The sequence below is a fragment of the Sorghum bicolor genome, chromosome 4, assembly GCF_000003195.3.
Source record: "Sorghum bicolor cultivar BTx623 chromosome 4, Sorghum_bicolor_NCBIv3, whole genome shotgun sequence".
In the NCBI taxonomy this organism is placed as follows: domain Eukaryota; kingdom Viridiplantae; phylum Streptophyta; class Magnoliopsida; order Poales; family Poaceae; genus Sorghum; species Sorghum bicolor.
Window position 1 is genome coordinate 7,704,409 of NC_012873.2, and position 70,811 is coordinate 7,775,219.

General features: G+C 42.6%; 6 protein-coding genes, 2 long non-coding RNA genes and 1 pseudogene across 9 annotated transcripts in view; 4 read left to right on the forward strand and 5 right to left on the reverse strand.

Moving 5' to 3' along the window:
• On the reverse strand, positions 8,749-9,678 carry LOC110434724. The gene has a single exon (XM_021459435.1). The coding sequence runs from the start codon at positions 9,676-9,678 to the stop codon at positions 8,749-8,751; it is 930 nt and encodes a 309-aa protein (XP_021315110.1).
• LOC110434366 lies at positions 25,158-25,777 on the reverse strand. The gene is made up of 2 exons (XR_002451802.1): positions 25,656-25,777; positions 25,158-25,566 (listed from the first exon to the last, which is right to left on the reverse strand). It is a non-coding gene; the product is annotated as an uncharacterized LOC110434366 (long non-coding RNA).
• Positions 31,967-34,284, forward strand: LOC8082950 (tRNase Z TRZ1). The gene is made up of 6 exons (XM_021458548.1): positions 31,967-32,680; positions 32,763-32,858; positions 32,968-33,081; positions 33,285-33,353; positions 33,435-33,509; positions 33,980-34,284. Exons 1-6 carry the CDS (start codon positions 32,018-32,020, stop codon positions 34,055-34,057), a joined length of 1,095 nt encoding a protein of 364 aa, XP_021314223.1. The 5' UTR covers positions 31,967-32,017; the 3' UTR covers positions 34,058-34,284.
• On the reverse strand, positions 34,294-36,573 carry LOC8071678 (pectate lyase). Its single transcript, XM_002453486.2, has 3 exons — positions 36,037-36,573; positions 34,965-35,865; positions 34,294-34,888 (listed from the first exon to the last, which is right to left on the reverse strand). Exons 1-3 carry the CDS (start codon positions 36,252-36,254, stop codon positions 34,670-34,672), a joined length of 1,338 nt encoding a protein of 445 aa, XP_002453531.1. The 5' UTR covers positions 36,255-36,573; the 3' UTR covers positions 34,294-34,669.
• On the reverse strand, positions 40,675-47,632 carry LOC8082951. Its single transcript, XM_021459307.1, has 13 exons — positions 46,578-47,632; positions 46,293-46,473; positions 45,793-45,905; positions 45,594-45,698; positions 45,065-45,134; positions 44,497-44,552; positions 43,722-43,772; positions 43,020-43,124; positions 42,880-42,924; positions 42,717-42,813; positions 42,116-42,318; positions 41,755-41,841; positions 40,675-41,349 (listed from the first exon to the last, which is right to left on the reverse strand). The coding sequence occupies exons 1-13, from the start codon at positions 47,514-47,516 to the stop codon at positions 41,179-41,181; spliced, it is 2,223 nt and encodes a 740-aa protein (XP_021314982.1). The 5' UTR covers positions 47,517-47,632; the 3' UTR covers positions 40,675-41,178.
• Positions 54,848-59,192, forward strand: LOC8082952 (probable histone deacetylase 19). 2 transcript variants are annotated; one of them, XM_021458799.1, is made up of 7 exons: positions 54,848-55,536; positions 55,830-56,270; positions 56,822-57,052; positions 58,191-58,282; positions 58,378-58,438; positions 58,523-58,600; positions 58,731-59,192. In XM_021458799.1, the coding sequence occupies exons 1-7, from the start codon at positions 54,994-54,996 to the stop codon at positions 58,833-58,835; spliced, it is 1,551 nt and encodes a 516-aa protein (XP_021314474.1). In that variant the 5' UTR covers positions 54,848-54,993; the 3' UTR covers positions 58,836-59,192. The 2 variants fall into 2 exon arrangements, with proteins under 2 accessions (XP_021314474.1, XP_002451765.1); XM_002451720.2 differs by having other exon boundaries at positions 54,850-55,536; positions 58,728-59,192.
• Positions 60,826-64,563, forward strand: LOC8071679 (annotated as a pseudogene).
• LOC110434552 overlaps positions 65,890-70,811 on the reverse strand; it is a 5,561-nt gene continuing 639 nt past the window's right edge. The window contains exon 2 of the long non-coding RNA XR_002452064.1: positions 65,890-66,535. This is a non-coding gene — a long non-coding RNA (uncharacterized LOC110434552). The remainder of the gene's footprint in view (positions 66,536-70,811) is intronic.
• LOC8071680 (probable LRR receptor-like serine/threonine-protein kinase At3g47570) overlaps positions 66,634-70,811 on the forward strand; it is a 4,526-nt gene continuing 348 nt past the window's right edge. Inside the window, exons 1-2 of the mRNA XM_002451722.2 lie at positions 66,634-70,073; positions 70,380-70,811. The exon at positions 70,380-70,811 is cut by the window's right edge and continues 348 nt beyond it. Coding sequence (XP_002451767.1) covers positions 67,040-70,073; positions 70,380-70,768 — 3,423 coding nt within the window. The 5' untranslated portion in view covers positions 66,634-67,039 and the 3' untranslated portion in view covers positions 70,769-70,811. The remainder of the gene's footprint in view (positions 70,074-70,379) is intronic.

Sequence of the window (70,811 nt, forward strand, 5' to 3'; positions counted from 1 at the left end):
TAACTTTTGCTCCTCGTCTATCATCATGATCTCCACATCATGCTTCATTTCTTTGTAATCATGTGGCCACCTTTCCATGCCACCATGCACCTTCATCACATGTGTTGCTATGCCTAACTCAAATCACTTAAACACAAGGCATTAGCAACTTGGTGTCATTAATTACCAAAACCAAACTTGGGCTTTCAATCTCCCCCTTTTTGGTAATTGATGACAACCATCACAAAGATATGAAATGAAATCATAATGAACTTGAATTGCTTGTCCAAAGCATTTTAATCATAAGACAAGGTTGGACAAACATTTCAATTTCGATTTTGGTAGTGCTAGCTCCCCCTACATATGTGCTTCCAAGAGTTTGGTTCAAGTTTACACATATGCATGAATTAGAATTTTGGGAGATTTATTACTACCAAAATGATGCTAAGGTATATAGAATGGACCTTTGAAGCGTGATACCAATCGGAGTAGCCAATATACCATCCTTAGCACCAATGAAGCTAGACATACATCAAAAACTCAAGATACCTTGTGAGATCACATTATATGTCTAGATACCACGTGAAAATAAAACTCTATGCTAGAATTCAAAGCATCATTCAGGTTGTATTTCTAGCAAGCACCAAACAAACAAGGGTGCTGAATTTAACCTTGCAATGCAACACCTCATTATGTTAGTGCACAATCAAATGCAACAAATGGTTCATGAGCTTGCTCCCCCTATTTGTGTGCTCAAGTTTAAAGGTGTTTTCTCTCCCTATCTTTGTTTCTCTTCCCTCTTTTTGACTTTATCTTTGTTTCTCTCCCCCTTTGTCATCAATGACCACAAAGGTTCAAATTTTAGTGAGAATTAAGTCAATCAATGTGAGGGTCAATTTATGGTTCAATCTAGATTACTTGCCTAGAATATGTAATTCGGTTTGATCCAAGGACAAGCTTTTTCACACCTCATAAAGTATAAGGGTTATCTTGACCATGTTAAATTACACATCATAAGCTCATATTCTAGATTCAACACTAGGCTTACAAGCTCACAAACGTGTCATATGCTACCACTAGATCAATCAAACATAGAAGCAATAGTGGTACCATACATACATCAAAATCTTTTGATTTTCATGAATGAGCCTATTGTCATGCAAACATGTCTATATGTTCTAATCATGTCCTTAGCAAAGTATGAATGCTATGTCAACCAACTTTACCTTGCTTTGTTGGAGGAGAGGCATGTCATATATAAATGTGGGGGTGCACTCATCTTAAGTTGGAGAAGTCAAGTATGTTCAATTCATTTCTCAATTTGCAAAATCTCTTCTCATCAAGTGGCTTTGTGAAGATGTCGGCTAGTTGATCTTCGGTGCCAATGCTTTCAATGCTAATATCACCCTTTTGTTGATGATCTCTTATGAAATGGTGCCTTATGTCAATGTGCTTGGTTCTTGAATGTTGAACCGGATTTTGTGTCATCTTGATTGCACTCTCATTGTCACATAGCAAAGGCACATTCTTGAATTTGATTCCAAAGTCATTCAAAGTAGCTTTCATCCAAAGCAATTGTGCACAACAACTACCGGCACTAATGTATTCGGCCTCGGCGGTTGATAGTGCAACACTATTTTGTTTCTTTGATGACCATAAGACAAGAGATCTTCCTAGCAATTGACAAGTGCCACTTGTGCTCATTCTATCAATCTTGCATCCACCATAATCAGAGTCCGAATATCCAATCAACTCAAAGTTAGACCCCTTGGGATACCATAATCCAACATCATGAGTGCCTTTAAGATACCTCAATATCCTCTTGGTTGCCTTCAAGTGACTCTCCCTTGGTGAAGCTTGATATCTTGCACATTTGCACACACTAAACATTACATCCGGCCTTGATGCGGTGACATAGAGCAAACTTCCAATCATAGATCGATATAGCTTCTGATCTACCATGTTGCCACTTGCATCACTACCAAATTGATCATTTGTGCCCATAGGTGTGCTCATTGGTTTAGCTTCTTGCAACCCAAACCTCTTGATCATGTACTTGATGTACTTTCCTTGACTCACAAAAGTGTCATCCTTTATTTGCTTGATTTGAAGACCAAGGAAGTAACTAAGCTCTCCAATCATGGACATTTCAAACTCATTTGCCATCATTCTTCCAAATTCTTCACAAAAGTCTTGATTGGTTGATCCAAAGATGATATCATCAACATAGATTTGCAACACAAACAAGCCATTGCCTAGCTTTTTGGTGAAGAGGGTAGTGTCAACCTTTCCCATCTTGAACCCTTTAGAGAGAAGGAAATCTCTCAATCTTTCATACCATGCTCTAGGTGCTTGCTTCAAACCATACAATGCCTTCTTGAGCTTGTAAACATGGTTGGGTGTCACACCCAATTTTAAGGATAAAATTGAATGCAAAACCTTATGTGTGCCCACAGATCAATCACACATAAGCCGACAAATTATAGGGAGTATCATCACAAGTGTTTATTACATAACGATATAACTCAGAGTCTTTACACAAATATAGCGGAAAATAAAAGATAACTCTAGCATGGAAGCTCCATCACACAGGCACGTCAACTGGTTGACCACAAGTCTAGAAATCCTCAGGGAAGTACTGGTAGTAGTCATTACCCCTGCCATCTGTTACCCATCCGGGATTTTTATCCAAATAAAGAAAATAAACAAGTGTAAGTACACCTCGTACTTAACAAGTATAACAGGGGGTTCATGAGGCTCAAAGGCTAGACACTGGTTCAACTGCATGTAGCTTTTAGTTGTCACAATTTTAGCATAAGAGTAGCATCAAGTTGTCAAGACCCATAATAAACTCATGATCAGGTAAAGTGAATAAAGAATAGCATAAATAACATATTAACAATAATACCATTAATGAATTGCCATTAGTGTTCATTTATTCTGTATTGGTCCAAGGCCGCTCGTGACCGTGAGCACGGCTGATATATCAGTTTTACACTCTGCAGAGGTTGTACACTTTCACTGTGAGTCGTGATTTACCCTTTCGCCCGAGGTGATCAGCCCCTTAGCCCACTCCCAAGGAAGACTGGCAAGGTTCACTATGAAGCCTTTCAAAGGTTCGTCTAACAAGTTAGGGCCGCTAGGTTTCGTTAGTCAGTCCGTGTGACTCACCCGCAGGAATCCACGGTCTGCTATCCCCCACTTGCGCCACAAGGGTAACCACTAACAAGCTAGAAAAGGTCCTCATACTGAGCTAAAGCCAGAGCCATATAGCCCTCACAATTGTACTGTAAGTCCCGGATGGTCAGATACAGATAAGTCCTTATGGAGAGAAACTAGAGCACCATAAAATAGCCCAATGCTCCAGCCCTCTTATCCAGAGTTGCTAAAAAGTCATCTTTTAATGTTTATTGCATAATTCTTTAGTCAAATTACAAGATCATGGTTTAGTGGAGCACTAGCATAAGCTACCCAATGCAAAACCATAGGTGACAAGGTATAAGATCAATACTAGGAAATCCTTAACAAGAAGACACATGCAATATGAATTGTGTGCTTAAAGTTATTAGGAAACAAGGATGACCCCATGCTATACTTGCCTTGATCACACTGGTCCTGCTGATCCTGCTCGTAGAAGTACTCTTGTTCACCCACGAACTGCTCACCGTCTACTCGTAACCATCACATCAACAGCAATCATCCAAAGGCAATCATACAAAGCAAACAAGCCTATTATTAGAACAGTACACCAACAGTAATAAATAAAGATAAAAAGTTTATAAAACGAATCTACATCGCTCTACGATCACACAGACGTAAAGATCACGAAAATCGGAGTTATAACGAAGAAGTTATGACTTTCCTAAGATTTCCTTTAAATAAATAATAGATTAAATCTAAACTCAGATTTAAAAAGTTGAAAACTTGTACTACAGTAGCATTAGACTATAGGTTACGCAAAAACGAATCTAACGCAACTTGAACGGATTAAATCGGAGTTAAAACGAAGTTTTTATGGGCAAAATAGATTCAATGGCAAAACTGTAAATCTGAGAAACTATTTTTTTGGACTGCGCGGCTAAAATACGTTTTACAACTTAGAAAGCGTAAAAGGAGAAAGCGTAAAGGACCGCGGGTTAGAACATTAAAAAGCTCAGGGGGTTTTCTGTAAATCTGGCGGCCGAAGGGGTACCCTTCATCTGGGGCCGTTGGATCTCAAATCGACGGTCAGGATTAGATCGGGGTGGGGGAGGGGAAACCGGCCGCCGGAGTTGAGCAGGGCACGGCGGCTCCATGGCCGGAGTTGGCCGGCGTTCGCGGTGTGCGTGATTTAGGGCACGAGAAAGAGAACCGAAGACACCGGGGCGTAGTGGAGCTCAAGGCGAACTCACCTAAGGCAAGTACGTCGTCGGGGAGGAGCTCGGGTGGGCCTGCGACGGAGGAGGGCGGACGGCGGCCCTGCAAGACAGTTCGGCGAGGCTTAGGGAAGCACAGAGAGCTCGAAAGAACAAAAGGAGAACTCTGGCGACTTCGCAAACCGAAACCGAAGCTCGGCAAGCTGCTCACGCGACTCGGGTTGCACTGCAGCGGTGGATTGGTAATGCGGCGGATCTCGGCGGCGAGCTAGGGCATGTTTGACGCGACGGCTGCGGCTCGGGATAGCTTGGGGGGTTTGCGGGGATTCGGGCGGTATTTAAAGGACGGCAATCGGGCGGAATCCGGACTGCTCCGCGCGAAACACGCGCGCGGTTGAGGTGCGGCTCGTGTCCGGCTCGAACTCGAGGTTGAAGACGGTTCTGTCCGGTGGGCCCCACCTGGCAGTGGCACGGGGGAGCGGGACCTCGCTGTCAGTCACTGAAACAAGGAGGGGAATGCGCGCGGCTGCTGGCTGTCCCTCTGGGCCGCGAGACGGGCCGAGCTGGCGCTGGGCCGGAGCAGAGAAAAGAAGGGGAAGGGGGGTAAATGGGCAGGCCGCGGGGGGAGAGGTTGGGCCAAGCCCAAGTCAGGGAGGGAGAGGGGAATTTCCTTTTCCATTTTCCAAATTTATGTTTTGCTCAAATCCTTTGAAAAGAAATTCCAAAACCACTTTAAATAGAAAGAACTCCACTCAATCAAAATATATGCAGCAGCATGAGTGCACATACATGTTTCTAGACCTTATAGTGGATTTTATTTCAACAAAAATTATTTCTTACTATTTCTCAGTGCTCACATCAAATAATTAATTCAATTAGCCTATTTGGAAAAATGAAATTTTTAGGGTGTTACAATTCTACCCCCCTTAAGATGAATCTCATCCTCGAGATTCGGTTGGTGCTTACTCAAACAACTGAGGATATGATTTTCTTAAATCCTCTTCTCTTTCCCACGTAGCCTCTTCCTCGGTATATCTATTCCACTGCACTCTGCACATTCTGATGACCCGACTCCTAGTGACTCTTTCTGCTGTTTCCAAAATTCGAACCGGATATTCTTCATAAGTAAGATCCCCTTTAACAGTTAATTCCTCTATCGGTATCTGCCCTTGTGGCACCCGCAAGCACTTCTTAAGCTGTGACATGTGGAAGACATCATGCACTCCTTTTAAACTCTCAGGCAGTTCCAACTGGTATGCCACTTCGCCTCGCCTTTCCAACACTCTGAAAGGCCCAATATACCTTGGTGCTAACTTCCCTTTCATGTTAAACCTTCTCACACTTCGCATAGGAGACACCTTCAAATACACATAGTCTCCTACTTCAAAAGCTAACTCTCTTCTTCGTGTATCAGCATAACTCTTCTGTCGGGACTGTGCTGTTCTCAAGTTCTCTCTAATTATTCTCACTTGCTGTTCTGCATCCCGTAACACATCTGGTCCAAACACTTGTGTTTCTCCCGCTTGATTCCAAAACAACGGGGTCCTACACTTCCGACCATACAAGGCTTCAAATGGTGCCATCTGGAGACTTTTCTGGTAGCTGTTGTTGTATGAAAACTCTGCATATGGCAAACTCTTATCCCAACTCGTCCCATACTGCAAAGTACATGCCCTTAGCATATCTTCCAAAATTTGATTAGTCCTTTCAGTCTGCCCATCAGTCTGGGGATGGTACGCCGTACTGAAATTCAGCTTAGTCCCAAGAGACTCATGCACTTTCTGCCAAAAGTGAGATGTAAACTGGGTACCTCGATCAGATACTATCTTCCTGGGGACCCCATGCAAACACACTATTCTCTCCATGTACAACTCAGCCAATTTTGGTCCACTATATTTGGTCTTGACCAGGATAAAGTGAGCGACCTTTGTTAACCGATCCACTATTACCCATATAGAGTCATAACCTTTCTGAGTGCGGGGTAATCCCACTATGAAGTCCATACCAACTTCTTCCCACTTCCACTCAGGGATCTTCATTGGTTGCAACAATCCTGCCGGTCTCTGATGTCTGCTTTGACCCTCTGGCATGTATCACATAAAGCGACATACTCAGCTACATCTCTTTTCAGGCCATACCACCAATACTTCTCTTTTAGGTCTAGGTACATCTTAGTGCTGCCAGGGTGTATAGAATAAGCGGACTCGTGTGCCTCCCGCAGAATTGCCTCTCTAATAGGCCGATCCTCAGGCACACATAGCCTTTTCCCAAACCATAGTGTCCCATTATCATCCATTCGGAACCCTGGTGCCTTTCCAATCACTATGTTTTCAGCTATCTCCTTCAGCTTTTCATCCTGTAACTGACCCTTTCGTATTTCTTGCTCCAAGGTAGGTTCTATTACTAACTCAACTGCATTAATAACAAAACCCAAGTTCAAATGTGAAATTTCAGCACACAACTCCTCAGCCATAGAGGCTATTCGCACCTCGTTGGCATAGCTCTTCCTGCTTAGAGCGTCAGCAACCACATTTGCTTTCCCCGGATGGTAGTGTACCTCCAAATCATAGTCCTTGATCAGTTCTAACCACCGACGTTGCCTCAAATTCAGATCTGACTGTGTGAATATATACTTCAAACTCTTATGGTCCGTGTATATGTCGCTCTTATGACCGATGAGATAGTGTCTCCAGATCTTCAAGGCATGAACCACTGCGGCTAACTCCAAGTCATGAGTAGGATAATTCAACTCATGCTTCCTCAACTGTCGGGATGCATATGCCACTACTCTTCCTTCTTGCATAAGAACACACCCAAGTCCTAGACGGGATGCATCACAATATATGGAGAAATTCTTGCTTAGATCTGGCAGTACTAACACTGGAGCTGTAGTCAACCTCTTCTTCAACTCCTCGAAATTTTCTTGACACTTCTCAGACCACACAAACTTGGCGTTTTTCTCAAGCAGGGCTGTCATTGGTTTGGCAAGCTTGGAGAATCCCTCAATGAACCTTCGGTAATAACCAGCCAATCCCAAGAAACTGCGGATTCCACTCACATCTGTAGGTGGTTTCCAATCGAGCACATCCTTCACCTTGCTTGGATCCACCGCTATTCCTCCATTAGAGACAACATGGCCTAGAAAGGAAACTTCCTTCAACCAAAACTCACACTTACTCCGTTTAGCATATAACTTGTGTTCCCGAAGCTTCTGCAAGACTAACCTCAGATGCTCAGCATGCTCTCGCTCAGTCTTGGAGAATACCAATATGTCATCAATAAATACCACCACAAACTTATCAAGAAACTCTATGAACACCTTATTCATCAGGTACATAAAGTAAGCAGGAGCATTGGTCAGACCGAAAGACATCACTGTGTACTCATACAAACCATACCGGGTCGTGAATGCTGTCTTTGGTATATCAGTGGCACGAATCTTCAGCTGATGGTACCCAGAACGAAGATCAATCTTAGAAAACACACAAGCACCTCTCAACTGATCAAACAAATCATCAATTCTAGGCAATGGATATTTGTTCTTGATCGTGACCTCATTGAGTGACCGGTAATCTACACACATCCTCTGTGTACCATCTTTCTTATCGACAAAAATCACTGGTGCCCCCCAAGGGGAAGAGCTAGGACGAATGAAACCTTTTTCCTGCAACTCCTTTATTTGTTTCTTAAGTTCTTCTAATTCTTTAACCCCCATTCTATATGGACGTTTAGCTATAGGTGCAGTGCCAGGTAATAATTCAATAATAAACTCAATGTCACGGTCGGGTGGCATACCTGGCAAATCATCGGGGAACACGTCTGGGAACTCATCAACAACCAGGCCCTCCTGATTGACATCGTTATCAAGCTGGTTTACTGTAGCTGTTGGCTGAGGCTGAACTGCAACTTCCACACAGATTCTGTCCCCTTTTGGTGTCGTTAGTGCAACTGCATTTCCTTTACACTGAATTGATGCATCTTGTTGTTTCATCCAATCCATTCCCAGAATCACATCTATACCAGATGCTCTCAACACAATTGGACTTATCTTGAACTCTACCCCCCTTAGGTTTAAAGTAAGTGGGAGGCAACTATAAGCAGCTTGCATACTTCCCCCCGGTGAACTTACTAATATGGGATTCTTCATGGCACATAAAGGTAAGCTATGTATTCTAACAAATGCTTGTGATATGAAAGTATGCGAAGCTCCAGAATCAAAAAGAACAGATGCGGGGATAGAGTTGACTTCGAACGTACCGAGCATAACTTCCGGTTCCTGCTGTGCTGTCTCAGAAGACATATGGTTCACCCTTCCAGTATTGGGAGCTGACTTCTGGTTGCTATTTTGCTTCTGGGGGGTCTGCTGATTTTGCTTTTCAGGGCAGTGATATGACAGGTGACCCTCTTTACCACATCAGAAACACTTATTGGGGGTGTTCGGGGCACTAGTCTTCATTGGAGTGTTGCTGGGCGTACCCTGGCGTGACGTCTGCTGATTGCCCCGCTGCTGATACTGCGGGCGCTGCTGGAACTGATTGCGCTGGGGGTACTGACCATGATTCCACTGTGAAGGTGGTCCCTGGTACCTTTGCTGCGAGCCTTGCTGCTGGTTGGTGCGAGGACGAGTATTGCTTCCAGAGGCCTGTCCCTGCATCCTCTTCCTTTTAGCATCCATCTCCTTACGCTTGTTATCCACCACGATAGCACGGTTCACAAGCGTCTGATAGTTGGGGTATTCATTGGACATCAGCTGGAGTTGGAGCCCATCATACAATCCCTTCAAAAAGAGGCGCTGTTTATCAGCATCATTAGCCACCTCACTTGGGGCATAGCGCGACAACTGAGCAAACTTGTCCCTGTACTCTGGAACTGTCATAGATCCCTGTTTCAAATTCCGGAACTCCTCTGCCTTCAGTTCTATTAACCCTTCTGGTATGTGATAGGACCTAAAGTTCTCCTTGAACTCCAGCCATGTGATAGCAGGTGCATTTGGAGGTCGTCCATACTCAAACGACTCCCACCATGTCTGAGCTTCTCCCTGAAGTTGTCCCGATGCGAACAACACCTTCTGCCTATCATCACACTGTGCTATGTTGAGTTGCTTCTCCACTGCGCGAAGCCAGTCATCTGCCTCCAGTGGATCAGTAGCATGTGTGAACACAGGGGGATGACCTTTCAAAAATTCACCCCGCTTATCACGCGGTGGTGCTCCTCCGATTGGGTGATTCTGTTGGTTGTTCACCAGGGCTTCCATAAGCTGCGTCTGGACTGCTAGTAGCTGTTCGATAGTGGCGGGTGGGTTGAGTGGAACACCCCTTCCACGTCCTCTACCTCTTGGCGGCATCTGTCATAACATTAAAACTTTAGATTCTCCCAAAATATAGACTTTCAAGTACAAGTTTGAATTTCTGAAAACTTTCTGAGTGAGTCCAGTGCCAGCAGTTCAGTAAAACGATCATAACTTGAGATATAAAAGTCCAACAGAGGCTAAACTTTGATGGTTGGAAAGCTTAAGAAATTGTCTACAACGTTTATTTAGAACACAAATCCAGATTCGGACATTAAATTAGCCATAAACTGTCTCCAATCGAAACTGTCCCAGATCTCAAACTGCACAGGAACCTCTGTTTTCAACTTTCATAACTCTCGGCTCAGATCAGATAAAAAGGTGATTCCAGCGGCATAGGAAAGATGCTTAAGTCTAGTTATTCCCATAAAATTTTCATAATTTTTGGTCGAACTGATTTTTCTGGGTAAAATTATTAAGACAGATAGGTTTAAGAATGAAAACAGGAAAGACAGATATTCCAACCCAACTATTTATTCATTAAACCTTAATCCTTAATAACCTAAACTATGGAACTTGTAGACATGCCTACAATGTCCCAGCACTCATTACAAAGATCCAACTCACTCATAAACATAATAACAAGCAACTAAGCATAACAAAAGCACACCACACTAACTTGACTCGACCCACTAGCGCTTCTAGCGGCTTATTACAATTAGGAACTTCCAACACTAAGGGCGTGGTTCATAGTCAAGCTTTCCATATATCTTGGGCTGTCCTTCCCTCTCACGATGCTCGTCAATCATCTTGTAGCACCTCTTGAGAGCCTTCCCTTGTGCTATCACCATGTCTTGCAATTTCAAATGCTTTTCCACCATCTCATGAGCGAAGTACACCATCACTCGGGAGACTGGGTCCAAATCTGTTGGCTCCAGCATTCCCCATCCTTGTTCTGGGTCCAGGCGGGGTAGATAACGGTGTATGTCCCACCGCATGTTACCGAAACGCTGCTCACGGAGGAACAAACATGCTGTGAAAGCTGCCTCCTCCATGCTCTCTTCCATGGTAGCTCTATGCCCATCATGACGGTAGCCCCTGTCCTTCAAGTAGGCATCTTTCTCCACATCTTTGGGGAAGATCAGCACCTTGGACTTCCAGTAGGTGTTCTCCAGGGGGTGTGTGTACTCGATGCAGGAATTCTCCACCACTGCATCCCAGTCAGAGAAGTAATTCTCCAACATTCCCACCAGCCGGTGATGCGACGGAGCGTTGCACGAAGCCTTGTGGTACACCTTTCTAGTCCACCCTATGGGAGGGGACTCATCATCTTCAGCAGGTCCATCTTGTGGCGGTGTTGGGGGTTGACCTCCCCCGGGAGCACCTTCTTCTTCATCATCGGAAATAAGTATGAACTCCTGGGGCTCCTCCTCTGGTTCAGACTCCACTTGCGATAGCTCTGGCCCAGATGCTTGCTCTGAAGGTGGTGGGGTCTCCTCATGCTCCGGTGAACTCTCCTCTTGAAGCTCCATAGGCTCGTATTGGTAGCGAGGTGGATGATACCCTCCAGTGGAGATACGGGCGGTCTTGTTGGCACGAACCATCTATAGAATGGTCTGGAGAGAAGTTAGATTAGAATCAATGATTTCATAACAGAATAAGATGATAGAAGCATAAAGTTTTTAGAAAATAACAAGAGCAAGACGGTAAGCATGAATGTAGAGAAGAAAAGACTACTAAAACGACTGTTTCTATCTAGGCTTGCGTCCTACAGTCAACACGGCTTTGATACCAATTTGTCACACCCAATTTTAAGGATAAAATTGAATGCAAAACCTTATGTGTGGCCAGAGATCAATCACACATAAGCCGACAAATTATAGGGAGTATCATCACAAGTGTTTATTACATAACGATATAACTCAGAGTCTTTACACAAATATAGCGGAAAATAAAAGATAACTCTAGCATGGAAGCTCCATCACACAGGCACGTCAACTGGTTGACCACAAGTCTAGAAATCCTCAGGGAAGTACTGGTAGTAGTCATTACCCCTGCCATCTGTTACCCATCCGGGATTTTTATCCAAATAAAGAAAATAAACAAGTGTAAGTACACCTCGTACTTAACAAGTATAACAGGGGGTTCATGAGGCTCAAAGGCTAGACACTGGTTCAACTGCATGTAGCTTTTAGTTGTCACAATTTTAGCATAAGAGTAGCATCAAGTTGTCAAGACCCATAATAAACTCATGATCAGGTAAAGTGAATAAAGAATAGCATAAACAACATATTAACAATAATACCATTAATGAATTGCCATTAGTGTTCATTTATTCTGTATTGGTCCAAGGCCGCTCGTGACCGTGAGCACGGCTGATATATCAGTTTTACACTCTGCAGAGGTTGTACACTTTCACTGTGAGTCGTGATTTACCCTTTCGCCCGAGGTGATCAGCCCCTTAGCCCACTCCCAAGGAAGACTGGCAGGGTTCACTATGAAGCCTTTCAAAGGTTCGTCTAACAAGTTAGGGCCGCTAGGTTTCGTTAGTCAGTCCGTGTGACTCACCCGCAGGAATCCACGGTCTGCTATCCCCCACTTGCGCCACAAGGGTAACCACTAACAAGCTAGAAAAGGTCCTCATACTGAGCTAAAGCCAGAGCCATATAGCCCTCACAGTTGTACTGTAAGTCCCGGATGGTTAGATACAGATAAGTCCTTATGGAGAGAAACTAGAGCACCATAAAATAGCCCAATGCTCCAGCCCTCTTATCCAAAGTTGCTAAAAAGTCATCTTTTAATGTTTATTGCATAATTCTTTAGTCAAATTACAAGATCATGGTTTAGTGGAGCACTAGCATAAGCTACCCAATGCAAAACCATAGGTGACAAGGTATAAGATCAATACTAGGAAATCCTTAACAAGAAGACACATGCAATATGAATTGTGTGATTAAAGTTATTAGGAAACAAGGATGATCCCATGCTATACTTGCCTTGATCACACTGGTCCTGCTGATCCTGCTCGTAGAAGTACTCTTGTTCACCCACGAACTGCTCACCGTCTACTCGTAACCATCACATCAACAGCAATCATCCAAAGGCAATCATACAAAGCAAACAAGCCTATTATTAGAACAGTACACCAACAGTAATAAATAAAGATAAAAAGTTTATAAAACGAATCTACATCGTTCTACGATCACACAGACGTAAAGATCACGAAAATCGGAGTTATAACGAAGAAGTTATGATTTTCCTAAGATTTCCTTTAAATAAATAATAGATTAAATCTAAACTCAGATTTAAAAAGTTGAAAACTTGTACTACAGTAGCATTAGACTATAGGTTACGCGAAAACGAATCTAACGCAACTTGAACGGATTAAATCGGAGTTAAAACGAAGTTTTTATGGGCAAAATAGATTCAATGGCAAAACTGTAAATCTGAGAAACTATTTTTTTGGACTGCGCGGCTAAAATACGTTTTACAACTTAGAAAGCGTAAAAGGAGAAAGCGTAAAGGACCGCGGGTTAAAACATTAAAAAGCTCAGGGGGTTTTCTGTAAATCTGGCGGCCGAAGGGGTACCCTTCATCTGGGGCCGTTGGATCTCAAATCGACGGTCAGGATTAGATCGGGGTGGGGGAGGGGAAACCGGCCGCCGGAGTTGAGCAGGGCACGGCGGCTCCATGGCCGGAGTTGGCCGGCGTTCACGGTGTGCGCGATTTAGGGCACGAGAAAGAGAACCGAAGACACCGGGGCGTAGTGGAGCTCAAGGCGAACTCACCTAAGGCAAGTACGTCGTCGGGGAGGAGCTCGGGTGGGCCTGCGACGGAGGAGGGCGGACGGCGGCCCTGCAAGACAGTTCGGCGAGGCTTAGGGAAGCACAGAGAGCTCGAAAGAACAAAAGGAGAACTCTGGCGACTTCGCAAACCGAAACCGAAGCTCGGCAAGCTGCTCACGCGACTGGGGTTGCACTGCAGCGGTGGATTGGTAATGCGGCGGATCTCGGCGGCGAGCTAGGGCGTGTTTGACGCGACGGCTGCGGCTCGGGATAGCTTGGGGGGTTTGCGGGGATTCGGGCGGTATTTAAAGGACGGCAATCGGGCGGAATCCGGACTGCTCCGCGCGAAACACGCGCGCGGTTGAGGTGCGGCTCGTGTCCGGCTCGGACACGAGGTTGAAGACGGTTCTGTCCGGTGGGCCCCACGTGGCAGTGGCACAGGGGAGCGGGACCTCGCTGTCAGTCGCTGAAACAAGGAGGGGGAGGCGCGCGACTGCTGGCTGTCCCTCTGGGCCGCGAGACGGGCCGAGCTGGCGCTGGGCCGGAGCAGAGAAAAGAAGGGGAAGGGGGGGTAAATGGGCAGGCCGCGGGGGGAGAGGTTGGGCCAAGCCCAAGTCAGGGAGGGAGAGGGGAATTTCCTTTTCCATTTTCCAAATTTATGTTTTGCTCAAATCCTTTGAAAAGAAATTCCAAAACCACTTTAAATAGAAAGAACTCCACTCAATCAAAATATATGCAGCAGCATGAGTGCACATACATGTTTCTAGACCTTATAGTGGATTTTATTTCAACAAAAATTATTTCTTACTATTTCTCAGTGCTCACATCAAATAATTAATTCAATTAGCGTATTTGGAAAAATGAAATTTTTAGGGTGTTACATTGGGTTTCTTGTCATCTTCAAAACTGGGAGGTTGTTCAACATAAACCAACTCATTTATGTATCCATTGAGAAATGCACTCTTCACATCCATTTGATAGAGCTTGATGTTGTGGGCACAAGCATAGGCTAATAATATTCTAATTGCCTCCAATCTTGCAACCGGTGCATATGTTTCTCCAAAGTCAAGACCTTCAACTTGAGTATAACCTTGTGCTACTAATCTTGCTTTGTTTCTCACAACCACACCATCTTGATCTTGCTTGTTTCTAAAGACCCACTTGGTACCAATCACATTGTAGTTCTTTGGCCTCTCAACAAGCTCCCACACTTGATTTCTTGTGAAGTTATACAATTCTTCATGCATGGCATTTACCCAATCGGAATCTTTCAATGCATCTTCTATTCTCTTTGGTTCTTCGAATGAGACAAATGAATAGTGCTCACAAAAGGATGCTAGCTTTGATCTTGTTTGTACTCCACTTTGAATACCACCAATGACTTGATCCAATGGATGATCTCTTGCTATGCTTTTAGGTTGGAGTATTGGGAGTTGATTGCTTCCACTAGCTTGATTTTGATTTTGATCATCATCATGAGAGCCACTAGTACTAGCTTGATTTGTATCAATTTGCACTTCTTGATTGATCATGTGAATGTCATTATCATCATCAACTTGCCTTGGCCTTATGTCACCAACATCCATATTCTTCATTGCATTTACCAATTGATCTCCTCTCACACCATCAAGATTTTGAGCTTCACTTTGAGATCCCTCGGTTTCATCAAACTCAACATCATGGACTTCTTCCAATGTGCCACTTGCCAAGTTCCAAACTCTATATGCTTTGCTTGTGGTTGAATAACCAAGTAAGAACCCCTCATCACATTTCTTCTCAAACTTGCTCAATCTAGTGCCTTTCTTGAGAATGTAGCATTTACAACCAAACACTCTAAAGTATGCAATGTTGGGCTTTCTTCCATTCAATAGCTCATATGGTGTCTTCCCAAGCTTCCCATGAAAATAGAGACGGTTGCTACAATAGCAAGCCGTGTTGATGGCTTCACTCCAAAATGAATGGCTAACATTGTATTCACTAAGCATTGATCTAGCCATATCAATCAAGGTTCTATTCTTTCTTTCAACTACACCATTGGATTGAGGAGTGTATGTTGGAGAGAATTGATGTCCAATGCCAAGATCATCACATAATTCCTCAATTCTTGTGTTCTTGAATTCACTACCATTGTCACTTCTAATCTTCTTGATAGTGGTTTCAAACTCATTTTGCACCCTCTTGACAAAAAACTTGAATAGATCACAAACATCACTCTTGTCATAGAGAAAGAACACCCAAGTGTATCTAGTGTAGTCATCAACTATCACAAAGCCATACTTGTTGCCACCAATGCTAGTGTATGTTGTTGGCCCAAATAAATCCATGTGCAATAGCTCAAATGCCTTTGATGTGCTCATTTCACTTTTCTTATGATGTGCATTTCCAACTTGCTTTCCGGCTTGACAAGCACTACATGGTTTATCCTTCTCAAAGGTGACATCCTTCAAACCTCTAACTAAGTCATGCCTCAATAGTTTGTTCAATTGTTTCATTCCAACATTACCAAGCCTTCTATGCCACAACCAACCCAAACTTGATTTGCTAATTAGTCATGATGTCAATTGAGTGTCACTATCATTGAAATCAACCAAGTATAAGCTACCATGCCTAAATCCTTTGAATATCAAGTTTGATCCATCAACACTAACAACCTCAACATCATCACTTCCAAAGATGCACTTGAAACCAAGGTCACAAAGTTGTGCAATTGACAAGAGATTAAAATCAAGGCTCTCAACTAGCAACACATTTGATATGCTCATGTCATTTGAGATAGCAATTTTACCGAGCCCTTTGACCTTGTCTTTCTTGTTGTTGCCAAAAGTGATAGAATCAAAGCCACCATTTTGATTTGTATCAATTGATTTGAACATACAAGATTCCCCGGTCATATGTTGAGTGCACCCACTATCAAGCACCCAATGCCTTCCTCCGGCTTTGTAATTGACCTACAAGAAAAGATCAATTCTTTTTAGGTACCCAAACTTGATTGGGTCCTCCAAGGTTAGCAACTAAGCTCTTTGGTACCCAAATGGCTTTCTTCTTTGAGCCCATCCATGGTGCACCAATGAACTTAGCATGAACACCTTTTGTATCCTTGATAAGTACATAGAAAGAATTAAGCTTAATTGAGGATACATAAGCTTTGGGTTTCTTGTCCATGCATTGTTGCTCTAGGTGACCAACTTGCTTGCAAGCTTTGCAATACCGGCCATTGTTCTTCACAAAACTAGTCTTGTGAGGAGCAAATGCGGCCTTGCCTTTCTTGGGGTTATAGCCCAATCCCTCTTTATAGAGAGAAGCTCTTTGGCTACCCAAGCACATAAGCAAGCGGTCCTCACCACCATAAGCCTTGGCTAAGGTGTGAAATGAGCTCCTTCACCTCCTTCTTGAGAATTTCATTCTCAACTTTTAGTGTGGTGTCACATGTGAAACCATCACTACTTGATGAGGATGATGTAGATATGCTACATGAAGGGTTAGTGGAAGCAACAACAATAGGCTTACTTAAGATATCACATGTTAGGCCTATGTTGCAAGTTTTAGCTTTTTCAATTTTAGTTGGCTCATTTTCACATTTGTTAACTAGAGAGGAGTGAGCTTCTTCAAGCTTAGTGTGGGCCTTTTGAAGCTTCTTATGGTCTTCCTTTAGAATCTCATAAGATGCTCTAAGCTCATCAAGTTCTTGCTCAAGGGTTTTCTTATCCTTAAGCAAGGCCTTGCACTCCTTCCTAGTTTCTTTATAGTGATGAGTGCAATCTTCTAGCATAGTGATTAGTTCATCTTTAGTTGGTTCATCATCATCACTATCACTATCACTATCACTAGCATGGTCACTCTCATCATCGGATCATACCTTAGTGGCCTTAGCCATGAAGCATGATGGAGTGTCGAAGATGGAGCTCTTTCCTTGAATGGCAATGCTAGCATGCGCCTTCTTCTTGGTGCTCTGATCATCACTTGAGGAGTCATCACTATCCCAAGTTGCAACATGGGCATCACCCTTCTTCTTGTTGGATCCTTCCTTCTTTTCATGCTTCTTCTTTTGCTTCTTTCTTTCCTTCTTGATAGCATCTTCATCATCACTATCATAAGGACACTTGGCGATGAGATGATCCTTGCTATGGCATCTAAAGCACCTCATGGAGTAATCATTCTTCTTAGAGGAGTTCTTCTTTCTTCTTGCCCGATAGCCCTTCTTCTTCATGAACTTGCCAAATCTTTTGACAAGAAGAGCCATCTCCTCATCATCATCACTATCACAAGAGCTAGCTTCTTCTTCACTTGATGATTCTTGCTTAGCTTTGCCCTTGGATGTGGAGGCCTTGAATGCCACACTCTTCTTCTTCTCATCATCCCTCTTTTCACCTTCCTTCTTCCTTTTCTTGACCAACTCATCCTTCTCATCATCTTCTCTATAAGCATCATCGGTCATTACTTCTTGGAAAACTTGTTGGGGAGTTGATTCACTAAGTGTTGTCTTGACTAGCACGGTGATCAATGTGTCAAATCTCTTGGGCAAGCTTCTCAAGAACTTCATAGAGAATTGACTATCTTTTACTTCTTCCCCAAGTGCCTTGAGTTCATTCACAATGACTTGCAACCGGTGAAACATCTCTGGCACACTTTCATCTTCTTGCATCTTGAAGCTTGAGAACTTTTCTTGGAGGATGTATGCCTTGGCGGTCTTGGTACCTTTGGTGCCTTCAAATGTTTCTTCTAATTTTTCCCATGCATCATGAGCAACCTCAATATTCTTGATTTGCTCAAAGGTCTTGTCATCAAGAGCTTCATGAAGAGCACTAATTGCAATGTCATTGCATTGAAGCTTATTTTCTTCAACCGGTGTTGGTGCATTCTCATTTGCAACCTCAAACTTTGTTTCGGTCACCTTCCAAACTTCTCTATTGATTGACTTGAGATGGGCGGTCATCTTGACCTTCCAATAAGCATAATTTGTGCCATCAAAGTAAGGTGCCTTCTTAGTGTTGTTGATATGCAAACTAAGAGCCATTTCTTCACCGTAGGTTGTTAAGCCTCAAATAAACGGTGCCTCGGCTCCGATACCACTTGAAAGGTCCAAATGGCTAGAGGGGGGTGAATAGCCTATTTAAATTTTCTACAAACTTCAACTAGACAAGTTGATTAGTAAAACAAAAGGCGAAGCTATTCTAGCACTTGCACAACTACGCTAAGCAAGCCACCTACACAAGTCTAGCAAGAAAGCTAAACACTAGTTACAACAAGAAAGCACAACTAGAAGCTTGCTACACTCCTAAACAAGAAGACTAAACTAAACGGGCTAAACAACTAGCAAGGTAAACAAGTAAGTAAAGGAGTGAAGAGTGATTGTTATACCAATGTTGTAGAGTAGAGATATATCCAACCAATCACTCACAATCACAAGAGAATCCTCGGCAAGAGATGACACAATATTTTTTACCGAGGTTCACTTGCTTCCCGGCAAGCTAGTCCTCGTTGTGGCAATACACCCACTTGATGGATCACGAGCTAATTGGCAATCCAAAGCCAAACCCTCAGCGGGTGCCGCACATCCACTCACAAGATGGGGATCCTCCAAGCCACGAGCAATCCACTAGAGTAGCCAATTGCGATCTCCCGCGGGGAAGGCTCAAGAACCCCTCACAAATCACTTGGTGAGGCTCGAAACAATCTCCAATCACGAGCTCAACACCACCGCTGCTCCAAGCCGTCTAGGGCGTCGGGAAACACCCAAGAGTAACAAGAAATCCGCAGCAAACTCAAGAATCATGTGCCACTAAATGCAACTCTCAAAGCAATGCACTTGAATCTCACTCAATCTCACTAGGATGAGCAATCAAGCAAGGAGATGAGTGGAGGGAGTATTCTCTAGCTCAAAGTATGTCTCAAGTAATCAAAATGTGCAAGAGAGAACCTCCCAAAGCTGGCCACCAACTATTTATAAGCCCCTCAAAGAAACTAGCCGTTGGCTGTTTTCACTGGGCTGAAAACGGGGGCACCGGACGCTACTAAGTGAGCACCGGACGCTCGACACCCTACGTCCGGTGCACTAGAGTTGGCCACGTGTCCTCTTTGAATCTCGCGTGTCAGATCCTAACGGCTACCTGCAACACACCGAACGCTCTGCAAGTCCACACCGGACGCGTCCGGTGCACACCGGACTCATGCGCAGAGAGGGTTGCAAAAACCCCTCACACCGGACGCTAACCACCGGACGCTCTCAGAGTGCGTCCGGCGCTCAACCCTAGCAGGGTCAAGCACACCGGACTCTGAGGCCAGCGTCCGGTGCCTCCGCACTCAGCGTCCGGTGAGTGTTTCTCACTGAGAAAACGCTCCCGCGACTTCTCAAAAGTTCCCACCGGCGCAATAGAAAATATACACTTATTTTTCTCAAAAGCGCCGAACCCACACCCCTCTCAACCCTAGGAAAACCACCTCCTTTGCAAATGTGCTAACACCAACAAGTATCCATCACCAAAGTGCAAGTGTGTTAGCTTTTCACAAACATTTTCACCAAAGGAGTTAAGTTAGCACTTTACTAGATCCTAATGCATATGCTCAAGATATGGACCTAGTAGCACTTGATTCAAGAGATGACCGTGATTTCCCCTCTTGATAGTCGGCTATCTATCCTAAACCCGGTCAATCACTTCTCTACTCATCTTAGACCGGCAAAAGTAAAACCCTATGTTTATACCTTTGCCTTGATAACTTTTGCTCCTCGTCTATCATCATGATCTCCACATCATGCTTCATTTCTTTGTAATCATGTGGCCACCTTTCCATGCCACCATGCACCTTCATCACATGTGTTGCTATGCCTAACTCAAATCACTTAAACACAAGGCATTAGCAACTTGGTGTCATTAATTACCAAAACCAAACTTGGGCTTTCAATAGACAACTTCAAACTTCGGGTATTAACTTCACTCTACAGGATCCAACTGACTGGTTGATCACAAGCCCAAAACTTGTCCTGAGGTGTGGGGGAAATTGCAAGAGTGAGCACATATCGTACTCAACAAGTATAACCATGAGTTCATGAGGCTCAATTAGCTGACACTGATTTGACTGCATTTAGCTTTTACATGTAGATAGCATTTTTAATCATTGGATAGCAAATATCAAGGTAGCATATTAAATCCCATAACCACATGATCAATTGTATACAGGAATTATGAATAACACATATAAACAACATAATAAACCATCATTTATCATCATTAATCAAGTTCATCAGTGTCCACCTATTCCGTCAGTTTTTCGGGCCGCCCGTATCCGTGGGCACGGCTAGTATACCAGATTTAACACTCTGCAGAGGTTGTACATCTTTACCCATGAGTCGTGATTTACCCTTTCGCCCGAGGTGATCAGCCTCTTAACCCACTACCAAGGAAGGTCGGCAGGGATCACTATGAAGCCTTTCAAAGGTTTCGTCTAACAAGTTAGGGCCATTAGATTCACTCGGCAGGCAGATATAGAGCCCCCCTTCCAAGGCACATAACACGCAGCCTATACACACGGACAGAGGCCGCACTATACCCAACGTGTCTAGCCATTCTTACGCCATTTAAGGTAACCGCTAACAAGCTAGAAAAAGATCCTCATACTGAGCTAAAGCCAGAGCCATATAGCCCTCATGGTTGTACGAGTTGTTCCAGCTTTTGCCAAGGGATAAGTCCTTATGGAGGGTCAAGATCAATCTAGCAAAAGCTAGAGTTCTTTCCACCCTTTATATTCAAGTTGCTAGAAAGCTCATTTTATTGTTTATTGTATATCCAAATATTCATGTTACAAGATCATGGATTATAATCTAGCACTAGCAAGAACTACCCAAATGCATATGCAAATAGGTAACAAGGAATTCAGGATAACAATCATCTATGATTTTGCTAAGGTCATCAAGGTGGACACATGCATATGATAAATATTGTATTAATTGTGTATAGGTAACAAGGATAGTCTCAAGTTATACTTGCCTTGATCAAAGCTCTCCTAATCCTGCTACTGGTCTTCAAAAGATTGACCTCGATCACCAGCGTATCGCTCACCGTCTAATCTCGATCATCGATCATCAACACACAAACAAACGGAGACAACATACACGAAGCAAACAAGGCTACAATTAAAACAGTACACCAATCATATAAAAATAGTATGAAAAGTTTATAAAATGATTCTACGCATCGCTACGATTTCATAGACGTAAAGTTCACGAAAATCGGAGTTAAAACGGAGAAGTTATGAATTTTCTAAGTACTCTTATAAAAGAATAATTAATTAAATGTTACTGCAAAATTAAAATGTATCAAAATAGAGAATAAATACTTCTAACATGTAGAGCTCGTAAATACGAATCTAACGAAATTTGAATGGATAAAAACGAAGTTAAAACGAATATTTTACGAGCAAAACAGTTTCAGTGGCAAACTTGTAATTACTGGAAAACGTATTTTTGAAACAACCTGACATGAAATACGCTTTCAAAGTCAGAAAACGAAAAGTAAGAAGGCGTGTTGGACTATGGGTTTGAAACCTGGAAATCGCAGGGACTCCTTAAGAAAAATGCCAGCGAAACGGTATTTTCTAATCTCGCGCGTTGACTTGGGATCCGACGGCTCACAGCGATTCCAGGAGGCTCCGGTCGCCGACGGTGAGGTCGGGCACGGCGGACGCCATGGCCGCCACCTAGGAGCTCACCGGAGACACCAGTTTCACGATTCCAAGCTTCTCTGGATGAAAGGAAACCACCAGCGGAGAGAGGAGGTCAAGACGAACTCGCTCAGGGGGTTTTCGAGGCCGGGAAGAGCTCGGAGTTGGGCGGTTCACACGGGTGGCGGACGGAGACTCCAATGAGATCCAAAACGCAATGCAAACGGCGGCTAGGGCTCGGTTAAAGCGTGCTCTTAAGCAAAAGGGGGTCGCGGCGGGGTCTTAGAGCCTTTATAGGGCGGTTTCGATCTCCACACGCCAAATCCCGGGAGAATCGGGATTCGGTGGCCATGGAGTTCGTCTCCGGCTTGGCTACGCGAGGGAGAAGAAGGAAAGAAGGAGGTGACGCTGACGCGTGGGCCCGGGGTGTCAGCGAAAGGAAAGAAGAGGGGAAAGGGTGCGCCGCTGCTGCTGGTCATTGGGCTGGGGAGGAGAGTGGGCCGTGTGCGCTGGTTTGGGCCGGAAAGCAGAAGGAGGAGAGGTGCACTAGCGGGCCGCGAGTGGGGAGAGGGGATTTGGGCCATCAGGCCAGGAAGAGGGAGAGGAGGGGTTTTGTCTTTTTATTTTCTATTTCCATTTCTTTTATTCCAAAGCCATTTTCCAAACCGTTTTAAAAATCACTTTGAATTATGTTTGAATTTTAATAAAACCACTCAGCACAATAACTAAAATGTAGAGGCATGAGTGCACAAAAATGTTGCTAAGTCCTATGATACATTTTAATTTAATGAAAAATATTATCTCTCTATATTTCATGAACACAAAAATACAAAATTAAATCATTTTCACCTATTTCATAAAGGAACAAATTTTAGGGTGTTACAATGAACTAGAGGGATCCTCTCTACTTGGATGAAGAATTAAAACCCTAGCTTTGATTCTGTAGAAGAGGTATGATATCCAGGGGCTAGGGGGCCTTGCTTATATAGTCTTTTCAGATGAATCTGGGCCGTCGGATCAAACCGACATTAATCGCACGGTTTTCCTTGATCCTTTAGGTCGGTGGAGCACGATCCACGAAACGGGTCCTGATTGGACTCTAACTCAGGGCGGGCGCCCTGCCCCCGGGCCCGATCGCCTTCTCGTTCGTTCCCGTGGCTTCTAGAGTCTTTTAGATGATAGAAAATTGTGCAGCACGTTAATACCTCTATGTAAACCCGACGTGTGGGCCTTTCCTCCATATTTTCTGATAACCCCCTGCAGAAATAGACAAACACCAAGACTCGTGGAATTCTGTCAGATAAAACCCTAAGTCTGGGTGTTGGTTGTATTTGGATCCTTTTCCATGATTAGTTGATGGTTAAATGTGAGCATTAAGGACCGTCAACAGCGATATTGAATTTTGCTCAGTATAACAGTTCGGTGTAGAATAGCACTTTTATATATATATATATATATATATATATATATATATACAAAATAACTTATTTTGTAGCCACTTTGAGTTATGATAATTACTATATTAATTTACAAGATTATAGTAACTCCTTACTAAGTGGTTTACTATAGCATTACGGTAAATATCTCCATGTGTTAACCAAACTATCGTAAATATATATACATATTATAGTAAATTAGTATATAAAATTATCGTAAATAGAGGTGGCTACAGAATAACTTATTTTGTAGCTAGCTACTGAATATACTCTCCCTATAATACTATTCTATACTAAACTATTATACTGAACATAATTCAGTATCTTTTCAGTAGTTGTATTTCAGTACTATTCAGTATTTTATGGTCCTAGGTGTAGCATTGAGTGATACTGAATACAGTTCAGTAGTACTCGGTATTTTTTTCAAGTCAATTTTGGCTTGTGGTGTAGAATAATATTCAGTATCACTCAATGCTACACCTAGGACCATGAAATACTGAATAGTACTAAAATACGGCTACTGAAAGATACTGAATTATGTTCAATATAATAGTTTAGACTATTCATGAAATACTGAATAGTTTAGTAAAGTCAGTCTCTCCCCCTTCACTCTCCCGAGCATATAAGAGTCCTGACTGATTTTACTAAAAGTAGCGATGAATTAGAGATAAGAATTTCTTTCCTAGTTTAATTATTATTATCTGTGTGTGACCAAAACTCACGATCCACGCTCATAAAAGTTATCATCGCGTACGTCCAGCAGCGACTCTACAGAGCCCAATTTCTAGACATAATAAATAAACAACACAAGTTATATGTTCTGTTATAAGGCATGCATCGCCATGTTTCCTGTATATTATAGCATCACTAGTTTGCCATCACAATATACTCTCTTCCTAGAATATATACATAACATTTTGGAGAAGGATTCGTCAATTTTTTTTAAAAAAAAACTGTCCTACGATGATCATAGTTCTTTGTGTTAGTATTTTTGGATATTATAAAAGTAAACAGTAGGTAGTGCATGGTTGTTCAAACACATTAAGGTTTTGTCTCAAAAAAAGAGTTGGCATTACTGTTTTATAAGTCTAGCTAGTCTTAGCAGAAGTTTCATGGATATTAAATAAATTGAGATGGGGTGTTTGAGACTAGTTTACTCCATGTTTTTCGGCTCTACTTCATGTTTCTTTAGCCAAACATATTTAGCACTACGTACTTTGCTCAAAAAAAGGTGGACTTGTGAGTACATCTAAAGAGGTGCTCCACAAACTCTAGGTATTTTATGGAGCTACTTCAAGGTAGAATTTATGGAGTAGAGTTCATGGAGCAACCCCAAACACGCCCATATAGTATAGAAGAAAAGACAGATAATAAAAGTTTTATGGAATGAAATAAGTTTTATGGAGATGAAACTTATCTATACTATTTTTAACACTGGAGAATTGAAAATTAGAACATGAAACCTCCACTAAACTGGCCTAACTTATGGTTAGTGTTAATTTTACCACGTTTAAATTGCAATAATGAAGTTTGTAGCTGATTTTAATTCATTTATCTATAAAGAGGCTGGTCCTAATTCAAGTGAATAGCATGAATCGATTAGTATTACGTGTAAGAGACAAGCATTATCTCGCCTTCTAGTGTAGTTACATCCATTATATGTAAACACATTAATCGATCTATTGCACAAATTTTTGTAGGTATATAGATGCATTAGCATGATGTGCTTACAGATATGGAATTTTTTTAATCTGTTTATAGATGGAGAAACTTCACGGCGTGATACTTGTTCATGTGTTCTGATCTCGTCTTGTCAATAGTCACAAGGTTTTAGGTGCAGACTCTCAAGCAAGCATCCAGCTCCAAGAAGCAAGGCCTAGTGGCCTGCGATGGGCAGCAGTAACAGGGGCTGCCCTCGCATACACTCCTCTCGCACCTGCCCGCCACCATGTCCATCGTCGTGCTGCTGCTCCTCCCCATCATCGTCGTGTCGCCGTTTGGCTGCCACCGCCGGTGACCAGCTGTTGCCGCTGGTCTCTCCTCGTCACCACGTTCGCCTGCACCGGAAGCTAGGGTTTCCAATAATCAGAGGTAAAAGATGATAGAGAAAGACTGAGGATATAAATGTAATGTACGTGTCTGCACTCGGCGACCGTACAGTTTGCAGAGAAGGCGAGGCATGCCAAGAGTATGGCGAACAGAATCGGAGTCATCTTGCTGGCATTCATATCGACGACGACGATTCTACAAATTAATTAAACTCTCGTCCGAGATATGGCGATATATATATCGATGAACAGTTGAGTACATTGAAATAGGCTCTGGCCCTTGAGCAATTTATACATGGATCAGCAAGATAGATACAACTGTAAGCAAAAGCAAGTCAGTTAGTGCCCAGCTGGTGGTTCCAGCAATCTCCATGAATGGTGTGGGGATCGTCACGCAATGCGTGCTTGCATGCCCGTGCCTGGAAACACAATTGGTGCATCATCTGATTTCCCGCCTATAGAAATTTCTTCCTCAAAATTAAAGGACTCTTTGACTCTACATAACGTGCTATCATATAATTTAGTATTAGCATCTAAGTGCGGTATCAAAAAGCAACGAAATTAATACTGATGGGCATGGGCATGGGCATGATGTGACGACGATCTCTGATGTGTTATCGGCGAGTGGGTAGTGGAATGAGGACGTTATCAAGCAACAGTATGAAGATGTGTGAGCTTGGGAGCATGAGAAGCATGGAATTTACTCCATTAGGTCGGCCTACAGAATACTCGACACAGCGAGAATCAGAGGAAACGACGTGAATGCGGCGAGTGCTTCAGGTGAACATGCCTGGAAGAAGATCCTGGAAGCTGAAAGTTCAAGGGCAAGATATTCATGAGTTCCTACCGACTCGACAGATCCTAAACCACAGACATTTGGAGCCGATTTTTTTTTTTGGAAGAAATTGGAGGAGCAAAAAGGCCCTACACAGTCGATTCATTAAACAAACCGAAGGTACAAGTAACAGGGAAAGAACAGAAAAGCAAAGAAACAAAGAAATAAAGGAAAAAAGATAAGGGAAAAAAGAGCAATTACAACAGATTCTGCATCCATAATCAAATGTATGAGAAAACCTGGTCCTTGCCCTTACAGAGAGGATCTTCATTTCCTTTGCAAACATAGCTTTAGCCGTAGAAATGTTTGGCTGTACTCCCTTAAAGATAAAATAATTTCGATCGGTCCAAATTTCCCAGCACGTCAATATTATTGTGGCCACCGTGAAAAAAGCAGGGTGTGATTGGACTATGATCTGATCAACTGCCACAATAATGTTTTGGTCTGTCCGAAATGCAATATCAATCAGATTCTAGCAATTTTTCGCAAACTGACAGCCAAGAAACAAGTGCTCAAATGTTTCTTTAGTTGATGCTTGACAAAGAACATAGTTATAGGAATCTAGCTAGAAGATGATGCTTCTCCTTGATGTGTTTTCTGTTGCGGTAATGATACACATCAAACGTCCGGACGGATGGACGGATCCGATCTGCTCGACCCCGACCCACCTCATCCGTGCCGAACGCCACCTCCCATACTCCACCTTATCCTTCCTTCACCGCTCACTCTTGCAACCCCTTCCGCTGCAGTCGCCCTCCTCTCTTCCCACTCCATGGCAGCCACTCCCCAACTCTATGGTAGCTCAAGCAAGCCTCCTCCCCCCTTCCCTCCATGGATCTAGCCACCCCTTCTCCGGATGTGCCTTCCCTCAAGTCTGGCGGCCTCCATGGCGTCCTCTCCCCCTACTGTATGGCGGTCGCGAGCCTTTCCCACCAAAACATCGTCCTCCCCCCTCCCCTCCATGGATCTAGCCACCCCTTCCTCCACATGTGTCTTTCCTCAAGTCTAGCGGCCTCCATGGCGTCCTCTCCCCCTACTGTATGGTGGTCGCGAGCCTTTTCCACCACAACATCCTCCTCCCCACCATGCGGCTCCTTCCCCCACACACCGGCGGCTCCCAGCGCCTCAGATCTGGCGGCCATGGCGTCCCCACACCAGTCTCTTTTCTCTCCTCTTTTTATGTTGCAATTGTATCTTTCAATTGTTTTAGACGTTTCAGAGGTATGTTACAGTTGAATCATATGGATGTTGCAAAAGTAGATCTGGGATGTCCGCACATGTTGCAATAGTATGTTTTGATTTGTTTCAAATGTTTCAGATGTATGTTTCATCTGTGCTTTGGGACGCATGTTGCAGTTGTGTTTATCTCGATGTTGGTTCTCAAGTGTATTTTAGGGGTGTTTTTCAAGTGTTCTAAAAGCATGTTTCAAGTGTTTCAACTACCTTCAGACATATGTTGCAATCGTTGTATTTGAATGTTTTAAAAATAGGTCGAGTGTTGCATGTCTCCTCCTCCCACCTTCTGCTCCATCATCTCTCCAAGAGCCGGCAGGGCATCCATACGAACGAGCATTGGGCCATTGGCGCAGGACGAGGGAGTTGTGTGCATTGGGCACAAGCGAGGGAGCTCCGTATAGACAGATGCTGCCTCCGGACTAGGATCGACGCTGGACCAAGGGCGTTACGTAGTCACGGTTGGGAGCAGGGGGCGTAGGCGCGTGGGTGCGCGGTCTCCTGTGTGTGTAGGGTGTAACGGACTCTATTCTATTTTGATTCAATTACGACGGGTTTACGAGCGGGAGCCGCATCCGGACACAAGCCTGGGGCCGGACGTCCGGACGCTAGGCTTACCGTTTCTGTTGATGTATTGTATATTGGAGTCGAAGAACCAATCTGATTGTGTAGACCCTGAAGGAATGTGTGCTTGAGTTTTTGTTTTGTCTCGTTGGTTGTCTCTCCTGGTTTTGTTTCAGGAATTTTATGGCGCTTGGAAAGAATGAGAACCATCCATTTGGCTAAATCGTATGGCTAAGAAATAGGAGGAACCAAAAAATTGGTTGAAATTTTATCTCTTTATTATTAAACTATTAAATATGCCTCTGCGTTACAACAGGAGAAAAAAGACCTATTAAACCTTAAAGGAAAATGAGAATGTTATATACTTATACTTATTTGTTTGTACCCTTCCCATTAAAATTTAGAATAATAATCATGACGTCTACGGAGTACGTTATAAATTAATATTAGCAATAATATGATAGTATCCTGTTAAATCTGTTTTAAATCAAAAATATAATTTTGATAGATATTTTTTCTTTCGTTGTAAGGCATAAAACTATTTAGTCATAAATATATTATAATTTTAATTTTTGTACTATCATTGTGTTGGTAGACTTACATCTCTACGTACGTGATTTTTATTGAAGACCTATAAAAATATGTAATTCTATTATCTTATCAAAGTTGGTAATGGGTTTTGTAGCGAGGATTGGTATGTTCATTCATGACTTTAATAGAGATCTCTCTCAATTTTCTTCTAGTAGCCCACATCGAAAATCACATTATTATATACATATGGCTTAGAGATAGATTTATTTTGGTTAAATTGGAACTACTTAAAATTTTAGTTTACGGATTGATTAGTTGGATCATATTCTAATAAAAATAAATCTTATTCCTTATCAAAAATATATTAACACTTAGTGGTCAAAATATTTATTTATTATTAATTAAAGAAAAGTTAAGAGTTCAATCCCTATGAAGCTTGATGCTAAGTTGCTTGACTCTGTATTTCCTTTTTATATGGATTCATAAAAATAAATTTTATTTCTTATCAAAACTATATTAATATTTTGTGGTCAAAATATTTATTTATTAATAATTAAAGAAAATTTAAGGGTTCAATACGAAGTCGTCCTGCAGTGGCGGAGGGTGGATCAAAAGCAATGAGGGGCTGGTTGCAAGAACTAATGTTGTATTAGCGAACTGCAAAAGCTACAAATGTTTTATAGGCTACCAAAACTAGGATTATACACTACCTAAAGTAATGATGTCATAAAGGAAGGGGGCGGAGGCTCAGTTTTGCCTCCATGAGCCTCCGCCCCTGCCGTCCTGCACTTGACGCTAAGTTGCTTGCCTTCGTATATCCTTTTTTTATATGGACTCTGGCATGTAGCGACGATCTTCTATTTGGACTTCTTATCGGATAACAACTCTGTCTTGGTTTCCTGCTTGCCTCTGTATTTTCTTTTTTATATGGACTCTGGCATGCAGCGACGATCTTCTATTTGAACTATCTATCAAATAAACAACTTTGTCCTGGTTTCCTTATCAACAGTATATAGATAGGGGAAAACAGACAAAAAGAAAGATGGACCAAAAAAGAGTTTAAAATTTTATCTCTTTATTAATAGGTATAGATTAAATAAGGTATAGATACCACATTATTCAAGAAAGGCCACCACATTTACCAAAACAGACTAGAAGTTACAATATTAATAAAAAATGCATTATTTGATGTGATAATCTAACGGTCTACATTAATCCAAAAAGTCCATCAAATATACTATAGCGCATAACTAAATTTAAAACTAGATTCATGAAAACTTTGTAGTTTGATTTTCATATAATTAAATAGCAAAGTAATTAATAAAACACCTCTAAATAAAGAATCTATACCAATTCAAATAGATAGTTAAATTTGCTATGAAAATTATTTATGGTAATCGGTAGAAAAGGGGAAAACTCCACACCATCAATCATGCAACCTCTTATATGAGTCCATCGTTGAGCGTTGTGATCTGTTTGAACACAAAGAAAGAAACAAACAAAAAGTCCCCTATCATCAACCTCATAAATTGTTGAATCTCTAATAGTTTAGCATCTTTTATTTTGAAAATAATCTCAACTGTTTTCTTAAAACATAACAAATAGTATAGTATTACATCCCGTGGGAATCCAATCAGTTTTATGATATTTTGGGGGGAAAACTACGCAGCTAGATTTTATAGTGCTCTAATGGCTTAGATTAAACCAAATAATTGATGCCTAATTCGACCGTAATAAGATTATAATTGAAAAAAGATAAAAGAGTCTTCATCATTAAATTTTATAATGATCTAACAACCTAGATTAAATCAGAGAGTCGAAACCTAATACAGTTACGAGGTCAATCAGGATAAAAATTAAAAGAAAAAAGAACCCACGCCATCAGATTTTATGATGATTTAATAATGTCTTAACCGAAAAATACAAACATATAAAATCATAAATAACAAATGATAAATATAGAAAAATAGTCCATGACAAGATTTCAACACAAGTGCTATTGATTCAAAGATGTTACTCTCCACCACTACAACATATAATTGTTTGTGATAGTTGGGAAATAGTTTTTTTATTAAATACATCGGACCATCTAAAGTCCACTACACTAAAATACACCACATGACATTTCATGAAATGTAGAAAAAAAAGGTTAAGTAACGAGAAAATAAATCAAAAAAAGGAGAAGACAAAGAAAAGAATCATGTACCAATAGAAGTGAAATAAAATGGAAATATGAAAAAAAAAAGTAAATAATGATCAAAAGTAAATAAGTAGAAGAAGAATATAATACAGAAAATCACCTAAAAAGAGCATAATAAAAGAGACATAGGACTACTACTAGAACAACGTAAAATATACCATAGAACATCTCAATATTATTATGTGAATATTCAAAGATAATCATAGAATATCTTATTCATAAAATGTGAACATCACAAAAATACATCAGAGAACATCGCATATATTATAAACACCGCACGCATAATTATGGAATATCACATTTTATTATTACATAAACATTCCAAAATAAAACTAAAGAATAACATGAATAGAGAAAAAAGTAAAAGATAAAAAAATCATAAGGAAAAAAGAAAAACAACGCAATATAGAAAAGTTTTAAACAAATATCACATGGATACTATTTACAAATAATCTAAATGCACCATAGAACATATCTCATAAGCATCCCAAGATAATCATGAAAAAAATTCTATTTATACTACTTGAATATCCTAAAATACATCATAGAGCATCACATATATACATATATCATAGAATATCCTATACATACTACATGAATATCACAAAATATATTATAGAACATCACATATAAATTGCGTGAATATCACAAAGTATATCATAAAAATCAGATATATACTTATATAAGTATGACAAAATAAATTACAAAACATCATAAAATATATTATAAAATGTCACATCTATATATACCATCTAAAATAAGTTGGGCCTTGTTTAGTTCCAAAAAAATTTGCAAAATTTTTCAGATTTCCCGTCACATCAAATTTTACGGCAGGTGCATGGAGTATTAAATATAAGTATAAAAGATAACTAATTACACGGTTTGCATGTAATTTGCGTGACGAATTTTTTGAGCTTAGTTAGTCTATCATTGGACAATATTTGCTAAATACAAACAAAATTACTACTGTTCACATTTTACAAATTTTTTTTGCAACTAAACAAGGTCTTGCTCGGCGTCAGCTGAAAGAAAAAGGAGCAACTCACGCGGGCGGCAACGGCACGGATCGCACGCTCGTGGGCCTCGGCCTGGGCCATCCCGCGCTCAGTATGCCGCCATCGCGTGAGTTGGGTGGTCGGTGGACGACTCGGCTCCGACCGGTTGGAGCCGAAGATTCGCGCCTCGGGCTTCTCCAAACAGTGCCACCTCCGACCAAAACCTCTCCCCCTCCCCTCGCCGGCGGCCGCGGCGGCGGCATGACGAAGGGCGGTCAGTCTGCGTCCTCTTCGGGGCCTGAGGACGAGTCAGCGGCGGCGACTTCAACCTCCGCTCCCACACCCGCCCCGGGGCGGCGGCCGAGGGCGACGCAGCAGCGGCTGGAGATCGAGGGCTACCACGTGGAGGGCATCTCCATCGCCGGGCACGAGACCTGCGTCATGTTCCCTTCCCTCAACCTCGCCTTCGACATCGGCCGGTGCCCGCCGCTCGCCGTCTCGCAGGACTTCCTCTTCGTCTCCCACGCGCACATGGACCACATCGGGGGCCTCCCAGTGTACGTCGCCACGCGGGGCCGCAGGCGGATGCGCCCGCCCACCGTCTTCGTCCCCGCCTGCCTCGCGGACCTCGTGCGGAGGCTCTTCGACGTGCACCGCGCCATGGACCAGTCCGACCTCGACCACAAGCTCGTGCCGCTCGAGGTCGGCGAGGAGTACCAGCTCACCAAGGACCTCAGCGTCAGGCCGTTCAGGACCTACCACGTCGTACCCAGCCAGGCGAGGGCGAATGCGAATGGGATTTCAAACTCCTTATGATGCTTTCATGGAATTTGAACTGAACCGTGTGATGTGAGTGTAGGGGTATGTGATATACAAGGTGAAGCAGAAGCTCAAGGAAGAGTATGCTGGCCTCCCTGGGAAAGAGCTCAGTAATCTCAAAAAGTCTGGAGTTGAGGTCTGTCTGCACTGTTGCCTGTTGGATATTGAAATCAAACTTGAGTACAATCTAGTGGTATAAAATTATTGATGTGGTATGCACTTATCAAGCAATTCATGGCACACAGATTACGAATGTAGAGTCAACACCTGAGATTGCTTTCTCTGGAGATACAATGTCAGATTTCATCCTTGATCCTGATAATGCAGATGTGTTGAAGGCAAAGATTCTTGTGGTCGAGGTATGCCTTCTTATCGGTTATCACTTCGTGATTAATTTGTTGTTGGCCTGTTGTTGCTCTTCAGCTTGAGAAAGGGGAGGTTACTTTGTCAGAGTTTGTAATATGTCCTGTGCTGAATGTTACATCTTCTATCAGTTTTTTTACCTGTTTTGGGTTCTGACCTGTTCCTATGTTTAATTTACAATGTCCTCTGTCAATTTCAGAGTACTTTTATTGATGACTCCAAATCAATTGAGGATGCAAGAGAAAGAGGGCACATTCACTTGTCTGAGGTTATTTCAAACTCTGTTCATTCAGTTATTAAAATTCTCCCTTCATATTTACCTTAAACTTTATGTTGACAATGCATGCAGATAGTGAGTCTGTCTGACAAGCTTAAAAACAAAGCTATTCTACTGAATCACTTTTCACTTCGATATACTGCTGAGGTGAGTTAATATATAACCATTGCTTTAATTATCTCTGCCGAAATGCTATATGCAGTTCAGTAATGTTTTCATGTTAATTATTACTATTACTACTATTGCAGATATTATTTTCCTTTCTCAAAAAGGTTATATCATCTACCCTAGTTTGTTTGGGACAAAGAATCTTTATTGTTACATTCGAGCCCATTTTCAATACTTTTAGTTGACAAAACTCATATTTATGTTGCTTAGTTTCCACCAGTTCTATTTTTTAGTTGAAATAACTTCACATGTTCACAACACAAGCATCTCTTTTCTACTCTTGAAGTTGTTGTACTTATAATGAAGCACAATATGTCGATCTCTTTTCTACTCTCCTACAATCAATCACAACATGTCAGTTTGTTTGCTTCCTCTGAGATATTTTCTTATATTTGTTCTGCATTTTTTGCAGCTAAACCACCTAAATTATTTGCACCGTTTACTTGCAGGACATTGATGCAGCAATAAACAGATTGCCACCATCTTTCCGAAGCAGAGTGTATGCATTGAAGGAAGGCTTCTTCTAGAGAAAAACGTGGAGCCAGAGTTGAGCAATGAAGACTTTTGGATCAGGTCTTTGGATAATTTCACTATGAAAAGTATGAATCCTTTTGGTCTGCTCTTCGTGTGATGTCACTGTACCGTCCATCTCGCAAATTCATGAGGGGTTCGTTTAGTTTTGTCGGTACTCAAATCACAACTTCACTCATGAGATCAAATTATAAACGAATGAAATGTGAATAGAAACCCTGAAGCAGAACTCTTGCAAAACAATACAATATTATATTAATATTATTATGTCTTTTTCAACCAATCGCAGACAGAGGTGGTTCCTGTTATACAACCTGTATATGTATACAGATAATACAGCTGTGGGATAAACGGAATCCCTAGTTCCTCTGGGAAATGACCAAACTGTAAACTGTAACAATTCCACGAAACAAAAACTTGCAAGGCAAACATAGATTAGCAAAACGACGACCTGCTGGCTACCCTCCATCCTAGGTGGATGTCCTTTGCTTCCTCCCATTGAGGGTTTATACCCTTTTTGGTTGCAAGAAACACAGACCGGCGCGGCATTGTCGGCCATGGCGGCAGCTGCTTGCGCCTCAAGCTATGAGCCTGACGACGCCGAGCTATCAGCACGGCTTGCTCATGCAGCAGGACAATGTGCCCGAGAAGCGCGTGAGCCTTGTCACGTACGTCCCTGGCTTGGGCTTCACCCACTCGTTGCTGTTGATCTGCCTCTGCACCGCCCCTCCCGACGGCTCGAAGATGGCTCCGTTCATGAACAGGTCGTCCTCCGTGTGCCACACCCAGTTCTTCCACTCCCCCTCTTCCGCGTAGTGCTTGGTGATCTGCAAAGAAAAAAAAGTATCCATCGTCGGTGCTTTGCAACCCTGCACGCCACGCCACGCCACGCCAGGCACGTACCACTTTGGCGGCGATGTTTGGTGGTGCAATGTATCGGTTTCCCTGGCTGATGATGGTGGGAGCTTTGCCGCCGCCAATGGCGTACATGAGCCAGTGCGTGTAGTCGTTGTTGACGACGTGGAAGAATCCCCATCGGCACCTGGGCATCCTCTGCACGAGCCCCCTGCCGAAGTGGTTGAAGGCGACGGTGATCTGCATCATCTGGTCCTGCGGGTACGAGTCGCTGGCGCCGAACAGCATCACGTCGTTGTGGTTGGTGAAGTGGCAGTTGGAGATGGTGATCCCCGTGGAGCTCTGCACCACGTCGATGAGCCCGTCCTCGCAGTTGGACATGGAGATGTGGTCGATCCACACGTTGGTGGCCTGGAACAGCGAGATGCCGTCGCCGTCGGCCTTGGTCCGGGACCCGACGTGCGTCGGCGAGTCGCGCATCAGGCCCCCCATGGAGTGCAGCACGTCGTGGACGTGCAGGTTGTGGATGATCACGTTCCGGGCCAGCTGCACCGTGATGCCGGCGCCGTTGGCGATGTGCACCTGCGCGCCGCGCCCGTCGATGGTCTTGTCGCTGCTCACCAGCAGCTCCTGCGAGAGCTGGATGATCATCGACTTGGCGAAGATGATCCACAGCGGGCCTGGCTGGATCACGCCCCACCGGAGCGTCCCCGGCCGAGGGTTCACCACGTCGCCGTCGCTGGGATCCGTCACGATGTAGATCGGACCGCCGAGGCCGCCGGTGGTCGCCTGCCCGAAACCCCTGGCGCACCGGGCCAGACGGAAACGGTCCGTCGCCCAGTCGTTCTTGCAGCGCCAGCACTTGTCGATCGGGTTCGTCGCACGGCACGGCCCTTTCTTCTTGTGCTTCCGTGGCATCTCCCGCATCGTACGCCGGAGGCTGGTTGCTCTGCAACCATCCATGCGTGTAATATATATATAGATTACACATGTCGAAACGGATGAATAGTAATATATATATATATATATATATATATATATATATATATATATATATATATATATATATATATATATATATAATGGTAGGAAATAAAGGATGATGATGTGGGGTGCATGCCTGTGCACGGCGACGTTGAAGCTGTTGGTAACGTTGTAGGGGTCGGGCCTGTACGTCTCCCTCACCGAGGCCTCGGCGAGCTCCTTGCGCTTCTGCCAGTGCTCGTCGAAGTCGGCGATGTTGGCGGTGGACAGGGCGGCGGAAGCCAGGAACGCGGCGGCGACGAGGAGGAGGGAGCCGGGCCGGCTCCACCGGAGCTGCTTCGTCGTCGTCTCCATTTGTAGGGGGCTTTATTTCACCTTTATTATTATTGGTACAAATGCATCTGTGTTCTTGGAAAGAGCTGAGCTGAGCAGGGTTCTTCTTGTTGTGGTAGAATTGGTGCTTCGAGAGCGAGAAAGGAAGAACCCAATTTTTCGCGTGGATGCGGGAAGAGGGTAATATAAGGAGGGAGACGTGGTATTATTAGAAACAAGGCGAGGCGAGGCAAGAGGCGAGCCACACGCTCAAGTAAGAAATGCTATAGTAGGTAGGTGTTTTTGTGTGTTTGGCGCAAGCTAAGGTTGATGATGGAGAGGAGTTTTCTCGCTTGTACACGTGTAGAACCGCTAAGAGAGAAGGCACGTACGCCACTATTTTCTATTCTGGTCATATCCAAAGAGAGGGGATGCATGTGACACTGGAGTGGTATGTAATTTTGCTTGGAACTCGATCGAAAGCATATGTAAACTAGCTACCGACATGACCCAAGCAAATTTGATTAGCAAGCTACGACTGATTTTATTTGCATTCAAAGTGTTAACATCGCCTCGGCAAACTTGCATATAGATATAACAAAACCGATCCACCATTTTTTGGTCGTCCATTTCTCACAATGAAGGACTGAACGGGTCACCGATAGTCATGAAACGATTTATGACATAGCCTGTCCCATTTGATTTACAGAAAATATCATCTAAAAATGAGAACCAGTTTTGGATCACAGAACCCGTTAAGAAATCCACCTATATTAATTGAGGTCAGTCCGCTAACTAGCATGTAGCCTGTCTCGGTCTGCTATGGACCTTAGACTATATAAAAGAGGATGGGAGATACCCTAGCCACCTCTCACTCACTATCCAAACTCGTGAACCATTGTATACCTCTCCCTGTGTGTGTGAGAGGCACTGCCACCCACATCGTGAATGATGGCCTCAACTTTGTCACCCTCCCCTCAGTGGCTTCCCCTCTACTACCTCCCTAAAATGCTCTGGCGCCACCGCCCATTAGGATATAGATGGGGCTAGGATCTTGAGTGCCCCAATCCAAGCAAGACACCCACTGTCGCCTCCCCCAACTCAAACATCTCTCTGCCACCGAGAGGGCTACATGCGGTTAGGATCTCCGTGTGACACCCTCATCATTGCCTCCTTCTCACCTACTATCATCGACCCTCGATAGATCTTGATATGCACGGTGAATCGAAGAGGAGGATCCCAGTTTGGCATTCTTGTTGCAGTAGGACCAAGTGATGGGCGTGGCCGCATGGTCGCGTCTTCGACCATGAATGACTCATCGACTCTATAAGGGAGGCAGCTTTGACGCAATTTGGCCCTAGAAGACGGTGCCAACCATGACGAGGCCACATCGATTCCCATGGAAATATTGTGAGGCACTTAGGATGTGTTTGGTTGAGGAGTGAACGAGAGTAGAGCAGTTCCATCCCAATTCCTAGGGTGTTTGGTCCATAGACACTAGGGGCACGGGACCACCCCCATCACTTCCAAGTGAGTGATTTGATCTACCATGCATGTATGCCTTCTACATGTTGACATCCAGTACATGCAGATCTAGCAAATACTACTCATGTCGTACGGTTACATATGAAGTACTTAAGGGAGGAGGAGCTTGACGTGGCCAAGTTCACTGCGAGGTTGCTTGATGGGCTCGATGATGGGGTGGCCTGATCCACGGCTGGGTGGTGGTCCACGATGCCAACACTATGGGCTCAACACAGGGTTCACGAGCAATTAACTTAAGCCCATGACCTAACATGGACCCATGACATAGCAAAGGATGTGAGTGCACTTTATGGGTCGACTATGATATTTGTTTCAAGACAGGACTTGACTCGTTTCTTGTTGTGGATAGGTGCTTGACCTTCTTGCCCTGAGCCATTTCATGCAAATGACAATCGTCACACAAGTTTGTAGAGCAAATGTATCTAGACGTAGTATATAGCTAAGTGCATAACAAAAACAATGTATTTTAAACGTTTTATAATTTAGAACGGAGGAGTAGAATGAAAATTGTGTTATAACGTCTAGGGAAATTAGCTGGCAAACAGAACCAGCTAAGATCAGCTAACAAGCTGTCAAACGGAACTAGCAAGATCAGCTATAAACAATTGTTCAGACAGTGCTAGCGAGAATTTCCCTCTAACCTTGCATATTCAAGCGGCTGACTGGTTAAAATTTTTCTTTTTGTGAGACAAAAACTTTATTAAAAATCAAGTAATAAGGGTTTAGGGTTTAGGGTTTAGGGACACTAAAGTTTGCCTCAACCAAACTAAGACGCTACATTGTTCCGACTCCTACTAGTCTTAATAATCACCAAACTAAACAGATCTTCCATATTCATCTGCGTTTCTCGAACAAGGGACCAGCCCACCAATCGATCCATCACACTACTTTTCGGCTTCACAACCACCACCACAAAATCAGTCTCTAATACCATGGGAACATCCGGTCACCGTGCGGCAAGAGCAATTCCATCGCAACAGGCAACAACTTTAGTGTCCCTACAGTAACGGAGCAAAGCGCCACGATGCCAATTTTACCTAGCCATTATGATCCCTGATCACCACGCCCGTAGCCGCGGTACCCGAACGGTAGATTAAGACCCTGCCAACTCAACTTTATTCGTGAAGTTTTTTTTAAAAAAAAAAGTTTCATGAGCAACTTTTTAAGTAAAAATTGAGCTGTTTTAATATATGAATGGATGAAAGAAAGAAATGAGAGAGGGAATTAGGATAAGCTACTTTTCAGTTTTATATTAACTCATATCTTTGTGCAAGGAGAAGAAAAAATAGCTCCATTTATGAAACTATTTTGGAAAATAGTATTTGGTAAAAAAAAAAGCTCATAACAGCTCATGAAGTTATTATGAGTTGTGTCAAACATGCCCTAAAGCTCCATTAACGTTAATCTTCAAAGTATTATTTGCTTGGTTGATAAACCATGGCTGAAAGTATTATTTGCTGATTTGTTATAAGAGAAAAAAACTTTTAAATAACTGAGAGATTCGACAAATAAACTTAAGCGAACAAACATGTGGAGGTGGGACCCATTTTTTGCTCGGATTGCGGAGCCACTTCTGCTGACCGTTTGCTCCCCACCAGTGCCAAAACAGGAAAAATAAAAAATTCAATGAGATATGCATCTTTTTAAACTTGTGGAAAGAGAGAAACCAACAGAATTTTTTAGAATGAATGCTCCACACCTTTAGCGATTTCGATACGAGCAAAAGACACTCAACAGCGACGTCGTGCTTTCGAAACCTGTAGTGGATGCTTCGGAGTTTTTCTTGTGTTGAGCTTCATTAATTGTACTTCGTTGAGTGTGTTCTGTAAGCATTCTTTTTTTCAATCCTACTTACATGTATTTCATCTATCCAGAAAAGAATATAATTATAGAATTCATACTAGTCAAAGTAACTTAAATTTGATTAAACTTATAGTAACTAATATTAGTATTTATGTCTCCAAATGAATTTTTATAAATATATATTCTATAACTAATTTAACGATACGTATTCTATATTATAAATGATAGTAGTTTTTTTATACAAATTTAGTTAACGTTTAAACTGTTTGATTCCGTAAAACGAGGTGGTCGGAGGGAGTAAGGTCTTGTCTAGATGTGAAATTTTTTTGGATTTTGCTACTGTAACACTTTCGTTTATTTGTGACAAATATTATTCAATCATGAACTAACTAAGATCAAAAGATTCGTCTCGCGATTTATAGCTAAACTGTGCAATTAGTTTTTGTTTTCGTCTATATTTAATGTTTCATACATGTGTCATAAGATTCGATGTGACGGAGAATTTTGAAAACTTTTGATTTTTTTGGTGAACTAAACAAGGCCTAAGGCGGAGCTCCTACCATTTGTAAGGACATGAAGCTGACCATATCTGACGGAAATCCAACAACGGGTGTGGAAGCAGTAGTCAGTGGCTGATTATCGGGCGTTATGGGCCGGTAATCCAGGTTAGCAGCATTAGTGTTGGGCCAGCTGTTAGTCAGTTGTGGCGGGGAAGTATATAACCCCATTGTAACAAACCGTGAAAGGCATCGAATAACTGAATCTCGAATCCAACTCTGAACTCGTTATTCGCGTCTAAACTTTTCCCGTGCTGTTCTTGCTTTTCACCGCGAATTCCTCGGTGATTTTTACCTCTAAGGCCTTGTTTAATTCCCAGAAAATTTTGTAAAAATTTTTTCTGTCACATCAAATCTTGCAGCACACGAATAGAGCATTAAATATAAATAAAAAAATAACTAATTACATAGTTTACCTATAATTTAAGAGACCAATCTTTTAAGTCTAGTTAGTCCATTGGACAACATTTGTCAAATACAAACAAAAATGCTAGTGTCCATTTTGCAAAAAAAATTGGAACTAAAAAAGGCCTAACTCTATCTATTCCAGTTATTAGTTGCGTTCTGATCCGGAACGTAACACCATTTCTCTTTTAAAACAGCAATTGTTCAGACAGTTTACTTGTTACAGTAGTAGAAAAGAAGGCCGACTAGTTTCTAATAGTATCAACCTTCCTAACAGAAACAAGTAAGACTACTGGCAACTATTCAGTGTGGCTGATACGTAGGTACAGTACATCCTTGTGGCATGTGGGGGTTGCCCTTGCAGGTTGTAAGGACAAGCCCCTGAAACAAAATTTCTCAACTAGCTACTTACAGGACCGCATTGCTTTCACTGAACGGCACATTGGAACTATACTGTTGCTCATCGCCCTTGACAAAGGATTGGACTATGGAATATGGATCCCATAATTCACTGAATGGCTCAAATTGTGACTTGCTGCAGGATGACAAGCGACAAAACAGTGACTTCAAAGCTGCCTGCACTAGTCTCCTCCCAAGTCATCTTAGGCATCCAAAACGCTGAAGGGTAAACAACTAAAAGAACCTCTAGTCAAGGATTATTCCTCATTTCCATTCTCAAAAACTCCAACACGCTGCTTTGTCTTGTCAAAAACTGCCCTGAAGGATTCACCTTCAACACGAAGTTGTTCACTGAACCGTCTTTTGTTCTCGTTGTTTGTCTTCCCTTTTGTCCCTGTGGAATCATCTTCAGCCAAGGGGTTGGAGACCTGCAAGATACAGTTCTATGCTTACAAGTCTGCTAGAGGTGCTGCTCACTGGAAGCAGTGAGAACGATCATAGCTTGCAACATTGGATCATGGCACAAAAACGAAGAATATAAATCATTGGTTGAGACCAGAGCACCAAGTTCCAACAGAATCAAACATAGAATATTGTAAGCAAAGTAAACCATAAAGTCGTTCCTTAGACTAGACTACAATGTTCCTTTATAATGTTCTATTTCGCCATTCCATATTCCTATGATGCAGGATTTACCTTTCCAAGATGAAATAAAATAGGATGGACAACAAAGAAGTGGCTTTTACAATAACAGATGGTAGGCCAAATGATGTATAACGGCAGAAAGTTGAGGTGTTACTGACTATCAAAAAGTTGGCAGAGTCGAAACTTACCAAATTGTACCCTGATCCAGGCCCTATGACTAGTGACGAAGTAAGTTTTCTTTTAGTTGCAGAAATGGAAAACCCACCCTTTTCAAGCTGCAAAAGTAAATGGGATGAAGGATGAGCACTTATCAACAGAAACAGTATAGTTATGACATAAGCTTGGCCATTGATTTCTATAACTGAGGTGCCATATTAAGCGAGAAATAACTGAACTAATATGTCCGAGTAGTAACTCTATATATGTTTTAGCTCAGCAGTTAGAAGCACATTTCATAAAGATGATAACTACCCAAATATTTTGAGAAAATCGCACAAACAAAGTACAAGAGCACCAATGTATAAAGCTCACACTGAAACATAAGCATACCCGATCACCCCAACTGACTCTTTTGCGTCCAGTGCTATATGTCTGGGCCAGGCCAGAAAGAGCATGTGTGTTTTCCTCTGTATTTTCAGACTTTTCGGTGTCATCGTCAAAATCTTTTGACCATTTACTCTGTCCTAGCTCTTTTAAGCCATCCCGGTCATCTTCTACTTCTGAGTTCCACTTCTCCCCTGGCTTTGAGAAGCCTGCAGACAGTTATTATTTATAAAACGTCAATTTGATGTCAATCTTACACAAGAATGCACTAGATGACACTACAAAAGAAGGCCTGTTCCCGTGCAGATTCAATTCTTGACAACAATCCACACCCATTTTTTCCAATTAAAATTCCCAGTGTATATAGCTAAATTGACAAAGTGATCATGAGCATATCAAGAAGTACAAACTTGGTCCATCCCCTAAATCATTATCCTAGTACATCACAAACTCTGCATTGAAAAGGTGGTATACATCTGTACAGACCAATTAATAAAGTTTTGTGCATTACAGGCCTCCTCCTAATTGAGGTGAATAAAGCAGACAAGCTATGACCAGTGACATCCTAGGTCAAGAATGAAAGAAATATATAAAGGCGAAGGCGTACCTTCATATGGTGGATCCTGTACAGCCTTCTGTGAAGTCTCAGCAATGATGCTAGTTGTGTCATTAGCATCATCAACATCCTCAGTGTCCATATCTACCTATTTGACAGAACAAAAATCGTTAATATGTCAATCTACCTAAAAGCAACTAAAGAATATCATTACCTCTTGTATAGAATGGCCACGAAGGTTATCATCATGGAATAATGACTGAGAAATAAAGATAGCCAATGATGAGAGACATGATAAGCATGTACTTGATAGTTGTTCTTAACTGCAACTATAAATAATGGCAAGAAATATACATGTATATCTAGCTGCAGATACAGTGGTGGAGCCTCCTCCCAGTCTGCTGCCATCTTTTTTATCTCATCCAATGTAAATCCGTGCACATTCCTTGCAGCACAGCCCTGTTATTCATAAGGATATCAAACGCCTGCTATGATATAGTTAACAATGAGGTAACTGCAATAACAAAAAGCAATCTTAAGACACTTAGTTAATCCAGCAAATTAGAAAAGTAGAGATACAAAATAGAAGGAATGGCAATTCTGAAGATGCATGCATTACTGTCATGTGAAGAATAACAGAATGGTTATTGTTGGTGCCTATATACAAACTTTTGTATTGTTGCTACTGTAAACCAGTAAAATACTCTATGGACTAACCTGAGCAAAAGTATACAATTTACTGAAGTTGGAACACATAATTAATCTACTTGATTCACTGAACAGTAACTGAAATTATGAAGATTCAACATTCTGGCAAAATTTCTGCCTGCCTCAAAATAATCTAATTTCCAGACTTGAATGTGCATGATTTATTAGGACCAGTACACACTAGAAGATTTGGTGGATAATATCATGTAGCTATGTCAAAAAAGAATGAGACATGCAAGGTTCATCCAATGCTCCAAGCATGACAAAGTAGGTGGTTACCAAACACCTAAATACATATTTAACAGCGAGCAGACTTATGATGATGATTGGCAATACTGCAGCAATTACCGTTGGATCCTTGTATGGTGCCTCCAGCAAGTACACCTCATAGCCTGATTTCTGCAAAAGAGAAAATAGGAATCAGAACACTATCAGGATGATTTCACTATGAAATGAGATGAGGCATTAATTAAAAAGAAATCAAATTCTAAATAGCATGCAAGAGTAGCTCCTGAAACGTCAATATTGTCTGACAAAAACAAGATTAATCCACTGAAATATATACTTTGAATAGCTTTCACAAAATAGCACTCAACAAGTTACACTCAAAAATACAAAATAAATACACTTCAGAACAACAAAACCAGCAATCATTGCTTTCTTCAGCAGTGCAGTAGTTGATTCTGGGCATGTAGAACTATGGTCTACTGCACAAATCAAAGAGAATGCGGACAAAAGCCAAAGGCACCTCAATAGCAAAAACAAGTACTAATGGGCAATGGGCATGTAAGAAAAATGCTAATGGAAAACAAGCCAGCTACCATACAAAATGATACAGTAAAGGTAACAACCAAGTACATGGAGGGAGCAGGATAAAATTACACAAGCATGAGGACACTTAAAAAGAAAAATAACAATTGAAGGGTTGATTTCCTTGTAATGAGATAAAAGTATACCACAGGATATAATACCTTTTAGGAAAAAGAAAAAACTATCATCTCCTTGGAGGTGAATTTTTATTTTTCAAGCAAGTGGCACCTCTTTAATGGGTCAAACCCCAAAAAAGAAGAAATCCATAAACAAAGTAATCTTGTAGTCAACACATCAGAGACTGAGGATTTACCTTCGCAGTTGCCCAAAATTGAGCAAAATCAGCTACCCGCAGATTGCGGTCATCCACTAAAACGACCAGGAATACCAGCAGTAAACAAAGTCAGTTACCAGAAACACAGCATCAGCCGTTGGAATTGAAGGCATCTCTTGGTGTACAACCGCTGAATTTTGCTAGGGCAGCTAAAGTGTTACTAAAATTAAGTTTTAAACAATACAAATATCATGAAGTGCCAACAAAAGTGGGCACTGTCCAAATTTCAAGTTATCCATCCTGTCACTTTTGGAAACAAAACAGCACCTAACTGAAGACCCAACCAAAAGAGTAAAAAAAATTCAGATTGCTGAAAAGAAAAGGAATATCTTTCACTGGTACATGAAGGTGTTGACTGCTGACATGTAGCACTGATGGTGTGAGAGAGAAAAAAAAGCCTGGTAAAGTTCTTCGTTAACCCATGAAATTTGAAGGCGACTATATGTGACCTCCAGAATATTGGAGAGACAACCATGAGAAGAAAATACCATATATGGGAATTGGGAAGTAATGACTGAGGTATAAGCTGCTCTAAATAACTTCATACCAATCACAAATGTAAAATTTCCTTCGTCAAGGGTCTTTGAAAATGCCTTCAACATGCTTGACCTGTAAGTCTATGAAATACACAGAAAAAAATCAGCAATGACAATACAGGTTTAGATAATAGCTGATAAACAGGCAAAAGGAACAGAAACAAAAATTAAGGAGCAAGGACTGAGCTGAAACCAAAAAAAGTTATTTGTATCTTTTTATTCAAAGCCTGCCCAAAGATGGCCTAAAAATGGACCTAATTCTATATATTGATGTTCTGGAGGAGCAGCATAGGATTCATTTTTAATTTTTCAAATGTTTCCATTGGGCGTCGTATATTCAAAGATACCGTAAAATTCCTTTTCCTAGTATCGACAAAAAAAAGCGTCACCATGAAAAGTTGAATTACTGGGCAATTATCTTTGCACATTTTAAAATTGATAGCATTTGAGTATAATAGCTTTGCTAATGTAGCGAGCTCGAGTTTGCAGGTTCATATGACAAGATAAAAAGAACTAAAAAGTTGTTGAAAGTAATATCACCTCCTCCATTTCCAGCTCATAACAATACTCAATCACTTTCTTGGTCAACTGCCTCCTCCCTTTTGATGCACTAGAAGATTTAGAGCCTTCAGTGTCTTCCACTTCCTAAGAGAACATTGGCCAGATTACCCAGTTAAGACAATCATTACACAAACAAAATCAATATTGGAAAGAACAGTAGTCTCCAATCCCTGCTAACCTTCTCAACTTCAATCATGAAATAATCATCCATGGAATGGATCCTAGGCGCATTTGCACCATTCTCGACTTCAAGATCGCGCAATGCCTTTGCCAGATAACTCTTTCCACTACCTACATGTTACGGTTTTGTACAAATTATCGTTCACAACTATAGTGAAAGACGACCTAACTGTGGATTTGTGAAATAACTTTATTGAATACAAAAATTGATAATTTGGGACACTATAAAGCCAATATCATTCAGTTATGCAGACTACATATGCAATAGGAACTTTACAAATTGCCAGTTTAAAACAACAGAACAAATTGTGCTGATTTCATCCTCATCCATAATGAGTATGACACCATTTGGTCTATCACTTCCAATCCATGCTATGAAGTAGGAACCGCTATCGTAATCAGTTAGGAAGTAGAAATTGATAAGTATTATTTAATTTGCATGCAATTATTTTTGTCAATGATACAATAATAAGAAAGTCAACAATATTTCAAGTAAACCTGGAAGCCCTCTGAGGATGATAACAATATGGTCAGGGCGTGAAGCACGAAGGGGCTGCTTGAACAAATCACAAGCATTGATGATCGTGACTTTGGAATTTTCCAGAGAATAATGTGCACTGGCCGGCCTTCCATCTATCAAGTTCTGCTCTGACTGCGGTCGATAAATGAAACCTGACCCCTGTTAGTGAATAAGCAAACAGTGGTCAATGCTTTTGATGTAAGAATAAGCCATATGACATCCTAAACTTCTACAATACATAGGTGCTGAAAGCTTAGAGGCACCTCATCATTGATGTGTCCATCATAACGGTTTGTGTTTGGCGTCGGATGAGCTTGAGGCAAGGTACGAGCGGTCGACGGAACAATTTCGGTTGTTGGAGAACCAGAAAGGACAGGAAACAATGACGAATTTGCAGTCGGCCTTGGCGGTGCAGCACGGTAATCCTGGTTAGAGGGGAATGGAGGCTCTGCTGGCAGTGGCACAGCACCTGCCTCAAGATGCCAAGCATGTGAACCATGGCGATTGGCTGCCTCAGGATAGCGAGGCAGTGGAGGGTGCAGCGGCGCACCAGGCATGAGAGGTCGTAAATCCTCTGGGTGGAACTGATGGAAATGGTGATTGGAACCGTCAAAATACTTCCGGTGAGGGCCTTCTTCGGGCACAAAACCTTGACCGAAGCCATTATGCCAATCTTCAATCGGCATGGGAGGTGGCAACATTTGGTAGAAATCCGCGAAATCACCTCCTTGCCGGGGATAGAATCTACCTCCTCCGTAACCAAAGCCACCGTCAGGTGGGCAACCAGGAAGTGGATTACGATTACGGCCATGATCCCGGATGAGGCCGAGCAGCCGATCGCCCTCCACAGAAGCCCTTCCCGGAGGCGGTGGAGGCACAAAGTCGTACGGATCGAACGGTGGTGCCTCGCCCACGCGCATCCGCTTGTGAGGCCCCTCCCTGCCGGGGAGCTCGTAGGGACGCGGGTCATGCGGCCCGGGAGGTGGAGGGCCCCACATCGGCGGCGGTGGTGGCGGAGGCGGGTGGAAGTCGTATGGGTAGGGGTTCGGCGGGGGAGGGGGTGGCGGCGGCTGGAGGTCGTAGGGGAAGGGATGCGGCGGGAGAGGCGGCGGCGGGCAGAAGGGTAAGTGGCGCGCGCAACAGACCGGGCAGAGGTCGGCGCCGGTGCCGGCGCCCGCGGGGAAGCGCCACGGATGGTCCATGCGGAGCGGTGCTGATTTGGGGCTTCGGGATCTGGGGTTTGGCCCAAGGAGGGGACCGAGTGATGTTTCGAGAAGCTTCGAGTATCGATAACTTCTTTTAGGACACTACAAGGGCCGCACTGCGCGCTTATTCAGTTATTCTGCGTTTTGGGAGGTTATGGGTGTGCTTGGTTCGTTTCCAATATAAACCTGGTTAGCAAAACTAAGCCAGGCTAGTTTAAGCTTAGCCTTAGCAAGCCAAGGTAGATTTGTTTGGTTACAGGTATCATCTAAGCCGGGCTAGCAACTGGGTATGTTTGGTTGGCCGATTTATTTTGCATAGACTCATATCTTCTTTAAGCTGGTAAGTTCACCTCTCTCTCTCTCAGACATGCTATCGAATAGGTGGATGGCAAGGCAGCACACACTAGCCTGCTCCTCCTCCACCTTGGCTACTCCGAGCTGCTCTGCCCTGCGCGGCGACAGGTGGCCACAAGAAGCTCCTCCTCGTTCTCCTTCTCTTCTTGCGCTGCGGCAGGTGGCCACAAGCTGTTGTGCCTGCACTGCGGCAGTGAACCATGGATTCGGCAAGCTGCGACACCGACGAGCTGGATCCCCTCGCCCTCACCCTCAGATCCATCTACGCGGTCGCCGCCACCACTGCTCCAGCCTCACCGCCGCCACCACCTCCGCGGCCAACGGTTGCTTGGAGTATTTGGAGGCGGCTATGGTGGAGGCTCGCGCGCAGTCGGTTGGTGAGAAGAAGACGACAGCCATGGACGCCGCGCTCGATGCCTTCAAGCAGCGCTGGGAGCTCTTCCGCGTCGCATGCGACCATGCCAAGGAGCTCGTCGAGTCCATCCGCTAGCACATCAGCTCCGAGTGCCTTGTCGACGAGGCCACAGGGTCCGCCTCCGTCGGATCCGCGACCGCCCCTGGCATCAAGCCCATCAGCGTCGTCCGCCTCGAGTAGATGAGCAAGGCCGTCCGGTGGCTCGTCATCGAGCTCCGGCACGGCGCCTTCGCCCAAGGGGCATAGCACATGAGGCAGGTGACAACGAGCTCCGCACCGGCATCTTCGCGTGCGATGCGAGCTTCGCTTGTCATTCGCGCATGCGAGTGTGAGCACCATCCCGTGTCCGTTCGTGCAAGTGCGAGCCTCGTGCATGCGTCCGCGTGAGGGAGCTCTGACTGGCGGCCACGCGAGTTCTCACCGACCATGGCGTTGCATAGTATGGTGAGAAGGAGCAAGCAGAGGTGACAAGAATGACGGGGGAGGTGAGGGGACAACCACAGGAGCTGGTTGTGGCCTGGCCGGGATTGAACGGCCAATTTGGTTGTTCTTCTAGAGCCAGGCTAAAGGACTACTTTTGGCCAGCCCAAGCCAGGCTTCAACTCATTTACAAGCAACCAAATAAACTAAAATTGTCTCTAGAAAGCCACGTCCAGGATTAGTGAAAGGATCAAGATGCCCAAGAGGGGGGGTGAATTGGGCTTCTCTAAAAATTTAAGCAACCTATAAGCTCCAATTCAACTCCTTGTGCCTAGTGTGACTTAGAGAGCTACCGGATAAAAGTTTTGCAACCTAGTTCCAATCCTATTCTAGCATGGCAATTCTAAGAATGTAAAAGCACAAAGTAAATGCTAGAAAGTAAAAGGAGTAGTGGAAGAAAGTGCTCGGTGATGTTTTGCCGAGGTATCGGAGAGTCGCCACTCTCCACTAGTCCTCGTTGGAGCACCCGCGCAAGGGTCTTGCTCCCCCTTGGTCCGCGCAAGGACCAAGTGCTCTCTACGGGCTGATTCTTCGACACTCCGTCGCGGTGAATCGCCCAAAACCGCTCACAAGCTTGACACGAGCCACCCACAAGAACTCCGGGTGATCTTCGTGCCTCCAATCACCACCGAACCGTCTAGGTGATGGCGATCACCAAGAGTAACAAGCAAAGAACTCTCACTTGACCCAAACAAGGCACTAGAGAGTGGTGGATGCACACTTGACTCTTGGAACTCACTAGAGGAGGATTCTCTCAAGAATTTACTCAAAACTCAATCCTCTCTAGGCTCTTTGCAACACTCTTGCTCCACAACAAGTTTCTCAGATGTTCAAATGGGCAAGAGAGGTCTCATGGACGAGGTGGAGGAGTATAAATACTATCCACCAAGTCCAAAGGTCGGCCAACCGTTTTCCACTGAAAACGGGGTCACCGGACGCACATTATGTTGCACCGGACGCACTGCACTGAGCGTCCGGTGTGACATAACGGCTACCTGCTCTTTCTCTGACAGGTCACCGGCACCGTCCGGTGCTCAGGAAAACTTTATATGCTCCCTGCGCATGGGACCGGACGCTACCCGGTGCGTCCGGTGCTAGCGTCCGGTGCTCAGGGGAACGTTGCAAGCTCCCTGGGTAAGGGACCGGACGCTACCCGGTGCGTCCGGTGCTAGCGTCCGGTGCCTAACCCTAAGCACGGCACTGATCTAACGGCTAAGGATCTCACCGGACGCACTCACAGAGCGTCCGGTGCAGCGTCCGGTGCCCCTTTGGGCACCCAAACTTCGTCGAAACGCGATCGCTTCAACACGAAGTTTGCTCCTCTCGATCTAAGGACTATCTCTGAGCTGCCTAGTGCTAGGTTTACCAAGTGTGCACCACACCTAAACCTAAAGCCTTGCCTAAGTCAAGCTACTAGAACAAAGCCCCTCTTAATAGTACGGTCAAAGGAAAACAAAGTCCTAAACTACTCTAAGTGCCCTTCTTCACCATATGGCCTAGTCTAGTCTCGACGATGTCCATCTATCCTTCAAAAACCGAAACGATTTCCACTATTAAGTAGGCATGTACGTCCCTGTCCATCGAGTACCTATATACCATGACCTTACCTATGACTTTGCCTCTGCAAAACACACGTTAGTCATAGTAACCAACAATGTCATTAATCACCGAAATCACTTAGGGGCCTAGATGCTCTTTCAATTAGCCACCTAACCAAATACACTCTATATCTTCGGTTCTAAAACTCTCTCATGGGAAGTAGAGATTAGAGCAACTTCAACCCACCTACTCCCTCCATCCCAAATTGTAAGTCATTCCAAGAATCTTAGAGAGTCAAATTATTTTCATGTTTGACCAAACTTATAGAGAAAAATACTAAGATTTGTAACGTAAAGTGAGTATATTATGAAAATATAATTAAGGAATAATATAATAATACTTAGTTGGTATCATAATAATAATAATTTTATTATATAAATTTGGTCAAAGTTAGAAAAGTTTGACTCTCCAATATTTTTGGAATGACTTACAATTTGGGATGGAGGGAGTACTAAACAAGACCCTATTCAAATCTGGAGATTTGATTAAAAAAATCAACTACAACCCACTTCCTACTTGGGCTCTCATTTTCCATACCCTCCCAAATTATAGTTTCAGCCTCTCACATCTAGAACCCCCTATCCAGTGGGTCCCACCCACTTTTCTCTCCTCATCCATAAATCAAGATAAGAATTACAAATGGTGGAGTTGATGTAGGATTTGTCAATGACAGGTGGGTCCATATGAGATAAGGACTTGGTCTATTTTTTCCATTGGAGTTGGGTCTTAATTTGAGCTGGAGTTGCTCTTAATTTAGGGATTTGGGCTAGAGTTGCTCTTAAGGGGGTGTTTGGGCTTCGCTCTGGTTTTTTCAGTTCTGCTCCACAAACTCTACTATGGAGTACCTTCACTATAGAGTTTATAGAGCAGGAGGTACTTTTTGGCACGCAACTCTGCTTCAACTCTAGGAATAGATTGTTTCCATACAAATGGTCCATTATGCCCCTGATCGAAATTGCTATTGATATTTTTTGACCAAAATAGAAATCAAATGATGAAACATTAACAGAGGCTATAATTAAAATATAAACAATTAATAGGGACGGTGTGCAGGTGAAGAGACGAGGGGCGGCGCACACAGGAAGAAATAAGGTCGCGACATCGGGAGATAAAGCTTTTATGAGAACTAATCTGTGATTAATGAGAGAGAAGATGGGTAATTACCTCACAAGTCACAACTCCATGTGGGAGTACCAAACTCCAAAAACTGGAGTACCCCTGAGGTACTCTATAAAAAACATGGAGCTGACCTCTAGCTCCACCTTTTTGCGGAGCAGAGTTCGTGGAGCTAGACGTGTTTGGCAACGCAGAGCTAGAGCGGAGCTGAAAAAACTGGAATGGAACAGTCCCAAACACCCTTAAGCCCTGTAAATTTTTTATCCATTTTTGTTATCAATACTACCAAATTAAGTGCATCTCACACTTTAAAAAGTCAAATATAGTTCAGTTGACTAAATCTATAAAAAAATACTAAGATTTATAATATCAGATAATTATTATTAGATTAATCATATTATATTTTTTATACTGATTATATCTAGAGATATAAATAATAATATCATTTTCTATGAATCTGCTATTTTTTCTAAGAATAAGTATTTTTTGTGAACTGTTTCTAAGTGCACATGTCCTCGCATACTATCATGATGATCCGCAATAAAGATTGTGTGTTTTTAGGCTTTCAAAAATAAAAACCGCACCTAGGGTATTTGCATGTTTGTGATAACTTGTGGTTGGGGACGTGTTCCTAAGGTGCTTACAAGTCCATCAAACGATGTGCATGTGCTCATTGTTCAAAACCGAAAGGTTTATAGTTTAGGTTATCATTCTCACGTGAGGCTTAGAAAAGGTATGTCAAGTTCACATATGTAAGGGATGATGCACAAAATATATTTTCTAGATAGCACATGCTCAAAAAACCTAAAAGATTTGTCTCAAGATTTGTTAAGATCTAGAGGAGTTACTTATTTAATAAGCAATAATGCATCCAAATTTTAGTTAAAATTTAAAATCTTATTTTGGTTTCAAGCTCGTGTTTAGATGATAGAGAATTTCATATGGAAACCAGCAAAACTGGTTTCATAATTTTTGGAGTTAAAATATATATATATTCTATAATCATGCATGTATATGGGGCTTCTACTGTGCACATGGCGGATTGTTTGAGTGATGATCGGACTGTCACGATGAGCATAGTTTAGGAGAACATGTGTTTTGTCATACTATTACGCAGAGCACTGAACTGGAGAACATAATTTAGCACACGTGAAAACACATGTCAAAGATGATTCCAGGTGCATTCAGACATCGATTTGAATGCGGTTTTGTTTGTGTAGTCTCCTAGTAACATGGGAAACTCATTCTAGGTATTAGATTCATGCATGGTGTTGTGGAGCTTGAGCTCATCCATGGTAGTGATGGCCATGGATGAACATGAAGTTTGTGTGGAGGATGATTGAGATTGAAGTTATTGAGAGGAGGATGGAGAGAGAGAGAGAGAGGACTTGGTGCTTGCTCACCACGTTGCGAGGCTCTCCATCTGCAACAACTCGTCTTAGAACAACCTAGGGAGGGAGATTGACCTTGGAAGCTCTTGCATGGCTTAAGGATAACTATGAAGTCTTGAAGTCTTCTCCTCCATTTCCGATGAGCTTGAAAGCATTGTGATGATAGGGGAGCTCGTCATCGGCATCCTACAATGGTGCTCCATGTGGATCTACTTCTCATCCTTCCTCTTCTTTCTTCTCTTCTCATCTCATTTCTTTGTTGTTTTTCCTCATGCGTGCGAGGGAATGAATGAGCGAGATGGCTGGTGTGTGTGATAGAGTGATAAGATGTGTATGGTACTTCATGTTATATGTATATGTATAAGTCTAGACGAAAAACTCAAAGCTCGTTAGCTTGCTCGGCTCGTGGCTGACTCAGCTCGGTTTGACGAGCCAAATCAAGATTTTAGCTCGTTAGCTATAACGAGCCAACTCGAGTTGGCTCGCGAGCCGCTCACGGGCTATAATTTTAGAGAAAAAAGTCATTATAACTCATATCTTACACCTTACAACTGTTGATATGTTAGCTTATATAAATATTTTGTTCGATTTAAGAATATTGAATATATTATTTTTGTTTATTACTATTTTTAAGCTCTAGATAAATATAAATATTATATTTTGTGTACTTTTTATACCTGGCTTGTGAGCTTAACGAGCCAAGCCGGTTTTCTGGCTCATTATGATAACGAGCTGAGCCAAGAACGAGCCGAGCTGCTCGGCTCGTTATCCAACCTTATACATGTATCATAATGTCCTACCAAACTATCCAAGCAAACACTATAAAACCTAGAAAATATAGAAATTGATATGTTGAGCTGATTACATGGATGATTTAGGTTTAAAGGATAGCAAATGATGTTATGCGTGGAGGAAGTGGACCAGATAGAGGAAGATTAGAGGATAGGAAACAGAGAGCCGCTTGAGCTAGTAACATTAATGCTAGAAGATGCTTGGACTGCAACCATGTTTTTTTAGCCAACCGTTGCTCTATAAATTATGTTTTATGTTTTTTTAGCCAAACGGTTTCAACTTATATACTCTGTCCGAGAGAAGAGGGTGACTAGTTTTTTATAGAGCAACTCCAAGGACCTTTATGGGGTCTAAGGAACAGAGTTTGTAGAGCATTTCCAAATACAATTGTAGAGAATTTTTTATTAAAGATCTTCAATTTAGACATACCTTCAATGGTGTCAACAACGGCGTTCAAGATTTAGCTTGCAAGGTCTTCAGTGAAGCAGACGATTGGGTTAAAGCGGGCTTCAAACCTCTGGCGGTTGTCGACTGCCTTTGGTTGCAACACTGGGACTCCGTGTAATGTTTTGTTCCTGTTTCTAGTAGTTAGATGCTTCTTGCTGTCTGGCATAGCGGCGATAGCCTCTCGCCTTGGTCGCTATCTTGATTGTACTCTTTTTCTCTTAACGAAATAGGGTGAATGGTCCAATCTCGAAAAAAAAATTAGACATAGAAGATGGATGATATCTGATCCCTTGTGCTTCTCATTTCTTAATTACAAGAAAGGTGAAGTATAAAAAAGAGAAAAAAATTCAGGAGGAGAAACCATGTACTCCCTTGTATCAGATTTAAAAGTTATTTAAGACAGGGACACTGTCTCCAAAACACAATTTTAACTTCTTATTTTTTTAAAAAATATTTAGAAAAAAATGATGTATGTATACTTTTATAAAAATATTTAGAAAAAAATGATGTATGTATCTATTCATATAATTTCACATTTATAAACTCAACAATTTGAAAATTTTTGATGGTTTATATTCTCAATATTTAACTCAAATCCTATTCCAAACGACTTTCCGAGTACTGACCAAAACGATCGGTGAACAAATCAAAAACCTCGTTCTGCAATTGCCGTCGCCTACTTCGTTTTCTAGTCCCTTCTTCCATTTTCTCCCGTTCGTATAAATTCTGCTCTGCTCTCTGCTCGGCTCGGCCCTCTCCCTCCCATCGCCAGACCCCCGCCCATTTTCTTCTGAAAACCGAAGGCTCCGGCATCCGCCTGAAAGGGGAAAAAAAAAAAACCCACACAAACACCAAATCCCCTGCGGCGGCGGCGGCGGCGATGGACCCGTCATCGGCGGGCTCCGGCGGCAACTCCCTCCCGTCCGTTGGCGCCGACGGGCAGAAGCGGCGCGTGTGCTACTTCTACGACTCGGATGTGGGCAACTACTACTACGGGCAGGGCCATCCGATGAAGCCGCACCGCATCCGGATGACGCACTCGCTGCTGGCGCGCTACGGCCTCCTCAACCAGATGCAGGTGTACCGCCCCAACCCGGCCCGCGACCGCGACCTCTGCCGCTTCCACGCCGACGACTACATCAACTTCCTGCGCTCCGTCACGCCCGAGACGCAGCAGGACCAGATCCGCCTGCTCAAGCGCTTCAACGTCGGCGAGGACTGCCCCGTCTTCGACGGCCTCTACAGCTTCTGCCAGACCTACGCGGGCGCCTCCGTCGGCGGGGCCGTCAAGCTCAACCACGGCCACGACATCGCAATCAACTGGTCCGGCGGCCTGCACCACGCCAAAAAGTGCGAGGCGTCGGGCTTCTGCTACGTCAACGACATCGTGCTCGCCATACTCGAGCTGCTCAAGCATCACGAGGTGATGATCATGGTTCCTCAACGCTATTCCTTTGGTTTGTTTTGGTTGGCTCGATTGATTAGGTTTTTTGGTTGGATACATTTCCATGGAGTTATCCAATAGTGGGTTGCTTGCTGCTGTGTCTAATTCTATATTTACTTGGTGATGGGTATGTGTGCGATTTGGGGTAGATTAGGTCTAAAAGTAGATTTAACAACTTTTTCCCATTTCCCTTCTCGTCTATGAATGTTCAATCAAATCACTCCTAGTCATTTTGGTGTGCTAACATGTGATTCTTCAATTAATATTTACAGAGAGTTCTGTATGTCGACATCGATATCCACCATGGGGATGGAGTGGAGGAGGCTTTCTACACAACAGACAGGGTTATGACAGTCTCGTTCCACAAGTTTGGGGATTATTTCCCAGGAACAGGGGATATCCGTGACATTGGGCACTCAAAGGGGAAGTACTACTCCCTGAATGTCCCTCTGGATGATGGGATTGATGATGAAAGCTACCAGTCTCTTTTCAAGCCAATCATGGGCAAAGTTATGGAGGTTTTCCGCCCTGGTGCAGTTGTGCTTCAGTGTGGTGCTGATTCCTTGTCTGGGGATAGGTTGGGTTGCTTCAACCTCTCAATCAGAGGTCATGCGGAATGTGTTAGGTACATGAGGTCTTTCAACGTTCCATTGTTGCTCCTTGGCGGTGGTGGATATACCATAAGAAATGTTGCACGCTGTTGGTGTTATGAGGTATGATGATCTAAGTAACAGTTAATTTTCTTGAATCTTTATGCCTGTGTACTGCAGTTGCCAACATGAGTTGGTTAAGGCATTAAGCTAATATTATTTATTGATGATTTGGAAATGCAAGCTGCAACATGCTAGGACTTGATGTGGTTGTATTGTTTTACTTCAGTCTGCACTTACTGTTAGCAATTTCGTTCATAGAATACCCATGGCCTTGGTTTTGACTTTTGAGCTATACATTTAACGCGTGATTTGAAATGTTAGTATATGTTCTCCTGCTGAAATGCATATGCTAAAGAGTATAGATGTGTATGAGCATGCCGAATAACATAACACCTTGTGTTCCTCAAATTATGTTGGGGGTTAGCAAAAGTGCTTTGTTATAGTCAATCTTAGAGTAGATTATTGGTAGATACAGAAAACAAATTAACTGAGAGACCACCTTCCTGTTGTACCAAGGATTTTTTCTTAAAAATTTTAGATTGCAGATGTTAGAATGGAATATATTTTGCACTTCTGATTCATCCTCCCCTAAAAAAATATATTTTGTGCAGACGGGAGTTGCTCTTGGCCAAGAGCTTGAAGACAAGATGCCTGTCAACGAGTACTATGAATACTTCGGTCCAGATTACACTCTTCATGTTGCACCAAGTAACATGGAGAACAAAAATACACGAAACCAACTGGATGATATAAGATCTAAACTTCTGGATAATCTTTCAAAACTTCGACATGCTCCTAGCGTCCAGTTTCAAGAGAGAGTTCCTGACACCGAAGTACCTGAGGTGAGCAACTGAGCATCCTGTTATAACTAGTGAGATAATTGTGTGTGTCCCCTCATGAGTGCTAGATGTGTGTTTTCCATTTATTTTAAATTCGTGGTAGCTTTATCTCTACCAGATGCAGATTCCTAAAAGAAAACTGGTAGTGATACCTATATCCAGTCATTATATTATTTCTTATATGCTTTAAATATTAATAACTGAAATTAGATCCTAACTGCTCAGTACTGATTGGACAGCCTTCAGTACATGGTAACACGTTGGGCACCTGTTCCTTGTGTAACGTCTAATAGATCTGCTTTTAGAACATTGTTCTTTTCTTGTCGACCAAAGCTGGAAGGATGATAGAAGCTTGGCACCTTTTTTCTACAAATACAAATGAACTAGTGTATATTGTCATTTTTTGACTTTGTCTTGCTCTATGTAGTGACTTGATCTGTTGATACAGTGGACGTGCTATGTGTTTCAATGTTGTGATATACTCCCTCCATTCTAAATTATAAGTCGCTTTGACTTCTTTGGTACATCCATTTTATTATACATCTAGATATGATGTATGTCTAGATACATAGCAAATTCTATGTACCAAAACAGTCAATGCGACTTATAATTTGGAACGAAGGGAGTACATGCATGTGCTATGCTTCTCAGTGAGGTGGCATGACAATATAGTGCACACATTCCAATTTCCACAATTTTCGTGGATTTCTTCTCATCTATATTTTGTTGATATTCAGTTCATTTGAATTATTCGCGTACTAGAGACTGTGTTAGTGGCTTTTTCCACATAATATATTCTTTTATTTGAAGCACACCTTGATGCTATTTTTCAAGCTTAGTGTTATGCTCCATGGCCTCAATCAGTCTGAATATTAGGTCAATACAAAATTTTATCATGCTGAATTGAACATGTCATTTTTGCCATGAACAAAACCTGGATGATCGATAATTTATTTTAGTTAGTTTTATCCTTCAAGTCTTCAACTGTCTACATAAAGTGATTGGCAAAAAGTGTTAAGCTATCAGAAATATAATTTTACAAATGATCTTTAGTGTTGGTTGAATTTGCCCCGGTATTCTATTGGAGGTGACGAGTCAAAACCTGATTGTTTTTTGGACATGTTCGATGTTCGATGTACAGCCAGATGAAGATCAAGATGATCCAGATGAACGGCATGATCCTGACTCTGATATGGAAGTGGATGATCACAAGGCTGTGGAAGAGTCAGCGAGGTCTCTCTCTCTCCCTCCCTCTCTGAGTGACTGCACTCATTATGTTTTGGGTTTTATTTTTCATCCTGATGTGTGCCCCTCACCAACTTTTGTAGGAGGAGCATTCCAGGTATAAAAGTTAAGAGAGAATTTGGTGAAAATGAGACCAAAGTGCAGGTATTTTGATTTTCTTTTGCACTTCTATCTTCTCGACTAATGTGATTATCTGCTGACATTCTTATTGATCTTGTATTTGTGCAGGATGGTGGCAGAATTGCATCTGACCATAGAGGAGTGGAACCCATGGCAGAAGACATTGGTTCTTCCAAGCAAGCTCCTGTAAGTGCCTTCTTTCACTAATATAATACCGCATGGACGAACTCCAAGAGTGTACGATATCAACACTATGACTCTGTTCAACTAACCAAAGCTTGTCTTTTTCTCTTCATGGCGCTGTGAACTGCAGCAGGCGGATGCCAGTGCGATGGCTGTTGATGAGCCAAGCAATGTTAAGAATGAACCTGAGAGCTCAACTAAATTGCAAGATCAAGCAGCTGCATACCACAAGCCATAACTGCGACATCTGGAGTTGCCGGGTTTCTGCTGGGCAGCAGCTTCCTGCGTGCTTTTGACAGTCCGAAGACCGAAGTGAATCTGCAATACAACCCCGCCATTTCAAATTTGACTTGAGCTATACCATACCTATCTGTATGTGTAATATGTTAATGTGATGGGATTCCATGGCGGGGTAGTGCAGTTTCCATGAGTCCACCTGGGATTGCTTGAGGTTGACGAGGTAAACGGTAGTCTGACCCATGTATACATGAAGCGTATGAGTTAAGTTGTACAGTCATTAGTTAATGCAAATATGCAGTAAACTTCTGGGTAAAATCTTTGCGTGTGATTAGTGGTTTCGTGTACTGATTCTCAACCTTTTTTGCGCGGAAGCAAGGTTGGCGGTTGCTGTGCCATAGATTTAACGAGTTTGGAGAATGCTGACGCAAATACATGTGCTATCCGCCTGTTTGGGGAGAGTCTGCTGGGAAGTCCGGAGAAAGATAGGCAGTTGCTTTGCGTGCTGGTTGATCACGTTGCTGCACTGCTGTTATTGTGCGGGCGGTCTTCCATGCAACTGTAGCGTACAACTGCATTGTTTTTGGGTCGCCTACATGCTGATTATATTAAAACAAAAGCTATTTTTTTTAAAAAAAACAACCAGAAGAGTTGTTGATTATATGAAAAGGAAGATGATCTCAGACTAGAAAAAAAAGAACAGAGCAACATTACTTCAACCAGCGACGTATCTTTACAAACAGAACACAGAAAACCCTTAAAAAGCAGAGTACAGAAAACCCCTTAAAAATGTACAAAAACAGTCCTAGTGACTTCCCTAGAAATTGCTTAGGCCTTGTTTAGTTTCAATTTTTTTTGGTTTTCGGTACTGTAGCACTTTCATTTTTATTTAATAATTATTGTCCAATCATGGACTAACTAGACTCAACAGTTTCATCTTGTGATTTACAGGTAAACTGTGCAATTAGTTTTTATTTTTGTCTATATTTAGTGCTTCATGCATGTGTCGTAAGATTTGATGTGACAGAAAATCTTGAAAAAAACTAAACAAGGCCTTAGTGACTTTCCAGAAATTAAGAGGAAGACTATACAGACCTCATTGACTTTTTTTTTTCCTTTTTGATAACATTGACTCATTGACATGGCTCACTAACAAGGATTATACAACACCAAGATGATGCCCCATTGCTCCTCGTGATCGAGCTAAAATGCATCTGATTTCATCAACTTATTTTGTTTTCATGTTTAGCTGCTCGCAATTTTTTTGATAAAGACCAAAAATATATTAGACTTTAAAGCATGGTACAACAGTTTGGAAATTGCATTCCCAGGATGTACCATCATAGCTACAAAGATGCTCATAAACAGGATTCCAGAGCAAACTGAAGAATTCCACGCTTAGAATCTTCGTCGAGTCCATCGGGCCAAGAGGAAGAAATGACCATGACAAATAGTACAGTCGGCGCTTTTTTGGACTGTCTAACCGGCATATGTCTTTGAGGATATGAAAACTTAAGGCGTAGATATGTTGTATAGGCTCCACCAGGCTCAAGAAATTGGTTCCACTTCTGCTTGTGTCAAATCTGAGGACCAACTTCAACGGTCGTCGGATGTCAATCCAAGCACCAATAGTTGCTTTACCACTTCCATGTCTACCAAAATACATAATAGTGGACGAGAAGAATAGTAAAATGTTGCGTGTGCGTGGTGCAAACCTGATTTCCGTGTACATCTCTATCCTGTGGCCATCAACTAGCAGCCACTAGCAAATTGGAATGTTTCACGCGCAGCTATGCAGCGCAATTAACAGAAAAAAATAACAAGACTTAGACTTTGATTGAGTCTGCTCTGGTCTACGTCTGGTCAATGACATACTGATAACTGGTTTCATCATGATCTAAAACCAGACGAACCTGCAGCGTTTTGCTAAAACAAACACAAAAGACTACCTCCCCAGCAGCCAATTAAGCTTCATTACCAGCAAATCAGCAATGGGTATATTCTGCAACTTTAGGTCATTCTTGCTCACCTTCGTCTTCCTTGCATCTCCTGCTAGTTCCATGGCGCTTCCAGCTGGAACCTCCACAAGCAACATTACTGACCACCTTGCGCTCATGTCATTCAAGTTGCTCGTGAGGAGCGACCCGTCAAGGGCCCTGGCTTCATGGGGCAACAACCAGTCTGTTCCGATGTGCCAGTGGAATGGCGTGGCATGCGGACTGAGGGGAAGCCGTCGTGGCCGTGTGGTAGCATTGGACCTCGGTGGGCTCAACCTTCTCGGCACCATTACCGCGTTGGGCAACCTCACGTACATGAGGCACCTCAACCTTTCATGGAATCGCTTCCATGGCGTCCTTCCACCAGAACTTGGTAATCTCTATAACCTTGAGACTCTGCACCTTGGCTACAATTCCATCCAAGGACAGATTCCGCCTTCACTCTCGAATTGTAGCCACCTTGTCAACATTTCACTCATCAATAATAACTTGCAAGGGGAGATTCCAAGTGAGTTCAGCTCGCTGCATAATCTCGAGTTGCTCAGTCTTGACCAAAATAGGCTTACAGGGAGAATCCCTTCCAGCATTGGAAGCCTTGTGAATCTGAAAGTGCTGTCTCTAGATTTTAACAGCATGATAGGAGAAATCCCAACAGGTATAGGCAGCCTCACCAACCTCGTAAGACTTAGCCTAGATTCCAACAATTTCTCAGGAATCATCCCCAGCTCAGTTGGAAACCTCTCAGCATTGACCTTTCTTAATGTTTACAACAATAGCTTAGAAGGAAGCATACCACCACTTCAAGCCCTCTCGTCTCTTTCTTATCTTGAGTTGGGGCAAAACAAGCTTGAAGGGCATATCCCTTCATGGTTAGGAAACCTCACTTCATTACAAGTCATAGATTTTCAAGACAATGGTCTTGTGGGCCAAATCCCAGAATCATTAGGAAGTCTTGAGCAGCTTACAATCCTTTCTCTCTCAACCAACAACCTTTCAGGTTCTATACCCCCTGCTCTTGGAAACCTCCATGCCCTCACTCAACTTTACATAGATACTAATGAACTAGAAGGCCCTTTGCCTCCGATGTTAAATCTCTCTTCTCTTGAAATTCTGAACATACAATTCAATAATCTGGTCGGGGTTCTTCCACCTAATTTAGGCAATACACTTCCAAACTTACAACAGTGTCTTGTGGCATTTAATCAATTCAACGGCGTGCTGCCATCATCCTTGTGCAATACCTCCATGCTTCAAATCATTCAGATAGAAGAAAACTTTCTATCTGGAAGAATTCCACAATGCTTTGGAAGTCACCAAAAGGACCTTACTTCTGTGGGCCTAGGAGGAAATCAGCTTGAAGCATCCAATGGCGCTGATTGGGGCTTTATGACTAGTTTGACCAACTGTAGCAATATGAGAATTTTAGAACTTGGTGCTAATAAACTACGTGGTGTGCTGCCAAATTCAATTGGTAATCTATCAACTCAACTGGAGTACCTTGGCATAAGAGACAACCTTATAACAGGAATAATACCGGAAACAATAGGGAACCTCATTGGCTTAGATCAATTGTTCATGCAACATAATGTTCTCGAAGAAACTATTCCTGCATCTCTTAGCAAACTGAACAAATTGAGCGAATTATATTTATCAAATAATAATTTGTCAGGACCCATCCCTGTAACTCTTGGCAATCTAACACAACTTATTATCCTTGACCTCAGTACCAATGCAATCTCTGGAGCTATACCTTCTAGTCTCAGCAGTTGTCCTTTACAGTCACTGGATCTTTCTCACAACAATCTTTCTGGTCCTACACCTAAAGAGCTGTTTTTCATAACAACCTTGACGAGTTTCATGCGTCTTGCCCACAATTCCTTATCAGGGACATTGTCACCAGAAGTAGGAAATCTAAAAAACCTTGATGAACTTGATTTCTCTAATAATATGATTTCTGGCGAGATTCCAACCTCCATTGGTGAATGTCAAAGCTTGGAACATCTCAATACATCTGGAAACCTCCTTCAAGGGTCAATTCCTTTGTCACTAGGAAATCTGAAGGGTCTATTGGTGCTCGACCTTTCCTACAACAATTTATCTGGGACCATCCCAGAAATCCTTGGTAGCTTGACAGGCCTTTCTTCCTTGAACCTCTCATTCAACAGATTCCAAGGTCAAGTCCCAACACATGGGGTATTTCTCAATGCATCTGCAATCTTGGTCAGGGGAAATGATGGCCTATGTGGCGGTATCCCTCAATTGAAATTGCTACCCTGCTCAAGCCACAGCACCAAGAAGACACATCAGAAATTTGCCATAATAATCTCAGTATGCACTGGATTTTTTCTTTGCACATTAGTATTTGCACTATACGCAATCAACCAAATGAGACGGAAGACAAAGACAAATCTACAAAGGCCAGTTTTGAGTGAGAAGTATATAAGGGTCTCTTATGCTGAATTGGTGAATGCAACAAATGGATTTGCACTTGACAATCTCATTGGAGAAGGGAGCTTTGGCTCGGTTTACAAAGGAAGAATGAGAGACGGTGACGAAGATAAAATCATAGCTGTTAAGGTTCTAAACCTCATGCAACGTGGTGCATCTCAAAGTTTTGTCGCAGAATGTGAGACATTAAGATGCACTCGACATCGGAACCTTGTTAAGATATTGACAGTATGCTCAAGTATTGATTTTCAGGGCCGTGATTTCAAGGCCCTAGTGTATGAGTTTTTACCAAATGGAAATTTAGACCAATGGCTGCACCAACATATCATGCAAGATGGTGAAGGAAAGGCACTAGATATAATTGAGAGGCTATGTGTTGCTATCGACGTAGCATCATCACTTGATTATCTTCACCAACATAAGCCGATGCCAGTCATTCATTGTGATCTTAAGCCAAGCAATGTCCTCCTTGACAGCGACATGGTTGCTCATGTTGGTGACTTTGGGCTTGCAAGGTTTCTGCATGAAGACTCAGAGAAATCAAGTGGCTGGGCATCAATGAGAGGATCAATTGGTTATGCTGCTCCAGGTGTGCTTCTGTATTTCTATTAGTTGTCTACTAATATATTCTGCGATGTTGGCTTCAATCAAAATTTAAGGATTTGTTGCTGTTTCGCTTCCTTAGATATGACATAAGTATGGCTCAACATATTTTTTTTTTAAGAATGTAAAAGAACTGAAATCAGTGAAATTTCAACAAACTACAGTGCATACCTAAATGTAGTGCCTTGGAAATGAACTTTGTACAAAAATACTTTATGAACAGAAAATTCTTCAGAAGAAACTTTCTGAAACAAGAACTCCTGTTGGTTGGTTTCAGAGTATGGACTGGGCAACAAAGTGTCGACCTCTGGTGATGTCTACAGCTATGGCATATTGTTGCTGGAAATGTTCACAGGAAAAAGACCAACAGCTGGCGAATTTGGAGAAGCCATGGTAATCCGCAATTATGTTGAAATGGCACTGCCAGACAGAGTGAGCATTATCATGGATCAACAGCTACTAACAGAGACAGAAGGTGGCCAAGCAGGCACCTCAAACTCTAGCAGTAATAGAGATATGAGAATTGCCTGTACCATTTCAGTTTTGCAAATCGGGATTCGGTGTTCAGAGGAGAGGCCAATGGACCGCCCACCAATCGGAGATGTTCTGAAAGAGCTGCAGACAATTAGAGACAAGATTCACATGCATCTGTCTGGCGAAGGAGCAACACCAGTCTGCTGAAGGGTTTTGAAGGACCTTCTAGGGGATGCCATCTCTTGGAGCTATCAGTCTGCCAGGTTAACTGTGCACTGCAATATGATATATGTGCAAGTACGTGCTAATGTGCCATATAGATTAGTGTTGTAAGAAGCCTCAATCCAGTGGAGGCCACTCAAGCTTCACAAGTGTAGCTACGAGCCTACAATTCTTTGATAATCTATTCAATAATTTGCCATATATATAAGGGGTCATCCTGTTCCACGTAGAATTGCAGTTATGTGAGGAAAATTAGTTCCTACTAATGAATAAATCTTGTAAATTGCAACTGTTGCGCGTGTAACAAGTGGTGATCATCGATACGTCTGATAAGGGAAGCGGAGAGGACAGAGGAGTTTTACCTCCGGCGCGGCTGAGTTCAGGAAGAGGGCAACGCAGGGGCACGGAGATGGTGCATTGCAAAAGCAACCCGGGGCTGGAGTCGTCAGCAGCGACGACTGCACTAGGAGGCTCGAGGCTGCACCGCGCTCCCGGCGGAGGAATCCGAGAGTCGGGCCGGCGAGTCAGACGGGAGGCGGCGGCCGGCGGTTCGAGGCGCTGGCCGTGGCTGGCGTCCCGGCGGGGGACGGCGTGGGACGAGAAGCGGAGCAGCAGAAGCGAGGTTGGGCCCTGGAGCTGGAGAAGGACCTATTGGACCCGTACATGATGGGCTGAGTTTGGATGGGCCGGGCCGCAAATTTTTATGGGTTTTTATTAGTTGATCCGACTCCGATGATGGCCTGATTGCACTGCTCCTGCTGACGATCCCTTTATTTTTTAGATTAGATTAATTAGATTTTTTCATAAAAAAAGAGAATCAGACAGCTGTTGACTATTTATTTTATTATAAAAAAAACAAAAAGGAAGTCCAGACTAGGTGCTACAGCAAAGCAACAGAGTCTGACAGCAAACCAAGCTATACCGAACTAAAACGGTAGCCGAGACAAAGCTAGCAAAACCGACACACCTATGAAGGGCCTTGCCCAGCGCGTCTTGCATAAGGCCTTGTTTAGTTCAAAAAAGTTTTTGAATTTTAACATTGTAATATTTTTATTTTTATTTAACAAATATTGTCCAATTATAGAGTAACTAGGTTTAAAAGATTCGTCTCGTAATTTACAGGCAAATTGTGCAATTAGTTTTTATTTCCATCTATATTTAATGCTTTATACGTCGCAAAATTCAATGTGACGAGGAATCTTACATTAGGAGTTTAGGACAACGTGCAGACTGCAATTCAATTATTCTAGTTCAGGTTCTTGAAGTAGTACACTCAGCTCCGTTGGGTTTACGAAGCACGGCGCACAGAAGTTAACACAACAACTCTTGCGCTCGACAGTCGACAGCAAACATCGCCGGTGCGTATGACAATTGAAGGCGACAATACATGTGACGCCGGTGAATTTGACAAGAGGCTGCAGTTGCTCTGAGGTTTCTGACTCGATCCCTAATGGCCTCTTCGTTTCACATGGAATGGAATGGACGCCGGGATTAATTCCAACCTAGAATCTTGTGACAATTTGTATTATATTTGATCTCCTGAAATGAATTCAGAAGAAACGAGCTCCTGGGAGTGAATCTAGAAGGAACGAGGGCAAAACGAACGAGCCTCTTCTTTTCCCTCCTCTATAAGTACTGTGCCTTGTGTCCAAGAACCTTTCAGAAACTCTTTTCATTGCTGCTGTATTTCGGCTTGCGTGTCAACTCAACTGTGGGCTTGTAACAGTCGAATAATGTGGCTCAGGTTGATGGAGATTATTGGGTAAGTACTTGGAGAACAAATCAAACCCGTAGGCCACTATGTTTTTTTAATTTCTCACATTCTGCCAAACTAGGTTGTCAGCTGATTGCATTCTTGATACACAGAATAAATTGATTCACTATGATAAGCCACCGGCTGGTCCCGTATCCTTGGCCAGAAGCCCAGAATGATGCCCAAACGCCCTCCTTTTTTGACCTGCCATGACAAAGGATAGGAATGAGTCTATTAATGAAAGCCAAAGTTCCAACACATTCGTCACTCCACCTTAAAAAAAAAAACAAGACCATTTGAACTAAAAGACAACTGATTCATCTGGTTGCCATGCTTTTTTTCTTATCCAATCAACCATGATATTCATAGAAAAACAAGAGCCCAAGCCGCCAGCACATTTGGAACTTGCTACCAGGCCCACTTGCATCCCCTGTTCGATAGCGAACAGTGACACTTGCTGTGGCTTGTATGACTACCTCAAATCATTGCGAATTGTATATTCTGATGGCCTGACTCACAACGAGATATCAAGAAGACTGATTGTGATGAGAGGGTCTTCATCTGATTGATAACAGGCTGATCACAGGTACCCAGTGGCAACTGCAGACACCAAATATAGAAGGAGAACTTCAGAGACTCAAGGGTTGCCTTGTGCTAGAACAAACACAAACCAATAGTGACCCTAGCAGCCAAGCTCCACTGGCAGCAATGGCGCTACTCCGAGAGTCGATTTTGCTTGCCTTTGTCTTCCTTACATGTTCAGTTGCTTCTCTGCCACCCACAGCCACAAGCAATACCACTGATTACCTCGCACTCATGCTGTTCAAATCACTTGTGAAGGGTGACCCAATGAGAGCCCTGGAATCATGGGGCAACCGATCCATTCCAATGTGCCAGTGGCACGGTGTGGCCTGTGGCTCAAGGGGACACCGCCGTGGGCATGTGGTCGCATTGGACCTGACCGGGCTCAACCTTCTCGGCACCATCAGCCCTGCCTTGGCCAACATCACGTACTTGAGGCAGCTCAACCTTCCACAAAATCGCTTCTATGGCATCCTGCCACCAGAGCTCGGTAATATCCATGACCTTGAGACTCTAGACCTTAGCTATAACTCCATTGAAGGTCAGATTCCCCCATCACTCTCCAACTGTAGCCGCTTTGTAGAAATCTTGCTCGACAGTAACAAACTGCAGGGGGGAATACCAAGCGAATTCAGCTCCTTGCCTAATCTCCAGTTACTGAGTCTTAGAAATAATAGACTTACTGGAAGACTCCATTCCACCATCGGAAGACTTGTAAATCTGAAAAGCCTACTCCTAACATTTAACAACATCACAGGAGAAATCCCCACAGAGATAGGCAGCCTTGAGAATCTCTCCACACTAGATCTAGGTTCCAATCAGTTGTTTGGAACCATCCCTCCTTCACTGGGAAACCTCTCACATTTAACTGCTCTTAGTTTTTCCCACAACAACCTTGAACAAAGCATGCCACCACTGCAAGGTTTGTTATCTCTCAGTATCCTTGACCTAGGTCAAAACAGCCTGGAGGGGAACATTCCAGCTTGGATAGGAAACCTCTCATCATTAGTGACTCTAATTCTTGAGAAAAATAGTCTGGAAGGGAACATACCAGAATCACTAGGGAACCTTGAGATGCTTACAACTCTTGCTCTGCAAAATAACAATCTTCAAGGCCATGTACCTCATTCTATTACAAATCTATATTCGCTTAAAAACCTTTATATAGGCTATAATGAACTAGAAGGTCCTTTACCTCCTTCAATATTCAATCTTTCCTCTATTGAATATCTTGACTTACAATTCAACCACCTAAATGGGTCTTTTCCACCTGATTTAGGCAACACTCTACCAAAGCTCCAATATTTCTTAGCAGATGAAAATCAATTCCATGGCACAATCCCACCATCCCTCTGCAATGCCTCCATGATACAGTGGATTCAAGCAGTGAATAATTTTTTATCAGGAACTATTCCTGATTGTCTAGGAATCCACCAACAGAATTTATCAGTAGTGACATTTGCGGAGAATCAGCTCGAGATAAGAAATGGTTTCGGTTGGGGATTCATGTCTAGCCTGACTAATTGCAGTAAATTGTTTCTATTAGATATTGGTGTCAACAGGCTTACAGGCGAGCTGCCAGATTCAGTTGGCAATCTTTCAACAAATATGAAGTATTTTATCACGAACTACAACAGCATAACTGGAAGAATACCTGAAGGCATTGGGAATCTGGTCAACTTGCAGTTCGTTGAGATGAACAACAATCTTTTTGAGGGCCCTATTCCAGACTCATTTGGCAGACTCAAGAAGCTGAATCAACTATACCTCTCAGGCAATAAATTTTCAGGATCCATCCCATCAAGTATTGGTAACCTTCAAATGCTAAATGTACTACATCTTTTTGACAATAAGCTCAGTGGAGAAATACCCCCAAGTTTAGGCAGTTGTCCTTTACAACAGTTGATTATCTCAAACAACAATCTTACTGGATCCATACCTAAAGAACTTTTCTCCTCTAGCTTGTCTGGTTCTTTGCATTTAGATCACAATTTTTTAACTGGGACTCTACCGCCTGAAATGGGAAATCTCAAGAACCTTGGAGTGCTTGATTTTTCTGATAATAGAATTTTTGGAGAGATCCCATCATCCCTTGGCGAGTGCCAAAGCTTGCAGTATCTCAATACATCTGGAAATTACCTTCAAGGAAAAATCCCACCATCAATAGAGCAACTAAGAGGCCTCCAAGTGCTTGACCTTTCACATAATAACTTGTCTGGGAGCATCCCCACTTTCCTTGAGAACATGATTGGACTTGCTAGTTTGAATCTCTCATTCAACAACTTGGAAGGCAATGTTCCAAAAGACGGAATTTTCAGCAATGCATCTGCTGTCTCAGTTGTAGGAAATGATGGTCTATGTAATGGAATACCTCAACTGAAGTTGCCACCCTGCTCCAACAACTCTACAAAGAAGAAGAAGACAACATGGAAACTTGCCTTGACAGTATCCATATGCAGTGTGATTCTATTTATCACAGTAGTAATTGCACTGTTTGTATGCTACTTTCATACAAGAAGGACAAAATCAAACCCAGAAACATCACTTACAAGTGAGCAACACATAAGAGTGTCTTATGCTGAATTGGTCAGTGCAACAAATGGTTTCGCTTCTGAAAATCTAATAGGATCAGGAAGCTTTGGCTCAGTCTACAAGGGAAGTATGACAAGCAATGGACAACAACAAGAAGTTGCTGTGAAGGTGCTCAACCTGACACAACGTGGAGCCTCTCATAGTTTTGTTGCAGAATGTGAGACTCTGAGGTGCATTCGACATCGGAATCTTGTGAAAATATTGACAGTATGCTCAAGTATTGATTTCCATCGTGATAACTTCAAGGCTCTTGTATACGAGTTCCTACCAAATGGAAATTTAGACCACTGGCTACACCAACGTCCCATTGAAGATGGTGAACGGAAGGCACTAGATCTCAGCGTTAGAATTAGAATTGCAATTGATGTAGCATCAGCACTGGAATATCTTCATCAAAGCAAGCCTTTGCCAATCATTCACTGTGATCTTAAGCCAAGCAATGTTCTACTAGACAGAAACATGGTTGCTCATGTTGGAGACTTTGGGCTTGCAAGGTTTTTACATCAGGATGCAGATAAATCAAGTAGTTGGGCATCAATGAGAGGAACAATTGGTTATGTTGCTCCAGGTGTGTTTCTATTTGCTATAACTCTTTAGTTTCTTATAACTTATTCCATCATGAAAACTTAGTATATAACTATAAATTAAGCACACCTTTCATGGCATGTTCCTCTTACTTAAATAAGAAGGTTTTGGGTAAATACTCATTTTTCATATAATAGAAAGGGAAATAACAAGAATATGTAAAAACTTCCCACTCATCAAGATGTTATGTTATGGAATAGATTTTTTCACAGCAATATCTGAATATATACATATATAACTCGTGCTCCTTTTTCATCATCATCTTGACATGTTCCTTTATTGATTCCAGAGTATGGCCTGGGTAATGAAGTCTCAACACAAGGTGATGTGTATAGCTACGGCATACTATTGCTGGAGGTGTTCACTGGAAAAAGACCAACCGACAATGAATTTGGAGAAGGCCTTGGCCTTTGCAAATACGTAGAAACAGCATTGCCAGACAGGGTGACTAGTGTGGTGGACAGACACTTGGTACAAGAGGCAGAAGATGGTGAAGGGATTGCAGATATGAAAATTTCCTGCATCATTTCAATTCTACGTATCGGGGTTCAATGTTCAGAGGAGGCACCGGCAGACCGCATGCAAATCAGCGATGCTCTGAAAGAGTTACAGGGAATCAGAGACAAGCTTGAAAACATCTATGCATTGAAGGAGCGTAATTCCACCGACATATTCTGAAGTTTCTCCATTGCATGCTACCACATGCCTCCTATTAGCTAAT

Excerpts from the sequence above, each read along its gene's own strand:
- LOC8071678 (XM_002453486.2), bottom strand. The coding sequence starts at position 36,254 with ATGGAGACGACGACGAAGCAGCTCCGGTGGAGCCGGCCCGGCTCCCTC. Across the intron at positions 35,866-36,036 it reads TTCAACGTCGCCGTGCACAG|AGCAACCAGCCTCCGGCGTA; the intron begins GCATGCACCCCA and ends GGATGGTTGCAG. Across the intron at positions 34,889-34,964 it reads CAAACATCGCCGCCAAAGTG|ATCACCAAGCACTACGCGGA; the intron begins GTACGTGCCTGG and ends TTTTCTTTGCAG.
- LOC8082952 (XM_002451720.2), top strand. The coding sequence starts at position 54,994 with ATGGACCCGTCATCGGCGGGCTCCGGCGGCAACTCCCTCCCGTCCGTT. Across the intron at positions 57,053-58,190 it reads CTGACACCGAAGTACCTGAG|CCAGATGAAGATCAAGATGA; the intron begins GTGAGCAACTGA and ends TTCGATGTACAG. Across the intron at positions 58,439-58,522 it reads AAAATGAGACCAAAGTGCAG|GATGGTGGCAGAATTGCATC; the intron begins GTATTTTGATTT and ends GTATTTGTGCAG.
- LOC8082951 (XM_021459307.1), bottom strand. The coding sequence starts at position 47,516 with ATGGACCATCCGTGGCGCTTCCCCGCGGGCGCCGGCACCGGCGCCGAC. Across the intron at positions 43,773-44,496 it reads AATTTTGGGCAACTGCGAAG|AAATCAGGCTATGAGGTGTA; the intron begins GTAAATCCTCAG and ends TCTCTTTTGCAG. Across the intron at positions 41,842-42,115 it reads GAGTCAGTTGGGGTGATCGG|CTTGAAAAGGGTGGGTTTTC; the intron begins GTATGCTTATGT and ends TTACTTTTGCAG.
- LOC110434724 (XM_021459435.1), bottom strand. The coding sequence starts at position 9,678 with ATGCCGCCAAGAGGTAGAGGACGTGGAAGGGGTGTTCCACTCAACCCA.
- LOC8082950 (XM_021458548.1), top strand. The coding sequence starts at position 32,018 with ATGCCGCCATCGCGTGAGTTGGGTGGTCGGTGGACGACTCGGCTCCGA. Across the intron at positions 33,082-33,284 it reads CAAAGATTCTTGTGGTCGAG|AGTACTTTTATTGATGACTC; the intron begins GTATGCCTTCTT and ends TGTCAATTTCAG. Across the intron at positions 33,510-33,979 it reads CACTTCGATATACTGCTGAG|GACATTGATGCAGCAATAAA; the intron begins GTGAGTTAATAT and ends GTTTACTTGCAG.